The 72,089-nt window shown below is 39.4% G+C and overlaps 1 long non-coding RNA gene and 1 pseudogene across 1 annotated transcript; one reads left to right on the top strand and one right to left on the bottom strand.

Moving 5' to 3' along the window:
• Positions 1-18,687: 18,687 nt before the first annotated feature.
• Positions 18,688-33,118, bottom strand: LOC118712124. Its single transcript, XR_004985975.1, has 3 exons — positions 33,060-33,118; positions 20,504-20,509; positions 18,688-18,698 (listed from the first exon to the last, which is right to left on the bottom strand). It is a non-coding gene; the product is annotated as an uncharacterized LOC118712124 (long non-coding RNA).
• A 17,340-nt stretch (positions 33,119-50,458) lies between these two features.
• LOC118725264 lies at positions 50,459-51,159 on the top strand (annotated as a pseudogene).
• The last annotated feature ends 20,930 nt before the right edge of the window (positions 51,160-72,089 follow it).

Below are 72,089 nucleotides of genomic sequence, written 5' to 3'. Positions count from 1 at the left end.
CCTGAGGCAAAGGTTTCTCAGGAGTACGCATGATGTGAGAAACTCTAAATGACCTTTTCCTCCAAAACCATTTCCCTAGCAGTCTAAAACAGCCATCATTAGTAATTATTATATGTTGAAGCCCTCGACTTTACCCTATAACAATAGATACAACATCCTCCATAAATATTACATTATGTCATTCTTATATTATATTGAGACATTGTCAACCTCTGGTAGATTAATTCCATCAATAGAGTGCTAACTGCTTGAAAAGTTTGGGAATTGAGGTAAGACCTCGGGCAGGTCTGTAGTGAGGGGAGAGTAGGAAAGGACAGATATATGGATTAATTTAGGAGAAATCTGGCTTGGACTTGACAAGAAGTGGGAGAAGTCATGTACCATCATGGGGAGTTGGGGAGATGTCAAATATACGTGTGGTGGGTAATATTAATCAAAATCACACCTTTCTCCAATTTTTCTGGTTTGTCATTCCAACTCCATAGCTACAGGATCACATGTTATATTAGAAATATTTTAAAATCTACTTATATATAAATCATCTGACATATTTCATCCATAACATTATTTTACAATCTCCTATGAAAGGTCTTGCAAGACATTATTATAACTAAAAATAAACTGAGATGAAGGCAAGAATCTATAATAATAAAAGCATAATATGCAAATTGACTGAACAGCAGTCCAGAGTACCTTCTGGGTGAAGCCAGGACTGTGAGGGCCCAGGCAGCTAGGGCTGTGAAGGCTGAACCCCTTGCATGAATTTCATGCACTGGGCCTCTAGTAAACTAATAAAGAAGAGACTTTTCTGAATGATAATATAATAAAGAAGAGACTTTTCAGAATGATAATATAATCCTAATTCTATGGTAATGAAATTTAGCTATCTTGGATGGGGTTTCCAGGAATTAGGAATCAGGTTGCTCCAGAATTATAGCTAGTCCGGCATATTTAAATTTATCACACTTAAACAAATATTTAGGGAATGTCTCCACAACCAGCTCTTGGGCAATATGTGCTCTTTCTTGAGGAAGGCCACACATTTTGTTTGGAAAGAGTGCATGAGCTTTGTTCAGCATTTCAGAGAGCAGAGTGGACAAACTATTATTTTCATTATGAATGAATGAGTGTGTGTGTTTGTTTTTCTATCCACTTATATACAGTTTTATAATTTTATTTTCAGGGAGAACCTTAGGTATATTTTACTTGTAGCCTTATTTTACCTAGGAGAAAATAACATTCAGGAAGAATTAGGCCAAGATCTCATTGCTAATAAAAATAACTAATGATTATTGAAAGTTTATTAGATGTCAGTCACACTTTTGTCCTGTGAGGTACTATTATTTATACTTTATGGTAGAGTAAATGAAGGAAAAGAGAACTGAGCTTGTTCAAGTTCTGGTAGTAAGTAGATAAGTTTTTGCAAACCAGGCATTCTAGCCCCAGTGTCTTACCACCATGCTACATTAACTCTTTGTTATTCCAACTTGATCATACTGCTCCCTCTCTTATGCTTTGAGATATACTTTAGTTAGGACTAATCTTATATAAGGACAGCAGTACAGTCAATAGAACCTTCCTTAGCCATGCATTAAATATGTTAACCATCGGCAATTTGCATAAGTCTCTCATGCACACAGTTAAATAAATGGAAAGAGAACTCAACACTTGGAGTGCTTTTGTCTAACGATGAATCATCTCCCTGAATTTTTCTTCTTATTTTGTTGATTGACTGTTCAACATAATTTTGTAGGTGATTGTGTTGGTGCTAAATTACCTTGGCTTTATTTGAGACCAAATGCACAGCTGCCACCTGTACCAAGGTCTGTGAGTCCCCATCAATGGGAGATTTTATTAACTCATCTGAAAGCAATCTACTCCTTGTCACTGGAAATAACATTATAATAAATCTCTCAGTTCAAGTAGTACTAGTAGGAAAGAAAATGCATTCCTATTTGGGGAGTGTTTTATTTTTCCAGTTATCTCTTTTATTAATTAATTGTAAGTGTTGCCTGGTGTTAATTAAATTTTCATAAGAATAAATAGATAACAAAAATGGATTAGATGTTTGAACTCACATAAGAAAAGACAGATCCATAAAACTGATAATAGTAGCTAATAATTATTAAGTATTTATTGTCAGTCAGTTAGAAACTGAGCAGGTAGACACTTTATAGTATTATCTTGTCAAATCATCTCCTCACCCCAAAGAGGGAGGTGCTATTTATGGTAGATATCCACTTTGAAGATGTGGAAAACTGAGGTTTAGAGTAACTAAATTACTTGCCCAAAATTAGATGGCTTGTACAAGGTGGTACCGGAACCTAAACCAGATGTGGTTGGCTTCAGATTGAAAAGCTCATAGCTTTACTCTATTCTGCCTTTCTAATTATGTGTAGTTTGGTTATGGGGATATTCAATCTCCCATATTCTACCTCAAGATGACTCAGTGTTCTTTCTATCAAGGCAAGGTAACAGGATATTCCTCTGTGCATTACTCACGTGGTTCCCTTACCTCCAAGACACACATATTTACTTTTCAAGATTAAGTTCAAAGTAACTAACAACCTCTTTGATGCTTTGCATAACCCCCCCATTTTTTCCTTTTAATGGAAATGGTCTTCTTCATGTTGTGTGCTTACTGTATATAACAAGCCACATATACATATACATATACATATACATATACATATACATACACATACACATACACATACATATAAACATATGATGTGAACCCTATGTATACAGGCCAACCTTGGCACTGATAGTTCTTCATTATGCTTCTTTATTTACTTATCTACCTCTGAGTCTGGATAACATATTCTCATAGGAAAATCACATGACTTACACATTTCTACTTCCAGAACCTATTATCCATCAATAAACTTCTGGGGGGGGGGGGATAATAATGATACATGTGCCCTCTGGTTCAAGAGGTATGGGTTCAGTGTGTGGCTGCATGTACTTGCTAATCTGGTAGCTGTGGTGTTTGAAAATAAAAGACATCACTTTAGTGTGCTACTTTATTTGTCTTGCTGATGAGATTTTTAAACCACTTTTTTTTTCATAGAGAACATATTAAATTGTCTCCTCAATGCAAAGAGAGATTGAGGATACGATATAGAAATACAAATAGGTAAAGTAGAATATATATCAGAAAAAAGTCAGGTCATTTTTATCATGACCATTTGTGTGTGTGTGTGTGTGTGTGTGTGTGTGTGTGTGTGTGTAATTTGTCTGTGCAAACCAATTTGTGCCTCATTCAGCATGCATAACTTCCTTAAATATAGAAACTTGGGTTCTGCTATGAGTTTGGGATTTAGAGGGTGGAAGGAGTAAAATGAGGCAGTGACTAGATATTCTTTCAAACATAATAGCAAGAAGTACCCAATTCTTTTAAGCCAGTAATGATAGAGGTTCTAGTGTCTGAGCCATGAAATTATAGGTGAGGAATTTCTGAGAGAACAGTCTGTGGTATTGATGGATGTTTTCATGGTGTGTGTGTATATGTCTGTGTGTGAGTGTGTTTTCTGAGACACCTGGATTTTGTTCTTTATTCTCCAGTGCCATTCTCCACAAAAATAATACTCACAACTGCCTATTGGTAACAGGAACCTGTAAAGAAAAAAAATCCTATATGCTTAAACTACTAAGAGTGAAATGCATTATTCCTCAGTAAATATCCTGGTAAGTAGAATACTTATTAAGAGAAGTGGTTGCAGATAACAAACTCTCACAGAAATGGAGCTCACCAATTGGTACTGACATAATTGAATCAGAAGACAGTGACTACCCATTCCCATTAGAGAATGGAACACTAGTCACTCATTGCACACAGTGGTGATTTACATATTGGAATTATCTGTGATTCTCTGGACTGCATTGTCTATTGAAGACAAGGCATTGGCTGAAGTGATGCTGAGAAACATCATCATGAAGCCTAATGTACAGGCTGGTTACTTCGAAATACAGAAAAGATCTTTAAAAATTAAATCACAAACTCATGTTTTTTAATTCTTGGCTCAAGACCCAGGCAAAGAACCAAGTTTTAATATCTGTCCTGATGATATATTAACTCTTATAATTCCTGGGCCAATGGAGCCAATAATCAAACGAAACATTTAATTATTCAGATTATCAAAATATAATGTAGGTTAACATTCTTAGCCTTGCCAATTCTCTTGCATGCGAATTAGGGTATTAACTAGAAAAGAAGGATACTATAAATTGGAATAGACTCTTTTGCAATGACTTGGATACCTTTGTATATTCAAAACCTCCAGTTTCCACAGAACCACCATTGCCAGCAGAAAGATTTCCTCCTCCCTGGATGGACCTGATTCTTGTAATCCATTCTTGTCCCATATCTGCCAAATCTAACTGTCTCATAGCTGAATATTGGGGTCAGATTCCAGCATTCTAGGGTTGGGATGTGGAGAATTACAGAGTCAGACCTGAGAGAAGGCTTGAAAAAATTGCAATGTGTCAACAAAGAGCCTGAAGAATTATGTGGGACCAGATTTTAAGGAAGGTGGAACAGAGAGATAAGATCAAGTTGAATTTATTGATCTGGGTAATTCTGTCCTAAATTGTGGGTTCAGTGTGTGGGGTGGAACAACTAATGATGCTTCTGGTTGTTTGCTATGTTAGTTAGCTAAAATCTGCATTCACCTGTGGACTGCACTGAATGAAATCAGAACATCAGAATTCCTTATGATTGTGTAAAAAAATAAAATAAATGACAATGTCATTGACTTATATATTGAATCTCTTGTGTGTGAGTCACTTACAACCTCCCTATATCCCCCAAGAATTTCAAGAGAACATTCCATTTGCCACAACATGAGAAATACATTGGTGAGCAAAGCACCATCCTCTTTAAAAAGTGGGTGTAGACAGTATGGAGTTCCCTCAAAAAGTTAAAAATGGAACTCCCATTTGACCCATTAATCCCACTTCTAGGACTATATCCAAAGAAACCAGAAACACCAGTCAGAAAGCATATATGTACCCTTATGTTCATAGCAGCACAATTTACAATAGCTAAGATTTTGAAACAACCCAAGTACTCATCAGCAGATGAATGAATTTAAAAACTGTGGTACAAATATACAATGAAATACTACATACTATAAAAAAAGGAACTTTTACCATTAGCAACAGCATGAATAGAACTGGAGAGCATTATACTAAGTGAAAGAAGCCAATCAGAGAAAGATAAATATTACATGATCATTTGATGAACAAGAATAGATCAAGAGGCAAATGGCAGGGGAGGTGGGAGGATTAGAGAGCAACCAAAGGACTTGCATTCATGCATATTAGCATAACCAGTGGACACAGACACTGGGGTGGTGGAGGCTTGCCTGGGGCAGGAATGGCTGGAGGGGGAGGGTCAAGTGGGGAAAAAGGAGACATATGTAAATCTTTAGACAATAAAAAATTTTAAAAATTAAAAAGTGATGTACTTTGGATAAACATAGGAGGTATTTCTATTGTATGAATTCCCTTATCACAATAAAAGTGATGAGATCTCATGGTGGCACTTCACTATTACAGGCAACATGAGTCAGTTGGCAATAATTTGCAGTGAAGATAGGAGGGAAAGATGATGAGTGAGATGAAAGGAACTTTGGCTGATATAATGCTTATCAACAAATGAATGGTAACCCAGTGAATGTGCAACAAGATGGTCTCATCCCTAGAAATGATGTGTGTGGTAGCCCAGTGAGGTTCAATAAGACAAAAACAAACCTCTAGTATGTTAAAGAGAAGATTAAGCTCCTTATCTAATCTCCATTTCTTATTCAGTTAAAAAACAGGGTCTGGTTCAAGTCAGCATATCCTACATATATTCCAACCACTAAAAATTCTATATTGAGTAATCTTTCAATTTTGAAAACATTATATATGTCATGTGGAAGTACAAGTCCCATTGATTGAATTATCCTGATGGCTGCTAGGCTCAAGAAGGGTTTAAGAACTCCAGTCCAAGCAACTCTGCCATTTGACCTCTATAACATCGATCCGATGAAGCTTAAAATACCTGTGATTGACAAGAATGCCCTAAGAACCCAAGGATGAATTACAAACCTGAGAAAGAGAATCACAATGGGTTTGGAAGCTGATGCATGCCCCTTTGGAAAAGTGACTATTCTTCTTTTGAAAAAAATGTTCTTGCTTGCTATTGAAGAGACTGAACACCTGACCCATGAGAAAGAAGTTAACTGTGCACCCTGACAGAATCCATAGTCAGGTGTACCCAATGATTGCTTAAAGCATTTGCAAAGTATCCACAGTGGCAAGAATGGAACATGCTCACGTGTCGATCATGAAGTTCTTCTTACCACATCTGGCTTAAAGGAGCTAAGTCTCAATCTTGTCAATAGTAATGATCATTGCTAAACTTGACATGGAATCACAGCTTAAGGTGATGAGCCTACTTGCTGGCACTAGAGGGAGAGCATGGGAAATGTAGACTGACTTTCCCTTAGTCACACTTCCATTAGCAACACCTTCTTTGGATTTACTGAGAAAAGTAAACCTTAAGGAATTACATAATTGCTCAGCCGGCAAGGCTTAGTGGTTGAGCATCAGCCAATGAACCAGAAGGTCACAGTCTAATTATTGGTCAGGGCACATGCTTGGGTTGTGTGCCTGATCCCTAGGGTGGGGTGTGCAGGAGGCAACCAATCAATTATTCTCTATCATCATTGATGTTTCTATCTCTCTCTTGCCCTCTCCTTTCTTCTGTGAAATAAATAAAAATGTATTTTTAAAAAAAATTATGCAATGACCTATAGAAGATTCTGATAAGTTCCAGTGCAGGAATATCACCTTGAGAAGCTGAGGATATGAGTATATTATGAACAAGCAATTAATACATATGTTATTTCTCTCATAGTCAAAACCCAGGGGTGAAAGCAAATGTGCATCTTTTCCTGTTATACCTCTTGACCTACTTAAAAATTGTTGTTATGGTCTCCAGGACTTAAGACTCTGCTTATTTATAGGTTTGAATACCCCCAAGGATAATTGTTCCATTTCATTTAAAGTTAAAACTGCCACATGTCTATTTGGGGATCCTTATGTTACTAGATGGACAGTGTTACTAACCATAATTACCAAGAGGAAAACACTTCTATATAAGGAGAGCCAAAAGGAACATTCTAGACCACTGGGGATCATTCTGAGTACCTGCTAGTGTTTCCAAGTTTAGTGTAAAATTTAATGGAAAACTAAAGAAACCCATGTAGGAAAGTCCATCAAAGGGTCAAATACTGTGGGACTGCAAGTTTTGTTCATCATTCAGGTGAGAAATTCCAATCAGCCAAGGTGTTTTCCAAGAAAAAGAAAAAATGAACTGCATAGAGGAGGATGGGAATTATAAATACCAACAGCCTCATGATCAATGGTAGAACTGAGTTTCTTCTTGGGTCATATTTTGGGATTATGTTGGGGGTGGTTAGACTTATTACCTGGCCCTAGGTCATAAACACCAAAGCAGGACTGTGATATGGCTAAAGTAAGACAAAACACCTTTCAGAATTGGATGTCATAATTGACAACACTATGCACCTTCTCTTTGGAGAACATCAAGTGAGTCCAAATTTATTTTTGTAAAGTATGATTATATATTAATATATAAAATGAAAGAATATTATACATTCAATTCTTCTGCTATTAGGTATTTTGCACATGCAAAAGAATGACTTGTGTGCATGCATATGGGCCTAGCCAGTGGCCATGGACAACATGGGAGTGGAGGCATATGTAGGGAGGGGTTTGGGATGGGAATTGGGGGGATGAGGACAATTATGTGATACTATAATCAATTTAAAAAAAAAAAAACTTTTAAAGAATGTGTACAGCCGAAGGACTCAAAGGTTCAAACTGTGGCAGATAATCTGATTAATTCATTCACCACCTACTTCTGTCTAGGACTGTACCATATCTTGTACCACATTTTCCTGATTTTTAGAAACCAGATCACTTTCACCGTGAGCACCCATTCAGCTGCACAAATCTGGAAGAAGGAAATGAGCAAGTGAAATGGCAGCCTCACATAGGAAAGCAGATCTCCTTGAAATTATAGTGGTAGCGGCATCTGGTTCTCTGGGGCAGCTCTGATGGAGGTTCCACCCTGGCACCCTTAGTGCCAAGGAGCAGATGGCAGCAACAGTGGGATTTCACCTAGAACAGTCCCATATCGCGGCTGGGCGATTCTTTCTGTTTTGTTCTCGGCTGTGTGGCATGCATGCCAAATGACCTGACCCTCCTGAATATTCAGTATGCTACTAAATATTTTAAAATAAATCCTGAACGACAGTTTTTCTGTCATTTGTAATGATGGATCCTGACCAATATAATACTTGTTTACATAAAGGAATTATTTTAAACTTATAAATTTTACATGTTTTGCTTAATGATAAGTCATAAACAGAATTTTTTTAAAGCTGAAATGGCCTGGCTGGTGTGGCTCTGTGGTTGAGTGTTGACCTATAAACCAGAAGGTCACTGTTCAATTCCTGGTCAGGGTACATTTGGGTTGGGGGCTCAATCCCCAGTGGGGGACATGCAGGAGGCAGTCATCAATCTCTCATCATTGATGCTTCTATCTCTCTCTCTTTCTCCCTTCCTCTCTGAAATCAATAAACATATTTTTTAAAGCTTTAATTTTATACAGTAAAATACACAAACCTGGGATGAATGCTTCTGAGAATTTTGACAAACATGTGTAAACCACATACCTACCCATGCACAGACTATTTCCATTTCCCCAGCATACCCCATTTATTTCTAAAACAACAGGTCATTTGCATCTGGCTCCTATCATTTAACATGCCTAGTGGTCTAGTCCATGAAATTCATGCACATTTAAAAGGGAATTAGAGGAAATATTTTAATATTGCTATTTCCCCTTCCTCTATAATAGAAGTGTCAGATATGAAAGAAAATTAGTAAAATGTGCCGGGACCGGTTTAGCTCAATGGATAGAGCGTTGGCTTGGGGACTGAAGGGACCCGGGTTCGATTCCGGTCAAGGGCATGTACCTTGGTTGCGGGCATATCCCCGGTAGGGGGTGTGCAAGAGGCAACTGATCGATGACTCTCTCTCATCGATGTTTCTAACTCTCTATCTCTCTCCCTTCCTCTCTGTACAAAAATCAATAAAATATATAAAAAAATAAAATAAAAATAAAAATTAGAAGAAAAATTATAAAAAAAAAAAGAAAATTAGTAAAATGTATATAAAAATCTCCCTCCTGTCAGAGTTTAGGGTGAACCGCAAGACCTAGAGTGAAGTCCTAGCCCACCACTTGCACACACTTTGAAAATACAGGAGAACTAGATCTGGCCAGCCCCACCACCATTGGGTTAGACCCAGACCCACTGGCCCCACCCTCACCAAGCCCCTCCAAGTGGGGACACAGCCTCAGGTCCCCCATCAAGCCCCATCAGGCAGGGGGTGTGGCCTGAGGTCCCCAGGTCCAGCACAGAGGCGGGGGGTCATGGCCTGAGGAGCCCTGTCAAGCCCTGCTGGGTGGGGGGCATGGCCTGGGGTCCAATATCAAACGTGGGGGGCACAGTCTGAAGTTCCTGCCAAGTCCTTCTGGGCAGGGGATACAGTCTGAGGTCGTCCACCAAGCCCTGTGGGATGGGGGCATGGCCTGGGGTCCCTCTTCCCTATCAGGCGCCATGTAGCCTCAGGTCCCTGTTCAGTCTTGATATTATGGCATCACAGCTCATTTGCGTGTTCCTCTATTATTATGATACCAGAGGCCCAATGCACAAAATTTGTGCACAGGGGTGTGTGTCCCTCAGCCCAACCTGTACCCTCTCCAATCTAGAACCCTTCGGGGGATGCTCAACTGCCAGGCCTAAACAGGCAGTCAGACATCCCTCTCACAATCCTGGATTGCTGGCTCCCAAATGCTCACCTGCCTGCCTGATTGCCACTAACCGCTTTTACCTGCCAGCATGATCACCTCCTAACCACTCCCCTGCCAGCCTGATCGATGCCTAACTGCTCTCCTGCTGGCCTAATTGTCCCCAATTGCCCTTCCATGACAGCCCAGTCACCACAAATGCCCTCCTCTGCATATTCCCTCTTTATTAAATAGGTGTTTTTTCTTTTAACATATTGGACTGGTTTGGATTAGTGGATGGAGCAATGGCCTGCAGACTCAAGGATCCCAGGTTTGATTCCAGTCAAGGCCATGAACCTTGGTTGGGGGCACATACCCAGTGGGGACTGTGCAGAGGCAGCTGATCAATGTTTCTCTCTCAGAGATATTTCTAGCTTTCTATCCCTTTCCCTTCCTCTCTATAAAACATATTATTGATATATATATATATATATATATATATATATATATATATATATATGTGTGTGTGTGTGTGTGTGTGTGTGTGTGTGTATATATATATATATATATATATATATATATATATCCAACATTTACAATTCCTCCATATCTACCTGGCTGGTGTGACTCAGTGGCTTAGAACCCAGGCTGGGCCAGGAGAGGATTTCTGTGTGGATGCCAGCACCACTGCCAGCCTGAGACCCCAGGCTGGGGACATGGACCCAAACCTGGGCTTGGTGCTGGAGCATTCCCAAGTGGCTGTAGGTGGGATGTTCCCACCCCACCCCTAGCTGCTTGGTGCCTGCACTCATAGGCTCTGAGTGGCCAGGGTATATTCTGGAACCTCTGCCGGTCAGGGCCTATGGGCCTACGGGCCTACAGGCTAGGAGCAGCCTGGGTCTGGAGGATGTTCCCATTGCCTGGGAAACCCAAACCTCCCTCCTGCTCTCTGTGGCTGTAGCCATCTTGGTTGGGTTTATTTGCATACTCGCTCTGATTGGCTGGTGGGTGTGGCTTGTGAGTGTAGTAGAATGATGGTTAAATCAACCATTAGGTAGGATCTGTGATATCCATTATGCTATTTTGCATATTTCTAGGCTAGTTTTATTAATGAATTGAATGAACAGGGCAGAATTTTCTGATTCATTATCCTGTGTATAGATATAATATTTGAGTCATTTTCATTTATTTGCTATTATTAGTAGAGCTGCTATAAATATTTTTGCATAAATCTTTCTATTGATATAAGTTTTCGTTTCTCTCAGCTGAACACCTAGGAGTGGAATTGCCGGGATATTAAGTAGATGCATGTTTAAGGTTAGAAGAGACTTCCAAACTGTTTTCCAAGATGGTTGTGCTATTTTACAACTGTATAAAAATGTCTAAAGTTCTGCTAGCTACCTTTCCTCACCAGCATTTGGTGTCTTTGGTGGTTTTTAATTTTAACCATTCTAGAGGGAGTATAGCAATATGCCATGGTAGTTTTAACTTGTATGTCCCTAATTATTACAAGTTGGTCACATTTTCATATATTATTGGCCATTGTGTATCTTCTTTTAAGAAACAGTCTGTTCACATATTTTGTGTATTTTAAGTTGAGTTGTTTAGAAGAGGCCTTTATTGTCTGGATATAACTTTTTTATCAGATACATAAATATAGTAGACATTCTCTCAGTAGCTTGCATAATCCCTTCCTTAACAGTGTATTTGACTGAATAGAAACTTAACAATTTTAAGAAGTTCAATTGGCCATGTAGAATATGTTTACCAATTCATGTCTATGTCCTGTCTAAAAATCCTTTGCCTACTGCAAGGTCACAAATATATTCTCTGGATTTTTTTTTTAGAAATTTAATGGTTCTAGTTTTTATGTTTCTGTATATGATTCATATTGAATTAATTTTTGTGTGAGATGTGTGATGGGAGTTTTCTTTCATGTGGCTATCCAGTTGTTCCAGGACCATTTGATGAACAGATTCCCCCCCCCCAGCCCCCGTTGAATTGCTTTAGCACATTTGCAGTAACTCAAAAGAATGTCAATGTGTGGGTTCTATTTCCAGCCTCTATTATTTTCCATCAATCTTTTTGTTACACTTATGCTAGATCTACACTTTCTAGATTGTTATGGCTTTTACAGTAAGCCTTAAAAATAGATAGTGTAAGTCATCAAATTAACACATTGTCTTGGTTATTCTAGCTCCTTTGTACTTCCATATAATTTCTTAGAATCACATTATCAATTTCTATCAAAACACTTATTAAGATTTTGATTGAGATTGTATGGGATTTACATAATATTTGGGGAATAATGACATATTAACACTATTAAGTCCTCCAGTTTAATATTATGACATATCTCTCCCCTTAATTAGGTCTTTGTCTATTCAGAATGATCTCGTAGTTTCCACTTGATGTCATTTACATCTATCATTACATTTATTTATAAGTATTTTATATTTTTCATAATACTACAGTGGTACTACTTCAAATTTCATTTTCAAATAGTTCATTTGTAATAAATAAAAATAAAATTGATTGTGGCATACTGTAACATTGCTAAATTGACTTTTTTGTGGCTTATTTTATAGAATCATTGGGATTTTCTGTATAGAAACTCATGTCAGTTGAGGATAAAGACAATTTCTTTTGCTCTTCCTAATTTGTATACCTTTGAGACATTTTCTTCTTTCACTGATTAAAACTAGAAGTACAGTGTTGAATAGAACTGGTGAGATTAAAATGGCCTTGTCTTCTTCCAAAATATAGGATCAAGGGATTTAAGAATTCACCTTCAAAGATCACCACTTAGTTGAGATTTTTTTTTATGACATTCATTTTCAGATTGAGAAAGTTCCCCCTAATTCCTAGTTTGTTGACAGGTTGCTATCCTAAATGTGTATTAAAGTGTTTTTTGTTGTTGTTGTTGTTGTTGTTTTTTAAGTTTGCATAGATTAAAATGACCTATACTTTTTCTTCTTTATTCTATTAGCTTGGTGAATTACATTAATTGCCTTTTAGATGTTGAAACAATCTTACTTTCTTGTAATAAACTCCTCTTAGTCATGGTGCTTTATGCTTTCTACATATTGCTGATTTAATTTTCTAATTTCTGTCTATCTATGTACATGAGGCATATTGTTAGAACATAGACATTCTTATAAGAGCTGATCATATGGGAGCTATGTCATTATTTTCTGAAAGTGTCTGTAGAAGGTTGATATTTTTCCTCTTACAGGTTTCATTAAATTTAACAAAAAGCATAAAGTATGTGATTGTCTAAGCACTATCTTATACACTTGAAATTAATCCTTTATAATAAAAGGGTAATATGCAAATTGTCTCCTCGACTGGGAGTTTGACCAGAGTTTGACCAAGGGGTGGGGCTGGCCCCTCCTTCTAGCTGGCCCTGCCCCTGATCAGCCCCCTCTCCCCCAATCAGGGGTGGGGCTGGCCCTCCAACCTCCTGCATCCCTTCCACCCAGCAGGCCTAGCCCACTAGACACTGATCAGGACAGGCTGGCCAGACCCCACCAGTGCATGAATTCATGCACTGGACCTCTAGTCCAAAATAATATTGAGTTAAACTGTAATTGAAAAACAAAATTATCTAAAAGCTTTCTGGATGTGTGTGGAGATTTTTTTTCCAAGAAGCTTTTTAATTATGAAGACAAATTATTTACTAGAGGGCTATTAAAAATTTTTATTTTTTCTCATTGTGTCTGTTTTAAATATGTGTGTGTGCCTCAAGTAATTAGTTCATTTAATTTAAATAGTCAAACATTGTGAGTTGTTATTTAAATTATTTCTTTATATGTCTGTAGAATTTATAGTGATGTTCACCATTATTGTATTGATAACTGTGTTTTTCTCATTTTTTCTTTGATCAGTTTACCCAGGGGTTATTAATTGTATTAAACTTTCCTAACAAATGCCTCTTAATTTTATGAATAACTCCATTTTTATTCAGTTCACTGATTTCTACTTATAATTTTTTCTTTCTTTCTGTGTATTCTGGATTTAATTTACTCAGTTTTTCTATTTTCCCAGAGTGGATTACTTTCAAACCTTTTATTTATTTTTCTTATATTAGCATTTAAAATATTTGCAGTGCTTTAGCTATATTCACAAATTTTGATACATTCAGTTTGGAATATTTTCTAAATATCACTGTGATTTCTTCTTTGACACATAGTTAACTTAAAAGTATTTTACTTAATTTCCAAATATTTGATATTTTTCTAGATATCTTCTTTATTAATTTTTAATTTTGGTCAGAGCATTTAAGTGCATTGAAATTATTTAGACAGTTTTTAGAGCACAGAATATGATTTATCTTTACAAATGTTCCATTTGCACTTGAAAATAATTTATGTCCTACAGTTTGGGGAAGTAATAATCCATATATATAATGAGATTATAGAAGAGTTGAACAATCATCTCAATTATTCTAACCATATATGGTTAGAATAATTGAGATGATTGTTCAACTCTTCTATAATCTCATTAAATTTATTATCTAATTATTATATCAATTAGTGATAGAGGAACAGTAAAATTATAAACTATAACTTTGGATATGTCTATTTTAAGCTTTGTTTTAGGTGCTTAGAAAATTTTGGAATTTTTATATCTTCATGATAAATTGATTTTTTAATCATTTTTAAATGTCTCTATATTTATTATCATATTCAATATCCTAAAATCTACTTTGTCTGACATTACTATATTATCATCTTAGTATCTTTTGAATAATATTTTCATGGTATTATAGTTTTCTATTATTTTACTTTTAGCCAATTTGTTCCTCATATTTAAAATGCATCTCTTATAATAGCATACAATTTGATTTTGTTTTTAATATCCTATTGTAATCTCTGCCAAATAATTGGAGTGCTTACTTCATATACACTTAATGCAATTATTGATAGAGTTGAATCTTAAGGTATTATCTTGCTATTAGTTACCTATTTCTCCCATGTGTTATTAACTCATATTTTCCTTTTCCTGTATTCATTTGGTTAAATAAGTAATTTTCACTAAAGTATTTATTTTAATCTCTATTATTAGTGTTTAATCTTGCTTCATTCTTTTTTGGTACTGGTGTTTAGTATTGCTTTAGGAATTACAATATACATCCTTAATTTATCAGAGTGTCATAGAATAATGTTTTTAAGGTAATGTTATACTACCTCATGTGTACTGTAAGATTCTTACAAAGAATATTTCCTTTTACTCACCTCCCTTTCTCTGTATATTGTCATAGGTTTTACTTCCATATACATAGGCTACAACACCTACAATCATTATTAATTTATCTGAGTAATCAAGTGGCTCTGAAGCAAATTAAGTAAAGACAGAAAAAGATAGTCTGATCTATTTATCCACACATTTGCTATTTCTGGTTGTATATCCTTTGTGTTTGTGTTTCCATCTAGTATCATTTCTCTTTAATGCAAAAATAAATAAATAAAAAACCAACAAAACAAAAAAAAACAACAAAAACATATTTATTATGTGCTATCATATAATAAAAAATAATAAAATGGTAATAATTTAATAAAATAACTTAATAATAATAAAATGATAATATGCAAATTGACCCTCATGCCCTTGCACAAGATGGGCAGCAGGGGAGGGCAGTTGGAAGTGACCAGGATGGCAGGGGAGGGCAGTTCAGGGGACCAGGCCTATAGGGGAGAGCAGTTAAGGGAGACCAGGCTGTCAGGGAAGAGCAGTTACAGGTGACCCGGCCAGCAGGGGAGAGCAGTTAGGGGTGACTCAGTGAGCAGGAGAGGGAAGTTGGGGTTACCAGGCCAGCAAGGGAGGGCAGTTGGGGGCGACTGGCCAGCAGGGGAGCAATTAGGCATTGATCAGTCTTGCAGGGGAGTGGTCAGGGGGCAATCAGGCAGGTGAGTACTTGGGAGCCAGCAGTCCCAGATTGCGAGAGGATGCAGGCTGGGCTGAGGGACACCCTCCCCCCCCCCCCCCCCCCCCTCCTTACCTGCCCTGCCTCCCTACTCCTCCCTGGACAGTAGATGAATTTCCTACACTGGATCTCTAGTTTTTAATATTATTTAAAAAAAATAAACTGACATTCATACCTAGTAAAATAGGAATTACCATGAAGGAGGGTTAGAAAGAGTTGTGGACGTGTATGGAAGAGACTTTCCCTTGGTCTTGAATGAGTCAGGAAAGCTCTGTGGTATACATGGTAGCTCAACTTTTTGAAAGATGAGAGGAGTTAGGAAGTTGATCAGTGGGATGAACAGAGAGGCCAAGTGAGTTATTTTCAAGCAAAGAGAAATATAATATACTTAACTAAAATTCTACAGTATATTTAGATTGTTTTTATTATTCCCTTCTTTTGTTTATTTTCTGATTATATATTGAATAGCACTTTCCTTAAACATTCCATATACATGTACTTATATGCTTTACTCATAATGAAACTAGAATTACACATTTCATACGCAAGGTATCACATTTTTAATATTTTAATACACATAAAATTATGAAATTTTCCCTGGGAATGTATCAAGTTGCATTCCCACCAGAAGCCTATAAGGGTAATAAGTTTTAAATTCCTGGAGCTTATAGTATAATTATTGAAATACTAGAGGCCCAGTGCACAAAATTTGTGCATGAGGGTGTCCCTCAGCCCAGCCTGCACTCTCCAGTCTGGGACCCATCGAGGGATGTCTGACTGCCTGGTGGGATGGGGCCTAAATGGGCAGTCAGACATCCTTCTCACAATCCAGGACTGCTGGCTCTCAACCACTTGCCTGCCTGCCTGTCTGATTGCCCCTAACAGCTTCTTCCTGCCAGCCTAATCACCCACTAACCACTCACCTATCAGCCTGATAAATGCCTAACTACCCTCCCCTGCCAACCTGTTCCCCTCTAACTGCCCTCCCCTCATGGTCCCATTACCCTTAACTGCCCTCCCCTGCAGCCATCTTGTGGCAGCCATCTTGTGTCCACATGGGGGTGGCCATCTTGTGTGTTGGAATGATGGTAAATTTGCATATTACCTCTTTATTATATATTAGGATCAGTCATCTCATTACTCCTCCCTTCTCTGCCATTGTTGGACCACCTCTAGTTCTATCTTTCCCTTTCTCAGCAAAAGTCCAAGTGGAGGCTGCCAAGGCTTCTTCAGAGTCATTCGTGGCCTCTGAGGTACATAACCTTTCTTTTCAGGCCAACTCCACCATATGCCCCATACATACCTCAACTCAGACTCCATATGCACCCTTGGTCTCAGCTCTAATAAATTTTTGAGAATGTCAGTTTCCCACAAAATGAGACTCCTAACTGCTCAAGTTTTCTCTCCTAGGAATTGAAAATCTGCCTCTGGATCCTATTCCTGTTTCTGGATCCACTGTGGAAACTGCAGACAAAACCTTATGATTACAATGATTTCTCTGTACTTCGCATTGTCATCCAGCCTGAAATCAATGTTGCTGTGTTACATTTATTCATAGAAATGCTCCCTGCAGGCCACCTCCAAATTACATTCACATTAAGAAAAATTTACATCATAAAAATCTTCATAGCAATGTCCAAAATTCATTTTTTACTACCTCAATCACATCAGAGGCATTCAAGCACAGAGAATATAAATGCTCAAGTCAGAATAACCTTAATCTGAACACTGAAATTCCTTGGTTTGTAATGAAGAATACCTTTGCTTGCTGCAGGTGAGCTATCAGAAAGAGAAAGCCTCTTTCACCAACATTTTTGAATGCACATTTTATAAAAACTAGACCATATATTCTATGTAAGAGAAAAAAAACAAAAACCATAAATGGGAACAGATTCCAAAGTAGTTATGTTTTGTTTGGTTTTATATATTCATGATTAAAAGTTTGCACATGTTTTTTAAAATATTTTTTAATTTATTTCTTTACAGAGAGGAAGGGAGAGGGATAGAGAGTTAGAAACATCAATGAGAGAGAAACATCGATTAGCTGTCTCCTGCACACTCCCCACTAGGTATGTGCCTGCAACTAAGGTACATGCCCTTGACCGGAATCAAACCCGGAACCCTTCAGTCTGCAAGCCGAAGCTCTATCCACTGAGCCAAACCAGTTTCAGCTGCACATATTTTTATTTTCTCATTTTAATGGTATACCTTATAATATGGTATCATAAAACAATAAAGACTTGGCATTTTTTGCATCTGGTGATTAATGAAGTTTTGTGTGGAATACAGCAACATACCTGCATATGTCATTATCTTTTATGATGTCCATGGGGAAGAGACATTACTAATTCTATACAGCATTCTTGTCTTCTGATGGGAAGGCACTAATCCCAGTTTCCTTTTATTCCTATGCCTTGCCCTTATCAGAACAGAAGATCTGAAAAAGTCAAGAAAGAGAGAAAGACAAGTGTTACATGACCTCACTCATATGTGGAATCAAAAACTAAAAATAAAATAAAATAAACTGATGAACAAAATAGATCCAGAGACATAGAAGCATGGAATAGACAGATGAATCTCAAGAGGGTAGGCAAGGGTAAGTGGGGAGAAATTAACCAAATAATTTATATATTGTACATAACCCAGAAAATGGTGTGGTAAAGGCGTGGGAGGTGGCAGGTGGCAGGTGTCGGGTAGAGGGGTCAGTGAGGAAAAAAACTGGGACATCTGTAATATTTTCAATAAAAAAATATTGTCAGGAAGGAACTAATGGAAGAACACAATGTGTGTTTTTTTGTTTTTTGTGGGTTTTTTTTTTGTGTGTGTGTGTGTGTTTTGGGGCCATCAGCACCATTACACTAGCACGTGCACACACACCCACAGACACACACACACACACCCCTATAAGCAACACCCTTTGTTCTTGTCATAAACAACAGACATCCCATGTGCATTCACAGGAAGGAAGTATGCCAGTCCTCCATCTCTGCACAATGACCTTCTTCAGCCAGACCAGAAGTTGTGGATCAGAAATTTCAAGTTATGAGTGAACTGGCTTTCTTGCTTGTCTGCCACCAATGGATACCTACTGGTATATACACTTCTCTGAAAATTCACCTTATGTATTTGATTTCCTCAATTGCCACCACATATTCTAGCCATTCTTTCATGTCCAGCCTCAAATGTTGCTCCTTCCATAAAAACATTTTCTGATTTTCAGAGTAAATGGGAGGATTCTCAATCTCCCTACCACTTGTTTTCTCTCTGAAGGAAATATAGAAACTGTAATGTAAAGTAAGAGTTGGTATGGAGGAGGACTTGGAAAGACATGGCTGAGATAGATAGGGCACATCACCCAAAGGGCGTAGGGGATGGTTCACTGTGTAAGTGGATCTGAACTCACATTGCAAAAGTGGAGTTAGGCAGGTGGGTGAGTTATTTCTAGACATCATTCACCTTCATTTCTGAAGCAAGTACTGAGTGTGTACCAAGCACTGTATTAAGCACTTTCAATGCTCTTACATGATTTCCCTGCTTTATAATGGTCTTTTACTCAGGATGAAAGCTAAGCAGCTGTCCTTGACCAGTGTCTTCCCTCACACCCCACTTATAAGCCCTAAGAAACATGTTGACTTTTCTGCACAAATTAGTCCAGACTCCTAACACTTCCCATGACCTCTGCCACTACCATCCAACTCCAGCTGGATGGCATCACTGTAATAGTTTCTAAATCATTTTCCCTCTTTCACCATTGCTTACCTGCTCCTCCCTGTATTTACCATTGTACTTCAAGTTTAAGATTATGGCACTTGTCCAGGAAACTGTAATGTCCTCCTTCCCCTTAGAATAAAGCCCAAATTCCTACCATGGCAAAAAGGTTCTATGCTACTCGGTCTTGCCCTCTGGTTGCCTTGCTGATCTCATTTCCTAAAACTCTGCCCATCGCTTACTCTCCCCTAGTCACACTGGCAGGCCAGGCCATACTACTCTTCCTTCCATACCTCAGACTGGCTGCTGCCTCAAGGCTTTATGTGGGCAGTTCTCTGTCCCTGGTTTGCTCTCCCCAGGATATATGCTGGTGACCTTTGCTCATATGGAATTTTTTTTTATGAAGCCTACTCTGAGGACCATATTTTCCCTAGCCACGAATTCTCTCTATCCTCATCTGCTTTTTGTTTCCCCCCATATCACTTAACTCATCACATATCATCCAGTTCACTTCCTTATTACATCTATGGTTTAATGTCAATCTTCCTGCTCTGGAAACTAAGCTATATGAGGGCAGATGTCTTTGTCTATCTTGTTCACCAGTATATATCAAGCATCAATTACAGTCTTTGGCTTAGGTAAACTCAAATGTTTACCATCAAATGAACTAAAATATCTGATCTTTTCAATAAGCCATTGACATATGAACTTTTTCACACTATTCTAAGAGGATAATTAACTACATTACCTTCTCACAGAAAATATTCAAATACTCTCCAGAGGTCAGACCCTTAGTGTTGACTTGCAGTCTATTTTGCATCCTCCATACTATAATGTGATCTCATTAAGGACAAGAAACAATGTGTATTCCACCTGGCTTGATATTGCCTCCAGAATATGATACACACAGTACCTTGCACATAGTAGTACTCATTAAACATTTATGTAAATGTGTTTGGCCAGCTTTTCCCAAGCAATATGACCTTGTTTGCTACAACCGTGGTCTTCTTACATTGGCTCTTATCAAACTTGCCCTAGGGATAGCATATCATGCTAACCAAGGAGTCATAGAAATTATCTGAGTAAACTGAGGTCCAGACAAGTGCTGTGGCCTATCCAAGGCTATACAGCAACTTAGAGAAAAAGGCAAGACTAGGACCTAATTATTCAGACTCTGCAATCATTTTCCTTTTTGATTTTTAAATATAAAAACAGCGTTTTAGTGCAAATTAATGAAGGAAAATTTATTTGTCTCTCCAGTGTGCCCCACAGAGGATGTATCCAAGGTAGACACACCCCGGGTATTGAATAAATATTGCTTATTTCCTATGAGGCCCAAGCTGAACTTGTACAAATAGTATAAGCAACCCAATTTACCTGGTTGGCCAAGCAGAGATAATGAGGGGAAGTAGGAAATAAAAAGGCCTCATAAAAACAGCTAATAAGCAGTCAATTTTACCTTTAAAAGTGATTTCAGTTTCTGAGACAAAGCTGGAAATTAAATAGAATTTGGAAGATTTACAATCAATGTTAGCTGCCCCGCCAGCATGGCCAAGGGTGAACCTGAGAGGGGGCAGTGAAGGATTGAGAAAAGACAGACAAGAGAATGAAAGCTGGGTCCTCTCTGATAGAGTCTCTTTCTGATGGAGAGCTAGTGACAGCACCACCAACTATAAGCCAAGTCTTTATTTTATAGCAGATGCCACCAGGCAAAGTAAGGGCATAGTTAAGATGTTTACAACATTCTCGTGGGTTTCAATCCTACTCAATTACATGCACCCGAACTCTATCAAGCCCCCATCACTCAGACATGTGGGGCCACGTGTTTGGACCATAGGTTCAAACTTACAACTATCGCTATTGGCTATAATTGTGGGACTTGCACATGGCCATGAGAGGCCTGTCCCCTTTCATTAGTCCAAGGCTTGAACCTGTCCAAACCCTGTAGCTACTTTCCACAATGTTATGCATGGTTTTTATTTTAATTTAAGGGGGGGAGGGGAAGTGGCAGCAAGGCCTTGAGCAAAACTGATAAATTGCTACTTGATCAATGTTTTTCTTGTCTGCACAATAAAAACAAAACCATAAATTATGCTAATTCTTCTTTGGGCTAGGTGAATTTCAGCAGCATCGGTGGATGGTGACAGCCCAAGTAATCATAGATTCATCCCAGCATGAAACCTAGAATCCCAGCCTTGGGCTGCTGCCCTGCCTGGGCATTGTCAAAAAACCAGGACCCTCCCAGAGTTAAACTGAAAGCCTGTTAAATAATTTAAATGTTTCTTTTGTGTTCAAATAACGTTTTCCTCCATTTCTGAAAGCAGCTTGGGAATGATAACATCAATTCTCGTGATTGATAAGACATGGCCCAATGCTATATTACTTTTAGCTTAATTTTTCTTCCTAATAGATGACTGTTGACTTCTGCAATACTGGGAACTGTGCTTTGGGTGTAAGTTAATCTCAAAGGCCCTTCTAACAATGCCTGTAACTTTAGGCTGATGCTCCTTGTATAATTCGAAAATACTACACAATTCTGTACTAGGAGCAAGAAAATCAAATGAAAGTCAGAATAAAGAACACAGAAAATGCCATTAAAATAGAAGCTAATAGAACTTGGCCCCCATCTCAAGCCTATCATTCCTTTGAGCCAGGACCTATGCAAGAGGAAGCCATTTTTTGTGAATTTGATGGGGAAAATAAAACATTTTGGGGGGCTAGCATTTTTGGGTCAGTGCCAGTAACTTAATGTACATTCTTGATAGCCTATAATTAAGTCACAGGCCCTGTATCCACAATCTGGTCTTGCAATATCTGTTTACCTAAGTACTCCCATTTTACAGAGGCCATAAACCAAGAACAATACACAATCCCTAGAAGGGGGTATCAGCACTGGCACCAGGCCAGGCCTTTAAGGTGTGGTCTCACTCTCCTGGCCCCATCCCAACACACAGGGCTTTCTGCAAATCCCATGAAAGGTCTGGAAGTCCCATACATATTTGGGAGACAAAGAAACCAAATGACATAAAGGGAGAGTTTCCCCCATATTGGTTTGCTCAGGATTTGGAGAGAAACAGTCTCCCCTGAGTCACTGTACTAGTGCATGCGAAACATCTGAAAAGAAATGGGTTTTTCTGTATCTCTGGTATTCCTGTGTATTTTTTGGTCACCTGGTAAATTCTGTAACAATTTGAAGCCAGTTAGTGACCTTTGAATGCCAAGGACCTCTATGTTGGATTGAAATTAACATGAAAGTTTTGATTTGCATCATACAGCAGACCCCTAAGTTTATTCTTTCCCTCACTGAAATCTTCCTCTCTTTTCTTCTCCTGTGCTCTCCCCTTCTCTCCTCTCTTTTCCCCTCTCCTCACCTCTCTTCACCACTCCTCCCCTCCTCTCCTCTCCCCTCTCTTTCCCTCTACCTCTTCTCTCTCTTTTCTCCCTCTCCTCTCCTGTCCTCTTCCTCGCTTACTCTCTCTGAGAGATTTATTTTAAAGAACTGGCTCACATGACTTGTGGCAATCAGGCAAGACCAAAATCTGCAGGGCAAGCTGGAAACTCCTGGGCGGGCAGGAGACCATATTACAGTCTGGAGGTAAAATTTCTCCTCTCAGGGAAATAACTTGTTTTGTTCTTAAAAATCTTTCAACTGATTGCATGAGCCCCACTCACATTATTAAGGGTCACTTACTTAAAGTCAACTGATTGTAGGTGTCAACCACATATTCAAGTACCTTCAGAGCAACATCTAGACTAGTGAGGATAACAAAAGTCTTGCCTACAGAAATTATATTCAAGCAGCCACCTAGTAAATTACCATGAGTTGGCCAAGCCAGAAGGAGAGGAACTACATTTCAGGGTTTTGCATGTGCTTACAAAAAAGCCCTGAATCAAAAATGAACCCTTTTCCATTTGAGACATAAAAAGTAGCCAGAGCAGCTGGAGCCTAAAAAACTTTGCTCCCAGATATCCTTAGTAGACAAAGCAGAGTTACTGAACGGGACAAAAAGCTTTTGTTTCCATTGGATCCAGGCACACAGCCTACACATATTTATGAAATCTATGAGGCAAAATATAATTTTTTTTATTCTATTGGTCCCACGATTAAAATCTTCCATGGTCCTATTACATGTAGGATAAAATATTTGTCCTCTGAAAGTTTTTCGGATCTGGTACTGCCTTGCTGTCTTCATAGCAACCCCTATCACTCTCTTTCCTAACTACCTCACTCCCATCATACCTTTAGTTCTCAAACTTGCCAGTACTAGTCCAGTCTCTGGGCCATTGAACTTGCTCTTTCTTCTACTCATACCACCATTCTCAAAGTTTTCACACATCAGGACAATTCTCAGTTTTCAGATCTCAGCTCAAAATTCCTCCTCCTCTTCCTATTTTCATCATTACCATCTGATCCCATCTTATTTGCTTGTTTCTTTCCTTACACTCACTAGAATGGAATTTCCATGAGAGCAGAGACTTTGATAGTCAGTATGTAATACATATTCTTTTGAAAAAAATGGATCTAATATTTTTGATAAATAATCTTGGAGCTTAACTTTACTCATCTTTAGATTGAAATTAGTAATGCATATTTTGTCTATCAACAGGACTACCAAGCTATGTGATAGAATATGTATTTAACACACTTGTAAATTGTGGAGGACTGCAAAACTGATTCTCTTTTGTCAGAGGCTAAAATTTTTCTAGTTGACTTTGAAATGTCTTTGTATTTTTCTTTTTTGCTTTGTTTCTTGGTCAATAAATTCATGATTCTCAAATAAAAAAGAGCTTATAAAAGAACATGATTTAAACAATGTCCCAAACAAGCTATCACAAGGAAATGAGAGATGAAGAAAAACTGCGATAAGACTGATTACACATTAGCAGAACCGTTCTAGAATCAGGTCTGGAAAGAGAAATGTTACAAGCCTATACATGGTGATAAGTAGGAAGGACACAAATTGTAGAGTTAGATAAATGAGGTTCCAAATCTTAGCTCCCTGCTAAACATTTGTTTGTAAAATGGGCACAAAAAAAAGATACCTAGCAAAAAAGGTTGTCATGAATTTTAATTGGGATATATAACAGTATATATCACTAAGCCTGGCACATAGTAGGTGCTAAAAATATTATTATTTATGATAACATTAAAAGAGTGAGCATAGCATTTTACAACATGCAATCCATATTGACAAATTCTGGATGATTCATTTAGGGTCCACCAGAGGAAGTCCACTGAATTGTACACAGTGGCATAATGAGGGTCACATGATAACTTTTAGACACCAAGTATAAACATTTCCGAAGCCCCCTGCCTTAGTAGCTCTGGACAATAGCTCCAGGAGTCAGGTTCTTCCATAATTCTTGTTGCTGTTTTTCATCCCCATAGAGAAGGCTCTGGCAAGGACAAATGTGCAGCCTGAGCTGAGAGCTGTCCAGCCAAGAATGATAACATCTACCAGCTTTACAAAGAAGCCAGTTCCTCCTGTCTCTTACAGATGTCAGAGTCGGCTTAATGGGCATCCCTATGGCTGCTGTGACAAATGGCAAGGCATTTTCCTGGTCTCACTCCTTACTGATTTGCTTCCTGTACCTTTTGAAATATGCCCCTTAAAAAAGTCTACGACCTAAGGCCACAGAACCAGGACACTTTGAAAGAGAAGTTACAGTTGGCCTGCTCCCTCACCTTTCTGAGAGTCTTACTTTAATACCCAACCCCACAGGGAGGTCTGCCCAACACCTCTTCTACCTACTCTTAGAATTCATTATTGTGCAGCTATAAATAGAGAAACCACTGCCTGTGACTCTGCAGCAATTCTTTTGTTTGTGTGTTTGGTTGGCTATTCATATACCACAATTTTAAAGTTTTCATTAAAAAATAATAAGGCAATGCTGCTTGATCATGGTAGCTCAGTGGTTGAGCATCCACCTATGAACCTGAAAGTCAGGGTTTCATTCCCAATCAGGGCACATGCCCAGGTTGCAGGCTCAATCCCCAGTGAGGGGCATACAGGAGCAGGTCAATGATTCTTTCTCATCATTGATGTTTCTATCCTTCTCTCCCTCTCCCTTCCTCTCTAAAATCAATAAAAATATATCTTAAAAAATAAGGCAATGTTTTTTTCAGTAAAAAACAATGGCATGATATTAAATGTTTTAAGTTATTGGAAAGGCCAGGTTAAAAGAAACTAAGTTCAGCTGAGTATTTTTGGTACACTAGAACTGTTCTTTGAGCTGTGGGTATAGATAAACATAAGACATAGCTCTGGCTCTTAGAAAAACTTGCCTTTTAGGGATGACCAACCATCAAACAACTACCTATTATTCAGGCCAAGTGGTTAGAATATTGAGTGATGGGAGCACAATGGAGGATACTCAACCTAGATCATAGGTTTGGAAGGGAGGTCTATGGATGATTGGAGAAATGAGGAAGTCCAACATAGGGTACAGAAACCCTGCCTAACAAGTGATGTATGAAGACATGTGGAAATAAGATGAGGAGCCAGAGTTAAGAACATAGATGTAGGGGACAATATCTGGATAACTGGGTCATATGGAGAAAAGCTTGAGCTTAATTTGAACCTAATTCAATTGAAGAAGAGGTCACTTATCATTGTTTTTTCTATCACTATTTTGATTTTGAAGGAAGCATGATCAAAAGAGGGACTGGCAATAAGACAGTGCGAGCAAAGACATATTAGCTGAGATGGCAGAGTCAGCACTTAAATGAAACAAGTGCCTGCGGGAACAGATGGAAGGACTTTGCAACAGACATCAGCAGAATTGCTAAAAGTCTGGAGCAATGCTGTGTTTTCAATACTCAAAGAGCCAGAGAATGTGCTCAGGACCATGTGCCACTAAAGCGCCAAGTACCTGCAGAGGCACTTTAAGTCATGGTGTGTGTATGACTCAAAAGATACAAAGACAAGGGAAGAGTTGTACAAGATTCCAGTTAAAGAGAAATTGAGCCCTAGCCAGATTGGCTCAGTGAATAGAGTATCTGCCTGTGGGTTGAAGAGTCCCGGGTTTGATTCTGGTCAAGGGCACATTCCTGAGGAGCATGCAGGAGATAGTCAATAAATAGTTTTCTCTCATCATTGATATTTCAATCTTCTTCTCCCTTTCTCTCTGAAATCAATAAAAATATATATATATTTTTAAATTGAATAAGTCTTGATTGTATTGCTAGGTTGACTGTTCCTTATTTCTCAGTTTAAATGAGTATTTTATTATGCAGTATATTATTTCCTTTACCAGAATATGCTTCTTAGTGTTTACCATCTTGTTTCAATGAAATATATATGGTTTTAAAAAGTAGATGTGGTTATGGGAAGAAGATGTTCACAGTACCTGTGTGTAAGGTTATCTGTCCCCTTGGAGGCTCAGGGGACTCCCAGTCAGTCCTGGGACCATCAGTTTTAATTACTCTGATATCTGCAGAGTTAAGGTCTCCTGGGTGCTTTTAAGGCTGTTAAGGTAAACCAATTTCAAGATGGCAAGTGCTGGGAATATTTGGTCCAGAGAAAGGAGAATAGCATAAAATGTAGTGAAGGAACACACACATGCAGTGCATACAAATACACAATATGTGTTGTGTTTGTGTGTATAGGATACAATTTTCTATACAAGCTTAATTATTTTATCTCTGAAATCAAAGAATATGATTCTAGATGCATTTCCAGACCAGACAACTCCTTTTGGAAGTATAAAAATACAGGAACTTGAATTTTTCCCTAAGCTCTTTGTTGTTGTTTTTGTTTTATTTTAGCATTATATGATGATAGTATTTGGGAGCAGAGAATGGAGCTCTGATATTAGAACAGTGAACTGGCAAGCAGTTAGACAGCTAAAATAACCAGTCCTGCCATCTGCAACAAAAGTAATTACAGCCCCCTCAGTCTTTCGTCTAGACTTTTGGGAAAATAATAGAAAATAATACTGCCTCAGTAAAACATTACTGCCTGTTATATAACTACTTCTAAAATTTTAAGAATTAAAAATGAAAGGATTTAACTACAAAGGGTCTTAATATCGTGTTCTCTCCTGGTTAACAGGTTACATCTTTGTCTTACTTTTCCAGTTACCGCATGGATTCCTATGAGCCCCTCAATAACACAGTTTGATGGTCAACAACTGAATAAAATGTAATTTGAATGGGGAATTCCTATTAACATCCAATATTCATTTACAGAGTCTCTTTTCCATTGTTTTTGCTATTCCCTCATGTACAAAGTGGATAACTTAGTACGAAATCTGCAGTTACAAGGGCCTGTGGTGAATACTACATAACTAGCACAATAGGAGTGTACTGGAGAAACTTGCATATGGCAAGCTGGCCAACCAAGGTTTCTGATTATCTTAAAAGAATGTAGAAAATAGTTTTAAACATCTGAGTTAACACATTTTGAGACATATTCCCACACCTTTCCCTCACACCCTTTTTTAGGAATGTTGTGATAAGACTAGAGGGCAATGGAATTCCAAGGGAAGAAGCTCATTAACAAAATCATGATTTCACCCACTGAGGGGTGAGTACAGCTCTTTGAACTCTATTCCAATGGAATGATATATTCCTAATCGGAGCTATAATACTTAAATAAAGAAAGCATCTAACTTATTGATAGGAGAAAACTTGTTAATTGTGTTCACAATAGGTTTTTTTTTATTGTTTAAACTATTACTAATAGCAGTACATATGTCTCCTTTTTTTCCCCATTGACCTTCCCCCAACCTCCCCAAAGGATGCATCAGGATGAAGGTAAATTTAGACTCAAAACAGACAAAGAAAACAGACAGGCCTTGTCTACATTATTGGCACTGAGAGCTGTCCACTGGCTAAGCCACTGTTCAAGTATTACTCTCAGTTGTAAAGAAATTGGAGAGATAGCCAAATAAATAATTGTCTCCTTAAAACTTAAAGTTATCAAGAACTGTAAGCCTACCAACCAGGCTCAAATTATCATGGTAGATGAGCAAACTTCTGTGGGAATTTTTCGGCATAAAAAGAAACAGTGAGCTCATATAACAGTGAGCTTGAAAACTCTGCTGCTTTTATTTACTTTAGCAGATATTGAGAATGTACCCTGTGATAGACTTGGGGGGAAACAGGAGAATGAAACCTGGCCCTATGGTTTTTACTACTAGAGAACCTTCTGTCACCTTAAACAGACTTCATATTTAAAATTAACTTGAAAAACTTTATGGATCCAACACATGCGCGCGTGTTGGATCCACAAATATACCACATGCATGCAAATTCCATCACTGTCATTTCCACGTAACTTCAGGAACATGTAGTCCATGTGAAATACTTTTCAACAGCTTCTTCCTGGAAATTAGACACAGGCCTGAAGTTCAGATTTTAACACTTGACTGCTTTCTGCATGAAACAGTGACCAAAAGAAACTGAGGACTAGTTAAATAGATCATAGATCATACACTCTCAGAGTTACAATTTAGGAGTTACTCAATAATCGTCAATCCAAATCAAATTGAAGGTGTGCTTTAGCCAAAATTAATCAGAGCATCAGGACATTTAGAACTCCTGCTTCTAGGCAACTATAACAAAATATATTCATCAGCTACTTGTTAATTAAATGGAAATCAAATGAAAATATACTTGGCTGCCAGAGGCTGGGTTGTTGGCAGTGATTAACTGTATTGATCGAGGACTTTTCATTAGATCTCCCTGGGAGGCGATGGTTACAAGTACTTGATGGACACAAAATGCAGATGAGGGTCAGACTTTGTGATGGGGAAAACGTAGAATTCCTTCCTACACCTGGACCAGTATGTCCAATATTTAAAGTAGATTTGGGTTCTTCTAAGCTTCCATTGCTCAAATATCATGTTAACCATGGTTTCTGAGGATCAATCTTATAGGGCCTCCTCTCCAACTCTCAACCTTTTCATTTTCACCATCAGCCTACCACTTTGCCCCAAATAGAAAACACTAACTTTTCTCCATTCTTCAAAAGTAAACTGTCCCGCTACTCCTGAATGTGGCTACCCTTAGGTTAAATGTGGGCTACAGAAAGAAGTTAAAGCCGGCACAGTGATGGCAACAGTGAGTTTGAACACTGGACTTTACTCAATTTTCAAATCCATTTGCATCATGGAGAAGCTTTTTGTTGGCCATGACCTTTGCTAGGATCCTGTTTCCTGCCAAGATTCTCAAGCTCCTCTTCTCATTTCCATCTCTCTTCTCTTTTTCATCCTTCCCAAGTTCTCATTCTGCCCCCTCCGCCTTTAACAGAGCTGCTATGAGTAACAACAGATTTCCTGAGACTCTGTTATGCAGAGAATTACTTTCAGAATATTCCCAAGACCACACTTCTATTATCAAAAATCACCACTATGGTATTTGTTCTAACTAAGGAGAAGCTATCCTTCCTAACATAAATTTGTCAAGAGATTCATGTAGCTGACTTCTTTTCAAAATAATTAATATTTTCTCTCATTTTGCTCATCCCTCCAGTCTTTCAATAAATGTTTATTTAGTCTACATAAGCCACTATGCTAGTCTTTGGGGGAAAAGGAACATTTTATAAATAAATAATTCAATCAAATTTTACCAGATCAAATACTCAAATGTTTTAGCTCTACATTGGTTATAAATATGCCAGTGAATGGTTCAATTCATTTAGAGTCTTCTTATTTTGCATAACAACTACTTAGAAATCAGTTATTATTTGAATTTAACTGGCTCATCTTCAAAGTAATGAAATCTTTGCTCTCAACTAGTTGTTTTTAAATCTCTTGAAATGCAAGCATAGCTTTAAGAAATCTGAAGAACATCATCTCATCATAACATATGCTCATTGATATGAAACAACACAAATCTATTTCTTCAATGTAGGACTGTCAGCACAATAAAGCTTTCTGGCCATGTTCTGCTTTATGGAAAACTTTATTAGTCTCAATTCAAATGATATAATTTTGGGATTTTTTTTTTTTAAATATATATTTTATTGATTTTGTACAGAGAGGAAGGGAGAGAGATAGAGAGCTAGAAACATCGATGAGAGAGAGTCATCGATCAGCTGCCTCTTGCACACCCCCTACTGGGGATATGCCCGCAGCCAAGGTACATGCCCTTGACCGGAATCGAACCCGGGTCCCTCAGTCCCCAAGCCGACGCTCTATCCATTGAGCCAAACTGGTCTCGGCAATTTTTGGATCTTTTGATGCTGGTTCTAAACCCACTTTACCAGTAAGGAATCTGAAAAACCATTATATAATGTGTCACTACTAAGGAATTCCATAAGCAGCAGATAACAAGTATTTCCATATGAAGGGGTAACAGTGGGCATTAGTTTGTTTTTGGTACATGTATCATGCTAAATTTAACCTTTATGATGACAGCAACTGTAGACTCTTCTTTGAAAGAACAGCATAACAATTCTCAATTCATGACCCAAGCGAGGAAAGTGGTAGGTTTTGTGTCAGCTGAGTCAGAGCAACACCACAGCCTGGGAAAATTATCCTTAGTCATAACAATATCTGAAGTAAAATTTCCAGGTGTCCACGCTAAGTGGAATGAATCAGTGCTTGGGTGGTACATTCAGGTCCTAAATACCCATTCCTAAGTGCAGGATAAAGCCTGCCTCATTTCCAGAAGTGGCCAGGTTTTATGTCCTCCTATTATTTTTCATTTTTTTTCTATCACATAGCAGGTTCATGTCTTCCCAGAAGGTGCTCACCCTCCTGAAATGATTTCATACATGCCACAGAGCGTAGGAGAAAGAAAAGTGTTTGAATATAAATTCCTTTGGAAATGATTGCAGGGGAAAATGGTGTATAACAACAAAAAAGGAAGCCTTGGCTCAGGCCCCTTAGAGCAATAACTCTTTCTGACTCATTTTCACTGATTGGCCTCCTCTCAGAGTAAATACAAGGGTATTGCAAGCTTAGCAAGCCTTCAAGATCGAGTGTGCTTGCTTCCCAATGGGGAGCAGAGCTGCTCTTAGAAAACTGTGCTACAGGTGAAGTTCAGTTTGGATTGGGTTCATCTCCCTGCTCACAATTTCTTCACCATCCTTGCCTCCTCAAATGTATTTCCTAAAAGCCTTTAATGAAAGATGAAACAGAGAGTGCCGGAGACCAGGATGCCAGGACACAGGCTTTATTACAGAGAAGACCACTGCCAGCTGCTTCCAGAGGAGAAAGAGAGCGAGGGCTGGGGTGCGGGCACCTTTTAAGGGGAGGAAATAGAGGGGACGGGGCTTAGGGAACTCAGCACACACTGATTGATGGTTTCATGTAAGGCCTATGATTAGGAACTTAGGGACTTAGAAATCTGGGGCTTAAGGTATTTGGCAGGTGCTCATTGGTGGTTCAGTGCTCAGGAATGTTTGGCTGCAGGTGGAGTTTACATCATTCTACATCCATCAGTTGGAGGAAGGGAGGATCTATCATTTAAGAGTCAAAGGAGAGCTAAAGATGGGTTCTTCAGACAACCTGACATTCTAGATTACGGGCTTTCCAAGAATCGAATAAATCATGTCCAACAGAACATACTTTTAACTACTCTAAGAATGTGGCCACATTCAGAAGAGCCACATGTTTTCACATAATTTTTCCGCTCCTTCCTTTCATCTTTTTCTCCATTTATATTTTCTTTATTAATAAACATTTAAGTTGAACATAGTGATTTAACTTTTTAAATGAGTGCCTACTGTGCACCAGGCCTGTTTTCTACATGCAGTTTCACATTTATTTTTTGTAGGCTTTTAAAGCAACATTTATTTTTTTAAAGTTAACATGTGCATATATAGGAAACTGGAAAACACAAGCAAAGAACAAAGCCATTCATAATCACAAGCAGTTTCCAGTCTGACGTGTCCTTTTAAGTCCTGTGTATCTACACAATTAAGCTTCCATTTTTATGTAATTAAGATGGTAGAGTTATGCATCATGCTTTCTCACACATCATTAATATTTATCACTTCAAAGTGCCAAAGCTATGAGTATTTTGATAACCAAGAATACTGTATACCAACTCAATTAGGCAGAAAATGTAATCCTGCCTTACTTGGTGACAAAAATTTCATAAAAGACAGAAATAGCAGCAGAAAGACCTCTAGATAAAAGATATTCACAAAGTTACAATTGAAATATTGTGTTCCCTTAATCTTCCATTAAAAATGAGACCCAGCCGAAACTGGTTTGGCTCAGTGGATAGAGCATTGGCTTGGGGACTGAAGGGTCCCGGGTTCGATTCCAGTCAAGGGCATGTACCTTGGTTGTGGGCACATCTCCTACAGGCAGCTGATCGATGACTCTCTCTCATTGGTATTTCTAACTCTCTATCTCCCTTCCTCTTTATACAAAATCAATAAAATATATATTTTTTTAAAAAATGAGACCCAAAGCAAGAATACACAAAGTATAATGTTTCTAAGAGAATTATGATTTATATTTTAAAATATTAGCAAGGAGGCAAGTTTTGACTGAAGTACTTAACAACATATTCCTATAGCATAGTCTAAAGAGAAACATGCACATCAGTGGTTATCCACAATGTGAATATGAACACATCCACACACACCCCACAGGAACAAGTCCTGATGGCCATTTCTGAGATGGTTCAACAACTCCATGTCCCAACTGCCTCTTTTTTTAATAATTACAACAAAAAGATATTTACAAACTGGTTAATTCACTAGCTCTGCTTTTTATCTACAAATTGGTTAATTCACTAGCTCTGCTTTTTATCAGATATTGTGAAAAAGACATTTAAAAAGCTCCAATGTTGCAAAATAAAGAATCTTGTCCACAATAAACAATTTTTTAGGCTTTTAAAGTAACATTTATTTTTTTAACTTAACATGTGCATATATATCATATTTATTCTTTAAATCAAACTCACAAGAGGAATACTTTCATGCCTGTGCAACAGCTAAAGAAACTGAAGTTCAGAAAGATTAAGTGAATGGCACAAGGAGATAAGCAATATTGGTCCTGTCTCAAATCCAAGTCTTTCTGTCTCCAAAGACATGTTCTTTCCTATACTGTCCTCCACCTCTCACCCAGCTCTGGAAGTTACACAGGGCAGATAAGAAACTGCATGGCCCATGTATTCTAAGCTGCACCAGAACTCAGGTTATTTTCTCTTCATATTTACTTAAAATACAGCATCTCTTATAGTGCAAAACTCATTTTAATTTCATCAATGCCTTTTGTATATATAAATTTCTCCAATTCTCCTTCCTTTAAAATTCACTCCTTCAAGTCTTATTTTCTCAAATTTTATGTTACTGTAAAGAAAGGGTGCTAAGAAGAGAAATCAAGGGATATTCATACTGAAGTACTCACTATAGACCATGATAACAAATACGTAGCTCATTAATGTATAAACAACCCTACCCCACCCTCACCCCCCAAAAAAAGAAGTGTGACTTACTGGGAGAAATAAAGGACAAAGAATAAAGACTGGCTTTGGAGTTATACAGACCTTAGTCTGGAACCACATTTGCTACCTTCTGCTTGATCAGGACCTTGAGCCTAACACTCAAGCTTTCTACATAGCCATACATAATCCCTTTCCTGTAAAATTAGAACCCCCTTTGTTTATAAGGGAGGTTAAATGAAGTAATGTACAGTCAATATCTGATTAGTTAGGTAGGCCTTCAATGTCCCTTTCTCCTCTATTCTTTCTGCCACTCTGAGGCTGAAATTTGCATTCACCCTGCTTGCAAGACTGTCTCATAAGTAACACTGGTCTTGATGGATTGGAATGTTTCTTGTGTCTTCTCTCAGTGAAAAAAATTATGAAGCAGTTATAATATGTAGGAGCAATGTCAGTGAATTATTTGGAAATATTTTGTTCCTCAAACAGACCATCTCAGATGGACTGTGAGTACAATATTCTAGCTGAATTTCACTACAAGTTAGAGCTCATTCATCTAACACAATTCCTCTACCTTCTACAGGAATCTCTACTTTATGTATTGATTAAACAGAAAATGGTCCATTGTATTTGTACAACAAAACAGAATCATGATAAATGCTGCTGAGTTAACAAGTTTCCAGTAGAAACACATCAAGCTGTAGATGAAAAATAAGAAATAGGAGACTGCTATCAGTTAAGGCCTGAGATAAAACTTAATGTGAGGTACTTCATTGTCTCTGGCCACCCTGCTGTGCTAGTTAGGAGGTCTGTGGCATGATGATAAATTTGGAACCCTACCCAATTTACCAAAACCCTAGCAGAGGACTAGAATGTGAAATCTAACTGCTCTATTATATGTCATATTTTTCAAAACCCAGTTTAAAATATAATTTCAGTGAAATAAGACATGTCTGAGCTTTGCCTCATTATTAAGACAAAGACATTTAATTCCTTTCGGATCTTACTGGCTTTGCTGACTAACTTTTCAGGCATAAAAACTTTGTAAAATACAAGATAGATTCAATTCCAAAAGGTTTGAGAGCAATCAAGAGTTGGGAAACTTTCTTGATTATTTCATGGACTTGACTCAGTGGAAACCATTGTCATTTCAATTTCTTTTGAAATAAATGTAAAACTTCTTGCCTTCATATCGGAGACTCAAACATCGACTACTCTGACCCTTACAAGCAGTTTGGGGCACAAATAGACAAATTTCATTTTTCTAATGAAATATATTTCCAGAGTTAATTATTCTATCTCTATATGGCCAGATGAACAAGAAGTCAATACCTTTCACAGACTGTCCTCCCTTCCTTGAACTTAATTTAAAAATTACCTTAAAACCCTCCTTAAAGAGGTCTACCCTGCTTAATAATGTCTTTACTGAGGGAGAACCACATAATAAGATGATTATGAGAGAGCCCCATTTTCTACTGCTTTGTGTTGCTTTGCTCCAGTTTAGCTACTCAAAATCTGCATTGCCTGGTACTGTCATACCCTACTGTTGTGACAGAGCCTTGCAGTGGCCATTTAAGGCTAGCGAAGAACAAAAGAAAGGCTCTTCCACTCAGTGTTAAGCTTAGTCAGTGCCATATCATCTCCAGCCAGATCACTCTCTTTATTTAACCCCTGCTCCTACTGCAGATCCCTGTGTGGACTCCTGAGATTTCTTAAAAGAAGACAATCCCATTCCTTCAGCACTCTTATGCTCAGCCAAGGATGTTTAAGATTTGGTCTTTTCCCAAGTCCAGGGTTGAAGTTGTAGTCATGCATTCAATTATTTTTCATTGAGCCTTATCCCAGCTTGGACTGCTTTATAAATGACCATAGTCTGAATGACTTCTCAACAATAGAAATTTATTTCTCACAGATTTGGAGTCTGAAAGTCCAAGGTCAGGGAGGCAGCATAGTTGGATGGTTGGATTCTGGTGAGAGCCTTCTTCCAGGTTGTAGACTGCTAGCTTTTTCCTATATTCTCATATGGTGGAAAGAAGGCAAAAGAACTGGGGACTCCACCCTAATGATATAATTACTTTCCAAAGGCTACACTTCTTAATACCATCACATTGGGGGTTAGGATTTGAACAGGTGAACTTGGGGGCTGATGGCACACATACATTGAGCCAATTATAAGCATCAATCATAGGGAAAACTCAGTTCTAGCTGTTGAGAATTCATTCATGAGAAAGATACAACCATTTTGCCCTCCTGGAGTTTATTTTATTCCCTTTAAAGCACACTGTTTGTCCCAGAGTGACTGAGTTGGGAAGGGCGTTCATCTGCATCCATATGCTGCTCTAGAAAAGGTCCCATGAATTCAAACTGTCCCCAGGATGGACAGTGACAGGCAATAATTAATTTTTATATGTGAGTTGAGTTGAGATTATGCCTTGGAGCACATGCAGCTGATACACAAGGACAATTGTAGGCTCAGAACAGTAAGAGATGAGAAGTTAGATTTCACAAAATATTCTTTTAATAGTTTGGCTTTCAAATAAAGACCAATATTATACTCAACCCACTTATAATATTGAGGCTCATACAGTGATGGTTACAGCCAGGACCTGAGTTTGATTGGTCTGCCACCTGTTTGGTGTATAATCTTTATATATATCTATCTTGATTTTTTGCAGAGAGGAAGAGAGAGGGATATAGAGTCAGAAACATCGATGAGAGAGAAACATCGATCAGCTGCCTCTTGCATTCCCCCCGTCCCACTGGGTATGTGCCCGCAACCAAGGTGCATGCCCTTGACCAGAATCAAACCTGGGACCCTTCAGTCCGCAGGCTGATGCTCTGTCCACTGAGCCAAACCAGTTTCGACTGGTGTATAATCTTAATGCATCTGCCTGGTTTTCTCATCTGTAAAAATGAAATAATAAATGTAAGTATCTCATAGAAGCTTATGTATATTACTAAATTAATGTATGTTCAAAACAATGTCTGAAATGCATTTAGCACTTGCAAATAACAGCCGAGATTTCTTATGTTCCAATCGCTAAACATATGGTTTGAAAAATAAGTATTGAAGCACATCAATTTGCAGATTATTCTGTTATTGGGCTTTTGACTTAAAAACTTAATCATAGTATCTATATCTTTTGGTCACACTCCATTTTAAGAAGTGTGGTGTTTCACAAGTACCAGTTTGGCTTATTTAAGAAGAAACCTCTGCTTTAGTAAAGCAAGACAGTGACTTCAGATGGCACTAGGGTGGATTAATAGACAATGTCATGCCAACATATTTTCCTTGCTAGAGAGCATCAATGCTTTATCCTATGTTTATTAAGTGCTGAGGGAAAGTGATACCAAGATGGTCATTCAACACAAGAATCATTCACCATTTTTCCTAAATCTATGTGTTCTCTAAATTTATAGTGATAAGATTTTTATCTTTTTTGAAACACGAACTTTACCTATATGGACTAAATGAATACACGATGGTGTATAAGCAGCTGATAGAGCTGCAATATTACCTAGGGATATATTCAAAATATTTAGCTCCTGGGATAGTATAGGCTTTTCTGTAAAGAATTATTTGTGCCTACTGGTAAAAATATCAAACCCTCTGTTAAAAAGCAAAATAATCTACTCAAAATTGAACTCAACTATTGTGGGTAATGTCTGATGGGAATTGGAGTTAAATTTATGCTAAATTATGAAAAAATGTATCCATAAACATACAGAGTGGGATGCATAATGAAGAATGAGCATGCATTTCAATACAGAGATTTTTGACAAGAAATATCATAAATGGCTATTATGAAGGAGCTTATAAAAATTCTAAATTAGATGTCTGAGATGATGGCTTTGAATGGTTCTAAATTTTTCTGCATGTTTAGGGAGGGCCAAGAGTGTATTTCCAGATAGACCTGTGCATTCTGCATTTGGGATACTATAAAACATGCAAATCAGGTTAAGTAAAGTAATCAGAGTCTAACACATATAGAGAATCATTACTCTCTGCTCTGCTATTATGGTGCACAATTTCTAGCTGTGTGTGTGACAGGTGACACAGAGGAAGTGGTAGTGTGCTATTGCCAAAGGAAACAATGTCTGCTTGGGACTCTGCCTGTCCATTTTCCAACGGGGACCAGTTTCTTCTGAAACTGAGGTGCCTATTGTCTATACAGAATGAGCTCATCAGTGATTTAGGATTAGGGTGACCTCAAGTTATTTGTGAGTTTGTTAATCTTCATGTGTGCTAATTGGAAGGACATGATGTTTTATTCTTACGTCAACTGTTGCCAAAATTCTGGCTGCAATGCAGTGGAAAGGACTGTCTTGGGTGGGTAAAGTACAGCAGTTTAATGGTAGGCAGCACTTGTTATAAAATGACTACCAGGAGAAACTTGAAAGACATCTACATCTGGATTTTTTCAAAACAGTAGATGCCATCCCCTTTCACATTTCTTCATCAAGCAATGGCTTTGCCTATAATGCCACAGGTATAGTTAGCATAATGTAAACTTCATAACACAAAGATTATGTACTTCTAACTTAAGCAGGTGGACAATCTGCATATGTCAGAGTAAAACTCAAAAGTAGACATTTCCAATCTTTGGCCCATAGTATACAAATTTCTATCTGACTTCCATAAAAGGGTTCTTATAAAGTCATGAAGTCATAAGTTTGTGGACAGTCAGTTTGTGGAAAGTCATTTCCAAGGGGAAAAATTAAAGTCTTGACAAAGGCCGCAGGGAATATCTTCAGGGCTCTGAGTGACCCGGCAAAACCCAGAAGGAACTGGAAATATTTCTGTTCCATTCTAAGCAAGCAGCGTCCAGAGATCAACCAATGAACATGTATGTACACATGCATAACCTGTGGACACGGACAATGGGGTTGAGATGTGGGGGGAGGATAGGGATGGGCTGGAAGAGGTTACTGGAAGGAAAAGGAGGACTTATGTAATACTTTCAACAATAAAGATTTTTTTAAAAATGCATAGTCATATCAGAAACTCTGAGTTTGGGAATCCTAGCATTACTTACTTGTTCACATTAGAACTTAAAGTGCATGGAGAGAGAGACTTTGTCTCTCTTGGTCACTGATCATATCTCAGTGCATAAAATAGGATCTGACATATAATAAATGCTCAATAAACACTAAACCTGTACCAGGCAATTTCCATGAATTAATTCCTTTAATCCTTTCAGCCATCCATCATTTTATGGATGGGGAACCTGAGGCACAGACTACTTTGGTAAAGTCTCCAACATGATGCAGTTAGAAGGGAAAGAAAGCCAGGATTTCATTCCAGCCATGCTGGCCTGGAGCTCCCCTTCTCACCTTTGCATTTTGATTAAATAAACCAGAGAGAAAGGACATGTTGCAAAACACACAAATTTAAAATAATTCCATCTAGTGTCTGTACAGACAAATAACCTAAGCTGTTTCTAAATCAAATGGAAGAAGCAGGGCAGAGAGCATCAATGTTGATCAACATCCTCATCAGAATCGCCCAGTGCTCTAACTGCACATCTAGCCTGAGCAAGCTAAATATTTAATCCCCCCAATCTCCTGTTCTGGCATTGCTTCTAATGGATTCTTGTTCAGATGCTGCAGAACAGAAATGATACTGAACCCAGGAACTAGGAGATGACAATAACTACCATGTGTTAATCATGTACTTCCAGCTTGTCCCGGACACTGTTCCAACATTCTCTGATTTAACTTTCCCAACTCGCAGGAGTATATTTTTGCCCCATTTGAAGGTGAATGAGGTAAAAGAGTTTCATCATATGACAGAAAAAAGACCTCGGCTTGGACTTAACTGACTTACAGGTCATGATTAACCAATGGAGGTTTTAACTTCAAGTGCTGCCTCTGTCTTTCATCAGCAGTGTGACTCTGACCAAATCCATTAGCAGATTTCTGACCTATGCTTGGCCATCCATTACCATGGTAATAATAATAATAATAATAATAATAATAATAATAATAATAAATGTATTATTTCACTTATACAGTCTTTCTCAAGGTTGTTATAAGACAATATATGTAAAGTGACCAGATTAGTCAATTTAAAATGTATATCTCCCCACCTCACAAATACTCATCCTACATATTTCATAGAATAAAGCCAATACAAACTATAAAACCCAAAACTTAAATAAAATCTGCAATTGAAACAGACCACTTTTTGATGTTCTTATCTTAGAATTACTGGTACATTTGCTGAAGATGGATTGTGCTGTTTGTTCCTCAGGCCCAGTTTTTGCTGATGCTCTGAGCACATGCTATTTTCTATTTGACCAGGGGCCCAGTGCACGAATTCATGCACCTTGAAAGGAACTGTGGGCCATGAGGCTGAGGTGGGCCCAGGGGTGGGTTTCGGCCCCTCCTGCCACAGCCCCCTGGTCTCTTTTGGTGCCACTCCCATACACTGATGACACCAGCCCTGCTCACACCTGCTGACAGTACAGAGCAATTGGGGCCAGTGCCGGCAGCAGGTACAAGCGGGGCCAGTGCCATGAGCGAGTATGAGTGGCGCCTGCTGCCCCAATGGCTCTTCAGGAGCAGGGGAAGTTGTGAAGCCCTCATGGGCAATCAGGGCCAGCAGCTGCTGCTTGCAGCCCACTAGTAGCACCAATCAATTGGGACTGGTGCTGGGTGCCAGCAGCGGGTATGAGTGGTGGCTCCAGCATCAGCTGTGGGTACAAGTGGAGTCTGTGCCAGTAGTGGGTGTGAGAGGCAGCTGCCAGCCCCAATCACCCCTCAGGAGCAGGTGGAGGTGGAGTAGCCCTGAGGGGCAATCAGGGCTGGCAACCACCATTCACATGCGCTGAGGGCACCAAGTGATTATCGTAGAACAGGTGCCAGGTGCTGGCAGAGGGTACGAGTGCCGGGCAGGACTGCAGCACCTGGGAGCAAAGAATTTTCAGTAAACACCAGAGGTTTGCCCCAATGACAATGATTGGTACCCTACCTTGATCCGGCACCCCCGCTCACCTGCATCCCTTGGTGGTCAGCACATGTCATAGCAGGCAGTTGTTTGATTGTTTCACCATTTCATCTATTTGCATATTAGCCTTTTATTATATAGGTTAGCCTTTTATTATATAGGATAAACCCTCACTTGGAGATGATGTTATAAACTGTGCAATCCTCAGTAAAGTTAAGAGATCACATCAGGTGTGATTGCTAGTATTTCTGTACACCCAGTTATCTTCTCACTTATCTCAGAGCTCTATGCATTCTTCTCCCTCCATGCAAAGTAAAAGCTTGCACAACCCAGCTGAGCGAAGCTTTCCCTGATTCACCAAGACTGAGCTCTCCTCTATGCTGCCACTGGAGTCAGTCCTTATTCCCATCATTGCACATTCTAAGACTTTGGGCACATGATGAAATATAGAGCAATAGAAAGGACGGCTATTCCCCTGCTAACTCACACCAGACTGAAGAATTGGATCAGATTTTGTATTCTGGACCATGAATTAGGAAAAGAAATTCATGGTCAAAGCCCCTGTGGGCAGCCAGAACTGACCTTTCATAGGAGTTCGTGAATATCTCCTCCCAGGAGTGCATTCAAAAAAGGAACTCAATGAGCAGCGTTTGTTTTAACTGCCTGGCTATCCAGAATTCCTAGAGAAATCAATGACAGGCAAGCTTGCCTTAGCACATCTTAATGAGGTGAAATCTCTAAAAAGACTAAATGAGCAAAGAGACAAATTTAATATCCAGGGCAGAGACTAAGCTGAGATAGAAAATAAGAAAAAAACAAAAACCTCCCGGCATGCTCTAAGATTAAAGCTGTCTATATGGGAAATATATTGTTTTCAAGCCACTATGAAAATGCAGAGGACAGATCATTACTGAGGCTTGCCAATGACCACAACAGATGTTCAGTCTCTGCCAGAGGCTGAATGTGAAATTCTGGTGAGGGAAAGAGAAAAGATAGAAGGTCACGTTTCTGTAAACCCCTTTTCCTAGGACTTCCCTGTATAGAGTGGGAAGGAGGGAGAGAGAAGCAGGAACAGAGGTTAGGGGCAGGGGGAACTTCTGGGGTCTCCATGGACTTGCTCAGGTAGTGATAATGGAAAAGCTTTAGGGTCTCCAGGACTTGAATGGAATGAGGAAGAATAGGATGAGGCATTTTAACATTTATAAAATATGAGTTCTGGGAACTTCTTGTTATCTTAATCAATGCATAATTCTAAGAGTTAAAGAGCTAAACTAGTTTTTTGTTTTTGTTTTTTTCTTTTCTTTTTTCCAAAGCAGGCCCCTCTTCTCCTACCTATAGGGAGCAGTTATAGGGTTAAGCCTCAGACTGACATGTTGGCAAAGCCAAAAACAAACCCCAGCTTAGAAGGCACAGCCCTCTTAGCATAATTAAGCTTGATTTTGTGAAGCTCCCTAGATCTTTCCTGGGTAGCTAATGGGCTGTGGGAAGTGAAGCAAGTTCTGCCAAAACAAGTGAAACTCACAAGAACATTGTAAATTACCTTATTTACCTCTGACTATCAAATAAAGGCTCAGTTTGCAGTATGGATCTTTTCTATGGTCTCAGCCAGGCACAGATTTTCCACCTAAACCCAGCTTATTCTCTTTGCCTGTTTTTTCTTCATCCTTCGCCAGCCTCCCTCATGCTTGCTAAACCCTTGGTTGTGCTGGCGCGGCACACCTACCCCTAGTTCATCTCACTTCCTAATCTCCAGAGCTATCACATTCAGCTCTTGAGCTGATTCTTTTGATTTACCACCTAATTTGAACCTACAATAACTGCTTTTAAAAATATATATTTTTTATTGATTTCAGAGAGGAAGGGAGAAGGAGAAAGAGATCAAAACATCAGTGACAAGAAAAAATAATCGATTGGCTGCCCCCTATTAGGGAATGAGCCCTCAATCCAGGCATGTTCCCTTGTCCTGAATTGAACCTGGGTGCCTTCAGTCCATAGGCCTTTGCTCTATCCACTGACCCAAACCAGCTAGGGCTACAATAGCTGCTTTTTGCTGTTTCCTGATTTTGCAGTTATAGACAATTTCTTCATTTCCTGCTTCTAAGGGAGACAAAGGTTTGTTTGCTCTGTGTCCTCTGAGCTGATGATTGCTTTACCCTCAACTTCTGCCAGACATTTTCAAGAATGTCAAGCACATCAATACTTTATATATCTTTTCCCTTAAAGTCAATTCTTCTGCAGCCCAAGTCATATGCTCCAGTGTAGAGTGGGTCCACCTTGGCCAGCTGCATAGCAGGCAGAAGGAGCCTTCTCCTTTTCATTGCATCTCTATTCTCAGAATCCACTGTTCCCTGAATCTCAGGCTTTATTTTATACTAGAGGCCCATTGTACAAAGAGATTTGTGCAATAGGCCTTACTTCGCTTGGCTTCCAGCACCAGTTTTTCTCCAGCACCTGGAACCCAGGCCTTTGCTCTGGCCAAGTCTGTCGCCTTTGCTGCAGACTCTGGCCAGCGTCTGTCACCTTTGTCTTCACTGTGGCCGAAGTGTCTCTCCTGTAGTTACTCTCGCCTCCCACCCCCACTCTCTCTCATAGCAGTCTTCCTGCCCCATCTGGCCACACCACGCCTGGAACAGCTGGGCAGCCACCATCTTTGTCCTTCTAATTTGAGTATTCTATCCTGATTGGCTGGTAGATGTAGTGGAGTGATGGTCAATTTGCATGTTTCTCTTTTATTAGTGTATATTACCTGCCTCTATGCATCAAAAGAGAGCCCATAAGCAATGAATCCATTGACATCTGTGTGTCTCAAGTGTTATTTCATCCTCAGACTTGATTAATAGTTTTGTTGAGAATGTGATTCCAGTGAAAACCCATCTCCTCAGGACTGTGAAACATTTCTTTACTGTCTTCTACCTGTGAAGCATTTCTCTACTGTTTTCTATCTACCAGTATTGTAATTAAGAAGCTTGATGCAATTATGATTTCTGACCAGATACGACCTGCTATTCTTTTCCTGTTAGAATTTTTGGAATTCTCTCTCTAATGATATTTTCTGCATTTTTTTTTTTTTTTTTTTTTTTTTTATGTTATGCCTTGGTGTGTGTCTTTTTCTTTATTCTTTTGGGCATGAAGTGGGTCTTGTTAATCTGGGAGTTTATGACCTTCAATTAATGGAAACTATTTGTTCTATGTGATATTGAATAGAAAAAAATGCTAAAAGTTCGAGATTCCAACCCTTTGGAAACTAATCTCAGGAATGACATTCTATCTATTGACCATATTCCATTTGTTAGAGGCTGGTTAAATTTGGGATTGCATGCGATTAAAAGGAGAGGAATCATTGGGAGCTATCTTGGAGGCTGCCTACCACACCCTGCTTAAAAATAAAAAACATCCATAATCTCTTCACTTCTGCTCCTCATGAGAGTGAAACTGTTACCTGGAGGCAACACAGGGCCTCAATCCTGATGTAGAAGATTTCTCTGAGATCTCTTAAGCCAGGAGGAATTTTGTTGGAGAAAATACTTCGTTTTCTGTTTTCTTTTCCACAAATAAATGTTTACTATACTTTTTGGGGCAGAGAATGAAGAATCAAAAAATGCATGTGTAAATATTGTGAAAATCCATAGAGTTTGTGTTGCTATGGACGACTTTTATATTTCAGAAAAGTAACTACAATAATTCTAAAAGATGACTTTATCCTACTAAGAGTATTTATAAGAAAAATTACCAATAAGAAAATTAAGGTAAAGATTAATGAATCATTCAACTAATTTGAACAAAATATTCATTTGTCTTAATAATTAAGGTATGTAAAGATAAAAGAATGCTTCTCCAAGATTATACAAATCAATGAATCAAAATTTGTTTTCACTTTACCAACAGAGACATTCATTATATAGGTGATTACTCAAACTCAAATTCAGTTATCTTATTTTCCAAAGAAAAATCCCAAAATTCAGAGAACTAAAACTGGAGTTTTCAGTGCTGTTTACATAACCTCATCATTTCCAGTAAGGAAAAAAATTACATAAATTATGACACATCGAACACAATCTAGCTTGTGGTTAACTTTTTCTCACTTTTTGAGTTGATTGTGCAACTACATCATAACTAGCTTTCTCCTCAGTGCTGCATGATAGACTACTTATTAAATGTCCCCTCACTCTGGGCAGAATGCATTTTGAAGCTTTAGATTCAAGTGTATAATTAAACAGCTGTCCTCACTTCTAGTTGTGTGTGTCCCTGTCTGTGAGTGTAGTGCAGTTTTTATGTATGGTTATTTTAAATGTGAAATATTTTATATTAGTCTTCACATAAAAAGTTACCATTGATTGTTACATTCAATATATGAGCTATTTTGGGCTCAGTCCAGGGTTAGCAAATGTGACATTCTCTCTCAATATCAATAGCCCAGTTCCTGTTACAAAATTCCACTTTTTTTTTTATAAGGATAACAGCATATTGAATTAGAAAACACCCTAATGACCTCACTTAATCTCTTTAAAGACTCTGTCTCCAAAGATAGTCACTTACTGAGTTATAGGGGTTAGGACTTAGAATACAAATTTTGAGGCACACAATTCAGCCCAAATACCATGTGACCTACAAATGGCCAAATTCAAGAACTGAAGTACTCACTCTATGAACAATATTATCTTCCCCAACTTGTTGGCATCCTTTCTACTATGCTTCAGATAGTAATGCACCTATTCTCCTTCAACATTAATTGGATGGAACTACCACTCTCTCTCAATGGTTCCAGTATCTAAATTTATTTTTGCTAACATGTCTATGAAAAATCTCTCTTTGAATCCACTTTTGGAAACTGGATTATACTGATAGTCTCAAAACAGTAGAGTTTATTTGCAAGCTCAGCACACAAATTCTTGGTGTTCTCTACAGATGTATCACTTGTCACACATAACAACATTACTTTCTTTTCCTGCCTTAATGAAGAAGGAAGCTGTACATGCCATGGAGTTTCTTCGCTACTTTGTTCTGAAATCACAGACAGGCTCTTTCATGGGGTAAGGTTTTGAACCCCAGCCTATTTGTGTGGTTTTGGCATGGAGTAAGCTGAATACAAAAATGTCTTCTGCACAGATATTCTGTTTTATCAAGAGCAATGAATCTTGAAGGACTTGATTTAAAATGGGGCCGAAGTTGCATTTTTGTGTGAGAAAAGTAAATCATATTCCCAGAACAATTGGAAGGGGTAGCATTCACTTACTTCTTGGCTCAGCTGGCAGCTATCTGGGCCCCCATGGATGAGGTAAATCATTTTATTGGAGCTCTGCAGGCCCCTTTATTGAGGCTTCTACTGGACAACCATGGATTCCGCTGGCCAATTGGCCACGTTACAAGAAGAGATTGGAATCAGAAATGTATGAAAATCTTCCAATGCTGGAAGAAGCATTTCAGCAGACTGAAGTTTAAAATGATAAAGATCTAGTCATTTGTCAAAAGTCTGTAGACATTCAGAAACACTACAAAAGTCTGCCAAAAAATTACTTCTGTTGAGATGGAAAAAACGATTCGTAATTCTGTTCTTGCAAGCATACACAGCATCAATTATGAAATTTCTAGAAAAATTGCCTGCATTGATTTGAGGATAAAGGAAATCATGTATTTAACAACAAAAGGAAGATTCTTAAAACTACCTCATTCTGCATAAGACAAACTGTCCTTACATAACAAAGACTGTAATGAAACATAATGAAAATGAATGCCCAGTTTGCCTCTTATTCCTTTGTAAATCAGAATTTTCAGCAGTTGTTCTTATGAAAATAAGAGTCAAAATCAAATAGTCATCCAAGATACCTGCTTATTTCTGCTTCAAAAAGCTCTCTCTACACTCTTCACATCTCATTAAAACCAAACAAACAAACTGATATTAGTGCAATTTAGATCTCTTTCAACCACTGTATAGAAGTAGATATAGGGTTGTTGTTTTTTTAAGGGAGAAAAGAATGAAATTAAACCCCTTAATAGATATTATTTCTATTCTTCATTGTGAAATAAGTTTCCAGTCAATTGCTTTCATTGCACTAGAATGCCAAACAATTCCCCATCCTCACCAAGACTACATACAGAAGAAATAAATTTACCAAAAGGAATCCAAATCACCAAAATGAGATTTAGGTTAATTCTGAGAAGTCAATGATAACAATAAAGTAAACTTTATAGAAAACATTGTGTTTGTGTAAGGGTGTTTACAGGTTTTTTTCTATTCAGGGATTAAAGTTTTCATCAGATTCACATCTGTTTTAGCTTCCAAAGAACAATATACACAGAATAAAAACACCTACTGACAGTCCAATACTTTATCTCTAAAGGCTTTGACATAGCTATAAGTTTTCTGGGCCTCAAATTCCTTGCCTGTAAACTGAAGGTGCTGTTTATATACTTAGTATTTATTGAATAGGACTTTCCATTATCCCTCCATTCTAAAAAGCTTCTATGGGTATATAATTTATTGAAATATTAGTTTGTGCTTAATTCTCATATATATAAAAAGCCAACATAGCAAGATTAAAAGGGCAGCCTTGGAAGCCAAACAATTAAACCAGGCAATTAAAATTTCCCTAAGCTCTCAGTTCATAGAGCATTGGCCTGTGGACTGAAGGGTCCCAGGTTCGATACTGATCAAGGGCATGTACCTTGGTTGTGGGCACATTCCCAGTAGGAGGTGTGCAAGAGGCAGCTGATCAATGTTTCTAACTCTCTATCTCTCTCCCTTCTTCTCTGTAATAAATCAATAAAATATATTTATTTTAAAAAAAAAAACTTGCCTAGGCTATTTCATTTACTAACTGAACTGAACATTTTACTTAACCTCTCTAGATTTCAGTCTCTCTACTTATAAAACTGATAGTAGCATTTACCCATCAGACTTTTTGTTAATATAAATTAAAAGCAGAAACCTACTGGAACTTCTAGAAATACACCATGGCTATAATCCAGCGATGGGGGGTTGCTAGCACCCAATATTGGACCTTGTCATGCGCACCCAGCCTCTCATCATTCTCCAATCCTAGTGGGTCTATGTCAGAATGCTGCTGGGTGAAGCATAGTACCATGGCCATGCTTGATGACAAAAAATAGCAGCCATGGAAAGATGGCCTCTGCCTCACTCTACTTTCCAAATCTCAGGTGAATGCATCAAGCTAGTGAAAATAAATTATATTGAGAATCCAGCTATTGCAAAGGATTTCCTGCAGAGGCTTTTTATTTATTTATTTATTTATTTGTTTGTGTGTGTGTGTGGGGGGGGGGGTTGTTTTTTTGTTTTTACTTTTCCAACCCCTACATTAGACAAAGGCACACAACCCCTCAGAGGCACCATGCTCATTAATCGTCCTAAGAGAAAGGGAGGGAGGGGAAGCCTTATTTTACTAAGTGTAGAGACTGCGGAAGCCTTGAAGGGAAGGGAGGGAAAAGCTTTCTAAGAGGAAGGGGTGGCTTTTTGTAGATTTCCACTTAGCAGCCATAACAATGACACCACCTTGGAAGAAGAGTCAGACCATATGCATTAGGTCCCACTTCATTTCTGAGAGACATTAAGTATATTTAACCTTGGCAAATGCCAGCAATATCCTCAAAGACACTGATAAAAAATTAAAGAGGTGATAGATAAGAGAATAATTATTGCCATAACAACAAAGCTATTGAATTCCATTGAAGATTCATCTGAATTTCCAAGGGGAGGGAATGGGCACTTTTCTTGGTTATTCCCATGCATGGTGCCTGGCCCAGAATTAGATCTCAATGAATGTTCATAAATTATACCAATCAGGAGGCACAATTCTGCTGTAAATGATAATATATAGAAATCTGAAGAATGAGAGATGAGAGAAAGAATAAGAGAAAGAAGTCTATATATATAAAACTATTATTTTTATCTACAATTGAAAGATATCAAGGAACCCTATGAACCAAGGAAATTTATTTATTGGTATGTTTTTGTTTTTGTTTTTCTTCCTAGGATCAATGTGCCAAGTACTGGGTAGTAAATGGAATAAGCAAACATTTTCTGAACCCCCACTATGACACACATTCTACTGTGCTTCATACATAGGACAGCTTTTAAAAATATTTGTATTGATTTCAAAGAGGAAGGGAGAGGGAGGGATAGAAAAATCAATGATGAGAAAGAATCATTGATTGCTGTCTCCTGCACACCTCCAATTGGGCATTGAGCCCACAACCAGGGCATATGTCCTTGACTGAAATTGAACTGGGACCCTTCAGTCCACAGGCCAACTCTCTATCCACTGATCCAAACCAGGTAGGGCTACATAAAACATCTTTAAAGAGACAGAGTCTCCATATCCATTGACCCATCAGGGCCATACTATCAGAGTTACAGTTGTCATACATCCCTTCCAAGGTGCACTATTCTCACCTCTAAAAAAAGCAACATTCCTTAACCATTCCATAGGGCTACTGGGATAATATGTACAAGGCAAAATGTGAAAACTATAAAGTACTTACTACATCGAGAGACTATTAAAATTGATCAATTTTGTTGAGTGTTAATTATTAGAACAATAAGTCTATTGATGTTATAAAACAAATACTTTATATGTAAATTTGAATATATGAAAATAACTTTGATGAATTTTCAAAAACCTAGCATGAGAAATCAATGAAATGTCAGAAAATAGTCAAACTAGTATGGTAAACAGTCAATAATTAGAAATTTTTTTTTATAAATTTATACTTAAAGAAAGTCTACACCCATCCTACAAACACCTTTTAAAATTAGGAACAGTTTCTACCTGCCGCTTAAAATGTAAAGGGTTTTTCACAATAACTTCTATGGATATTTTTACTTTTCTTAACTTGATAAAGCCTCATGTCATCTACATAACATATCTCTAAAGAGAGAATCAAATTACTTGCATTATAAACTTCAAACTGGGCAGACGGCAAAATCAAATTTGGCTTGTCTACAAAAATTACAAGTCATGGAGTTGAATTTTAAATTACCAAACTTTTGATGTTAGTGTCTCTTGAAAGTCCGCTTCAATAACAATAATAACAATAAAGATCCAATAGTAATAGTCACAACAAATGATTTTCAAAATAGGACTTGTCAATCTCTAAATGATAGACTCTCTGTTATTTATATCCAACAATCTTCCTAGGTTATGATGCCTGCAGAGGAAATAATATTACTTACATTGTTTAGAGTAGGTGTTCATTATAGATTCAAAAGCAATGACTTTAATATGGAAGATAAATAATTTTGCTTATCCTATTTAATAAAAGCCCAGTGACCAGAATGACCAGACACTAGAACCACCACGGTCCCTTGCTGGGCTGGCCCTGACCCAAGCTAGCAGTTAGGGGCAATAAGGCAGGCAGGCAGGCAAGAGGTTGGGGATGATCAGGTTGGCAAGTGAGAAACTAGGGGTGATCAGGCAGGCAGGCCAGTGGTTGGGGGCGATCAGACAGGCAGGCTAGCAGTTGGGGGCAATCAGGCAGGCCTGTGAGTGATTGATGGGATCTGGTAGGCAGACGAGCGATTGTAGGAATCAGGTACTCAGGAGAGCAGTAGTGAGTGATCAGACAGGCAGGCAAGTGTTTAGGGGCAATGAGGCAGGAGGCAGAGCCCAATGATCGATTACCTCAAAGAGGGTCACCCAGGCCACAGCCTGTGGGAGGGACGCTAGCTGGCTGCAATAGGAGGCGCTGGCGGTGGTGGTTGCAGGGCAGGGCTGGCGCCACAGCAGCTCCTGAGTGGGCATGGCGCCTGCAGCCTGGCCCAGGCCCTAAGGTTGCAGCCTCTCCCTGTAGCTTCTGTAGGGCTGGACTGCCACTCCTCCTGCTATGATGCCTGGGCATATCCTGAACCCCTCCATAACTGTGGGCTCTCTGCCAGGGCTCACCCCCCTGGCCGAACTCCCCAGCTCAGCCCTGACTGAAGAGAACCTGAAATGCACTGACATCCTCAACATTGGGGCCATGATCACCCCTTTGCACTTCCTGGAGGTGAAACTGGGCAAGTGGCCTTAACCTGTGAAAAATGAGCTAGGCAAGAAAGAGAAGCAGAGGAAAGGTGCTGGGAAAAGAACAAAGTGGCGGCAGCCCCATGCAGAAACAAGAAGAAGGAGTGGACAGAGTTTCTGTAGTGGGAATCTGAGTGGCTGGAGCTCATGAATGCAGAGCTGAAAACTCAGATGGAGGAGCTGAAGCAGGAGGGGCAGCAGCTCATCCTGATGCTCAACTGGCATGGCCCCACCTGCATCCTCAGGACCGACAGCGTTAAGACCCCCGACTCAGAAGGCAAGCCACTGCTGGAGCAGCTGGAGAAGAAGCAACCATGGGCTGGGAGAAGGAAAAGGAGGAGGAGTAGATTAGGAGAGGGAGAAGGCAGAAGGTCCCAGAGGGCTCTTCCATGCTGCATGAAAAACTCTTCAATGAGGCTCAGCACAGCCAGCATCGGCCAGGTTTTTTGTGAAACTCAGATCAGCCACACCAGGGGAAGAAACCCAGGTGATGAAACCTAGGACCAAGCACTGAAACCAAAGTAATCCTGAGGGGGTCAGGATGTTCTGCCTGGGGCCAGGCTTGCAGGAGGCAGGACAGAGGCTCTGGGTCAGAGAGACACCAACAAGGCTGCTTTGATCACTTCTCCAGCCTCTCTGCCAGGGCACCCACTCAAAGGACCTCCAAGCAGCCCGGAAAAGCCATCAGTTGCCACCAAAATTGGCCTGAGTATGAAACTCAGGGTGAAACTTCAATCTGCCTGTGCCCAGCCCTGACCCTGACTCTGATCCTGATGCAGGGCTAGAAAGAACACAGTGCCAGCCCCTGCTGTACCCACCCACCATTGTCAAACTCAGTGCTGCCCAGAGTGGCAGCAGGCCGCAACCTCACTGGACCTGCTGGAGTTGCTGTGGGCAGGAGTCATGGGTACCCTTTTAAAGCACATTCTCAAATGTTTACTGACTGGCTGTCCTGACAGGGCTTTCAACTGAACATGTTGTTTTTTTTTTATTCTTTCTTTGTTTTTAATATATTTTTACAAAAAAAAAAAAAGATTTTATACAAGCAATATATACATGGATTTCTATAATCACTCAATGTGATACAGTATAAATATGCCATGGTTTCTTTCTTTGTTATGAACAGATATTCAGCAGTTATGGCTGTTGTGTGTAACTTCTAAGTACTGTAGTCTCACCCTAACTGGTTTGGCTCAGCGGATAGAGCATCAGCCTGCGAACTGAAGGGTCCCAGGTTTGATTCCAGTCAAGGGCATGTAACTGGGTTGCAGGCACATCCCCAGTGGGAGGTGTGCAAGAAGCAACTGATTGATATTTCTCTCTCATTGATGTTTCTAACTTTCTATCCCTCTCCCTTCCTTTCTGTAAAAAAATAAATAAATAAATGAAATAAAATATATTTTAAGTATTGTAGTCTCTGGGTGTTGGGAGTGGCAGGGGTAGAGTGTAGTGCATTTCCATCCCAATAAATCCTTCATAATACTCAGCTCTGTATCTCTCAGTAAACATTACTCTTACAGAAAGAAAGAAAGAAAGAAAGAAAGAAAGAAAGAAAGAAAGAAAGAAAGAAAGAAAGAAAGAAAGAAAGGAAGGAAGGAAGGAAGGAAGGAAGGAAGGAAGGAAGGAAGGAAGGAAGAGGTAGGTAAATCAACACAGTGGGAGTATGAAGCTTTGAAAACTAACGAAGTTCTCTGTAAAAATAGTCGCTTTTCTCTACCACTTTATTCCATGCTGATAGTTCCTGAAGCCCCATGCTAATTCTTGCCTTTCCTTTGAATTTACCAACTTCATCTTCCTTTCAGCCTCTGTGAGGTGGTTCACAAATTAATTTGTTTGTTTGCCTGCAGATCAATTCCTCACCTCCCCCCCACCCCCACTCTGAGTTACATGGGTGGCAACATCCTGCCAACCTGAGGTCTCCAGTGGGAAGCACAGGAGACAGAAGGGCAGGAGGGAGACAGAGCCAGTGCATTTCTCCCCTCTGTCTTTCCTCGGAGGTTGCACCTGCTCTTTGGCCCTAGCTCTGTGGTTTTAGGTCTCCCACCCCCATTAGGTCCATGTGGTTCCTGCTTCCACTGGTGACCCCAGGTCCTCTCTTCCTCCCCTAACACTAGGGCTGGCAGCAGCTTCCCACAATTTCCTTAAAATTCCCTTGCTTTTTGTTTGCTTTTCCTAATACTTTTATAAATACATGGAATAGATTTCTATTATTCTATTATTTAATTAGCTAGAATGACTTCTGCTGGCAGGCAGATTCCTTTCTGATAAAATAGGCTATTGATTCTTCATGAAAGAACTCAAACTGTGTTATTGAAGTATATGATAGTTATATTTTTCATACCTCCACATCTGGTGCAAGAGCCACTGCAATCATGGGGGGGGGGGGGAGAAACTAAGAAAGTCAGTGAGGATGTAATTCCAGGAAGATCAGAGGACCTACTATTAGAGTTACATCTTTCCCTCTGGGCAGTTCTGATGCCAAACACCCCAACAGCATCTTTCTCTATAATATATACAATTTAATTATCTTAATCTTATGTAGTAAAATGGTAGGCAATATAGCCCCTAAATGGGAGAGTGTGGTCTCTACATTCTTCCTGTGTAGCATTCTGGAGAACCCACTACATTTGGATGATCAGCAATAGTATCTATGTCACTGACTAGAGAGCTGTAGATTTATCTTTTTCCCAAAACCTGTTTCTTCTGAAGCTTACCTATCAAAATCAGTAGCAATTCAATTCTATTAGTTCCTCAGCTCCAAATCCCTACTGTCATCTTTAACACTCTCTGTCACAATCTAGAGCTAACCCACCAGCCAGTCCTACTGATAAGACTCTTCACCATCCCATCTTCCCAGCGTAGTCCAAGCCACCATCATCTCTTGCCTGGAAAATTGCAATAGACTCCAAAGTGATCCCCTTGCTTTTATTCCTGCACTCCTCTAATCTCTTCTTATCACAGAAGCTAGAGAAATCCTTCAAAAATACCAACAACACTATAATATTCATCTACTGAATACCCTCAAGTTGAATTCCAACATACTAAAAGAAAACTCAAAGACTTAATTATGAGAAACACAATAGCCTCCAGAATCTGGCCTTGTGCTCTCCTTTCTGTCCTTATTTCCTAATTTTCCTTCTTTTTAATTGCATTAAAACAGCATGAGGATCTTCATTGAGCCTCAACCTTGCTAGCAATCTCCCCTTCCCTGTCATCAGCACAAGAACACTACTTAAATCAGTAGAAGAACAGAGACATAAAAGGATGTGATTAATTATTAGAACATAATTTAGAAGAGGAGAAAATGTCGAAAAGTCTTGGATCACTCTCTCCTCAGCCTTGGATGACTCAAACACCTATAGAAAGGGATCAGTGTTAAGTACTAATGTTTCAAGGTTTCTGTCCAAGCTCTGCCTTCAATGCTTTGGGCAGGATCCTAGTGCTCCATCTAGAGTTCTCTAAGTTTTATCTTTCACTCCGTTTTTGCTACTCACCAGCTTCAGTCTGACTCTGTCTGTATTAATCCAGACTTAGCTCTGGATGCTGTCTTTCATAACTCCCTTCACTCCATAATTTGTTTCCTGAAGGCAGCTCACACTCCTCCCCACAAGCCCAATTCTAGCCTTGCAAATAATAGAAGTCTAGGCCTTCACTTTTTGAATAGAGATAAATATAATAATGAAGAGCATGCTACTGAATAGACAAAATAATAATAATACTGTAATAATAATAATAATAATAATAATAATAAAGAAACTAAAATAAAAGAAAGAACAAAGAAGAAAGATTCAATTACATACCTATAACAAGAGTCATTGTAGAATTATGTTTTTGGAATATCTAAGGATCTATCTTGAGATAAGTGAGACACATAACTATAAGCTCATAACATAACCCTTGTTTTAAGAGCTTTAAAATCATTCCCTGAAATCATTGGGATGGGGCAACATATGAACCCTCTGAAATGAAATTAAAAAAAGAAGAGGACATGAAATCATAATGATATAGAATTATTTATTACCTGTAAAGCACAGGAACTGAACAGAAACATAGATGACATGGCAGAAAATAAATAAGATACTTTATGAAATCCAGATTTATAGAAAAGAGGCACAAAAAGGACCAGAAGTTCTTTTTACAGCAGCCCCTCCCCCCCAAGACTATTAGTCAGGAAGCCAAAACATTTAACAAAATTCAGAAGAGAAAGAAGAGAATGCAAAACTGAATGTTATCACAAAGGTGAGTACATAGACCCAGGTGGTACATAGACCCTGTTGTGTTTCCCACTCTCTCCAAATGCTTTGGATTCAAGTAAATAAACAACAGTGCACACTGTCTCAGAGGAGAAGATACAAGGGTCATATAAGACTAAAAAAGGATCCAAGGAAAACTCACTTCACTGTTTATCAGAGTAAATAGAAGCCTGGATAGAATCTTCCTGTTAGTATAAACAGGTATAAGAGGACAACCCAGTTTAGGAGCTTTGAGGATTGCTATTACAAGGCTGTGACAAATTTCCTTACTCAGCATTGTTTGTGGTATTGAATGGTTTGGGTTTGCTTTCCATCTGTTTGCTGGCCATAATCTATAGAATGAGAACAATATACCTACCTCACATGTTGTTGCTTCTGACACATATTAACTGAATTCTCATCCTAAATCTCTTCCCTCCCCTTTGCATTCCTTAACACCAGTGAGATCTGTGGACCAGCCAGGCATCTAACAAAGTATATGCCCCTAGTCACAGAGGATAAAAATGTAAGAACCAATGGCAGCCAATCCATCTTCAAGACTTAAAACAAATTAAAGCGTAAGACTTTAGCAATCTCAGATAGCATTGGAAAGTTAATTCCTAAATGCTGACATTTCAGCTTTTTGGAGAATTGAGTTTTTAGAGGCTTCATCTTTTTCTGAGTAAAAAATTATGCTTGAGATTTTTAATATGAATCACCATATCTAAAGAGTTCTTTTAAAATGCTGACAAGAGATTCTAGAATCACTAAATTTGAAGGCTGAATCCATTCCAGCATTCACTAAAATAATGGTAGATGGAGATGGGCTAAAAGGACTCCTTTTTGTTTCTGTCTGAAACTGTGTACAAGCCTTTTAAAGTCAGAAATGGGAGAGCAACTCCGGATTGAAGGATAATTCTCAATTTGGCAAAGAATTTATTTGAGTCAGGAAACAGAAGCTCAAAGTGTATTAATGGATTTATGAAAGTAATTACATCATTGTGGATTAGGAAAGGGTTTTAAAGTTTATCAAAATATGACATTAATTTCTAATTTTTTTGCTTCAGGTTTCTCTTTGTACTTTGCTTTTGTTGGAAGCAAATTGTTTCTCTTTCCAAATATTTACTCTTTTTTCACATTTAAAGTCATTCTTCCAAATATGTACCACGTCTCTCTCATTAGTTAGACACCATGCTAGGAGCTTAGAATAAAAAGTGTTATACCTATTGAATGACTCCCATCTCTCCTCTACCCCAGCCTCTGGTAACCGCTGATTTAGTGACTATTTCTATGAGTTTGATTACTGTGATGCCTCATATAGTAAGTTAAATGCAGTATTTGAATATTTTCATTTTTTTTACATTATCCATTCATCTACCCATATCTTTAGGTAAACAATTTTGTTAGTATTTCATTATTTTTATTTATTGAGATATATTAGAAACATAGCATTGTGACTTCTTAGCTAACACCTCTATCATGTTGCATAATTAATATTTCTTTTTTGTTGAAAGAACTATTAAGATATTGTCTTTTAGTAATTTTGAAGTTTTCTAATACAGAATTATTGACTATTTATAAGTATGCAATATAATAGCTCTCCAGGACTTATTTATTTACCAGTTGCAAGTTTATACCCTTAAACAACCTTTCCCAATTCCCCTACCACAAGCAGCTAGTAACCACCATTATATTCTCTATTTTTATGAGTTCTGCTCTTTTAGATTCAATATATAAGTAAGAACATACAGTATTTTTCTTTATCTAACTTATTTCACTTAGCATAATGTCCTCAAGGCCAATACATGATATCACAAGGGGCAGGATGTCCTTCTTTCTAAGGTTGAATAATATTTCATTAAATATATCTGTATACAGAAATGTCTGTCTATCACCGATCTACCTACCTACCTATCTGGTCAAATCCTTATTCATTCTTCTGTTGACAGACAAACACTTAGGTTGTTTCCATATCATGGCTATTGTGAAAATGTTGCAATAACCATGGGAGTACAGATATCTTTTTGACACATACAAGGATCTATTGCAATTCATTGTGATGTGGGCCATTAAGCAAATTTCTGAAGGTCACACAACTGCTAAGAACAAGAAGAGCAAGGATTTGTAAAGCATATTATTAACATAACTAGAGGCCTGGTGCATGAAATTCATGCACTTGTGTGTGTGTGGGGGGGGGGGGGGGTCCCCCAGCTTATGCCCTCTCACAGTGCAGTAGCCCTGCAATTGATCACCTCAAAGAGGTAGACCCACCCACCCAGGGCTCCTCAATGGATTTCCCCAAAGAGGTAGGCTGAAGCTGGGGGTCCCACCTCCACGGCGGCTGCAGGGCCACCAGAACTTTGGCAGAAGCTATGCAGAGAGGCTGCCGGGTCCCTCCCCTGTTGTGTGCACAGTCATCTTGGGACGGCATGAGAACATCACAGTGTGACTGCATGAGGACCACCTAGGCTTTTATTAGCAAGATGATTAAGAACACCATCTTTAAAACCAGAGTCCCTGGATTTGATACCTATTATACTTCTGCCACTTACTTGTTATGTCATTTTGGAAAATAATTTCATTTGCCTAGGCTTTAGTTTCCTCATCTATACAATGGTAATGAAAGTATAGCATTTTTTAAATGGCAACAAATTCTTTGATACTTGTATCAATAGCTGGAGTCCATGATCCCTCCCTCCAAGGCTGGTGGGCTGATTGACGTCTGCTTACACCAATGGAGGATAGTGGAAGCAGACGTCAACCATGTGCCCTCCCAGAATAGGTCATAAAATCTGGATGTTGGTCCTAACTATGCCCAGATTTCAAGCCATTCATATATCCATCCCTGTCAAGGAAGTGAATGTATGAGTGAAAAGCATTTTATTTAAGTCTTCTAAGGTATAGCTCCAGACTGGATAGAAAGTGGTCATCTCACTGTCCCCCGTCTGAATTCCCAAACCCAGAATTCTCAGCATAAAATGGTTGTTATTTTATGCCACTAATTTTGGGAAGGTTTGTCAGGTAGCATTAGTAAGTGGCACAGATAATACCTGCTATTATTAGGTGGATTAAATGTGTTAGGACAATTAGAAAAGTTGTCCTAACAACCTTGGCACTCCTTTTGTGCCTTTTTCTCCTTGCCCTAGGTCTTGGGATTCCTTCCCTCAATTTCAAAATTGCTTTGACCAGTAGCTGTTGGGGGTTACCTCCCCCCACCCACCGGAGTCCCGCCCCATTCCCACCAATTGACAATAGAATTAGAGATAGTATCTCTTCACTGTCACCCCAATTTCTGTCTCTAATCAGGGATGTGAATCTTTCTGGGGGATATTTTTATTGCTAGTCACTATGAGAAATAGCTAATGGAAAACCAAAGTAACATATATGGGAAAGATACAAAGTTTTCTGAATTTCACAAAGATTTAGAAGCTACTGCCTTATCTTGAGATTTGCCCCCCTTCTGAGATAGTCACAGGAGTGGTCTGCTTTCTGTCTTTATTCCTAAAGTACATCCAGCACAACTCTTATCCCCATTCCCTGCCATCAGGAAAAGGACATGGTGACCCATTTCTCACTGAAGGTCTTCTTGCCAGCATTAGACCTGAGGATATTTGGTAGACCTCAAAGAAAGGCAGATAATTCAATCAGGTTTTCTGAGAATTAGAGAACTGTGATAGTCACCTCAAAGGACTTCTAAGATTGGAATGGCCATCTTCCTGCACTTCCTCGAGGGAACATTTATTCTTTGCTCAGTACAATTTTAGTCACTGTTTCCTTTTCAACAGTGTGTCATCTTCTCACCCTCTTTTTCTCCTTAAAGTGAGTTCAGTCCAATCCACCCTGCTCTAGGGATAAGTCATTTCATCTCTTTTTTTTTTTCATCAAAAGCTAACTCAGAAAAGAAGCAAAATCAAGATTTACTTTTTGTGGCCAGGAGGCCTACCCAGAGAGGATGGATGGAGTAGGTAGAAATCTGTTGAAGGTCAGATGGCCTCCAGTTACACAAAAACATTTTTGAGAAAATGATGTGTCCAACCCAGTCAAGGAAAAAAGGAGAACATTAACCCCAGGACAGAAGAGAGCATGAGTCACCTCAAGCTAGTTGTTAGGAAGCATTTTTGCTCAGCGTTGTCAAGTGCCATTTAGCGTATTTTTCGGACCATAAGACGCTCCGGACCATAAGACGCACCAGTTTTTAGAGAAGGGAAATGAAGAAAAAAAGATTCTGAAACAATTCTGAAACAAACTATCACAGTCCTAAAATATTTTATGTGCATTAAAACCCAACATCACAGTCACAAACACATGTAATCAACCCTGTAAAGTAAACAGCAGCATTTAGAACCATTTTAGAGCACACAGAGACCACACAGAGCCGGGCAAGTAAAAAAACTTTTTTTTTTAAAGTATATGTGTAGGCTATATTTGGACCATAAGACGCAGGAACTTTCCCCCCCCCCCACTTCTGGGGGAAAAAAAGTGTGTCTTATGGTCCGAAAAATACGGTAGATATAAAGGGAAGAGAATGAAGTGGCTCTCTCTGCTGCTTTTGAGGTGACAATCCTATCCTTGAATGTCATTCCTTGGTCACCCACAGCACTCTCTCCCTATTTCACATCCTCTCCTCTCTTCCTTATTGTGGCTCTTCCATCCTCAAATAAAACTCTGAGGCCTCGGAGTTTTATTCTCATCCTGTTCTTATAATACATCCCTTTCAAATGATATCATTCATTTCATAATTTTAAATTTCTGTGATAGAGGACTCCCAAACCTCGATCTTTAACTGAAAATCTCATTATAATTTCAGACTGGCAGATGCAACAGTACCATATTACACACTTGTCATATGTGATCTGGGGGAGATGATCTTTTGTCAAGTAACTTACCAAGATCCCTCTATCCTTACACTGAGCCAGTGGTATGAATGCCCATAGAAAATAATCTTTGGATAATGAACTGCATATTTTACAAGTTAATTATATAAAACACATTTTTCTATACAGATATAAAACAGACAATACAGTTAAGAACACAAACTCTAGATCCAGAGTGCTGGTCTCTGCCCAGCTCTTCCATTAACTTGGAGGCCTTAGGCAAATCTTTGAAATGTTCTGCATCTCAGTTTCTAATAAAATGGTGGTAAAAACTGTAGTTTTTTTCACAGAATTGTTGTGACTATTAAAGGAGTGAACCTATATAAAGTTCTTGGTCGAGTCTCTAGAATCCAGGAAGTGATTACTGGACTATTACTATCATCATTACTCATTATTTTTACAATGATAAGTCAAATATTACTGTCATTTATTATTTTACAATAATAAATATTGTTATATTAGAAATCAGCGTGCTAAACAAAGGACGTCTTAATCAGTAAGCCAAAGTTGGAGTCTTTATTATGCCAGTGGTCTCAGAGGAGTTGCCTCTCAAAGTCTGAGCAAAATAACATGGAAGAAACTTTCCCTTTATTCTTTCTTAGTGTCTTTGTCTCCCAAATATGGGATGGGGCTTCTGGACCTTTCACAAACTTTCCAAAAAGCCCTATGTGCTTGGATGAGGGCAGTGAGACTATATTGCCTGGTGCCAGTATTGATAACTCTGGGTGTTATGTATTGTTCATGATTTAAGGCCTCTCTAAAATGGGAGTGGTACTTTGGGAAAACAGGTATTGCAGAACTAGATAAGTGAGCTCATTTTCCCTATTATTTGAGCAAACTTGTTTATAGAAGCCAAGAATAGCAGAGTTAATTCCCAGAACAAAGGACCATTTTATTAGAAAATTTTAAACAGCAGATTTTACAGCATCCTATGCTTCAATATTACTTAATATTTTTCTCTCTTCCCTCAACTACTATAAACACCTTTTGGAAAAAAGACACTCTTTGATTCATCTTTTTTTATTTTTCAGCAACTAGGGAGAAATGGGCCTCACCATAGATGTTTGGTAATATTTAATAAATGAATGAGTGGATGAGTCTATTAAGAACAGAATAAAAGAATTGGGAGGTGAAGGTAGATGACCAAGAATAAGAGGAACAGGAGAAAAAATATCAAGATTTGGATTAAGAAAAATGAGTTTAATGGGCCCAAAAATTCTGACAGAAAGATAGTACAAATGAAAAATTGCTAGAAGGGAATCACGCTTCAGAATTACTCTGGCCTGTGTCATTGTGTTTGATGAGCAATTCCTTTTGCATTTTCATCTCCAAAGAGATTCCATCCAGGCCTCATGAATCAGGTTCAAGGTCAGGCTGAACCTGGAGTTTGGCTGTTGCCAAGGAGCTGAGGCCTGTCTTTTCCCACCACCAGGAGAGAGCACCACCTTGTCCTCATGGTGTCCCCATGGCCTCACAAGGATGCCTTAGCATCCTGCTTGTCAGACAAACCCTTAGGGATCCTTGCAAAAGAATGGAGTGAACACTGCCAGAGATGAAGCTTCAGACCCCTCCCCCTCCTCCCCCTCCATGGACAGGGAAGAGTGATCTGAGGAAAATGGGTCAACTCCTGGGAAACTGTTCAGGAGCTCCATGGGGAAGAAGATCTTTTCGTGAAATCTTGTTTTTGTTTCTCATTAAAAGTGTCTTTCATCTAGACTTTTTTGGCCGGTTCAGGATTAATATTAGTACACACTAATGAGGAAGAACATAAACCTGTCCTTGGGGTAGGGGGGGAGTGGATATGGAAGAAGCTATAAAAGCATTTCCTTAAAAGGCTGGTCCATAAAAATGACCTACTTATAATGTCTCCTGTCTTCAAGCTATGAAAAGACCCCCATTCATCATCTGTACCATTAGAGCCAGACTACTATGCTGCTTTCTAACCTTGAATCAGAGTGTGTCACTTCCCTATCTAAATCCCTTCACTGATCATCCTCCTGACAGCAGGATGCCACCTGGCCCATCAGAATTGGTCTGACTCAGTAATTTTCAACCAGTATGCCGCAAGAATGATTAAAACATGCAGTAGCTGACTGAGCATTGACCTCTTTTCCCTTAGATTGTCAAACAAAAAAAATGATAATAGCCAACACAACAATAGCCACTCAGTGTGAATGAATCAAAATTATACCTATTATTCTGTCAGATCAGGAAAAATATAATATTTTTGTTGTGCCCCAGAATTTTAATAATTAGTTCATGTGTGCCATGAGATAAAAAAGGGGTTGAAAATCGCTGGTCTATCCTACTCCCCCAACACACTGGTCTTACTCTGGGCTCCATATGTATCCAACCACTTGCAATTTCCCTGAAGAACATCCTCCAGATCTGCTAAATGTAGAAAATAAAAACTACAGGATGGTCAGTGACATCTGAATTTCAGATAAATAGTACACACTCATTTTAGTGCAAGCATGACCTAGGCAATATTTGAGACATACTAAAAAATGTATCCATTGCATATATTAAGCTAAAATAAACTTGGTCATCCTGTATTTCATCGAGCAATCTTAGCCTTCTCTACACTAGAGCCCGCTCTTCAGAACACAGCTTAAGAGAACACAACTTTCTTCTCTCCCCATCCACCCAAGTCTAGGCCACACGATTTCCCCAATGGACATAAACATGCTCCAGTGCTTACGTTTCTTACTATATGATTTACAATGATCTGTTTACTTCTAAAGCTCAAGTATTACATTATATATTCCACAAGGTTAGGGCTTACGTCTCATTCATCATTCTATCTCTGAAGCTTAAAAAGGTGCTCACAGCATGTTGTTCAATATTTACGTATTAAATGGATGAATGGAAATTCACTGTTTACAAAGCACTTTCCTAGCTCAGCAAATTATCTATTTCTAAAGTATACACCTGGAAAATTGTTTTCTATACCAGAGTAAGCCCTGGGGATCTTTTAAAATAGTGATCAGAACTCTATATGCTCCTTACTAAACTCTTACAATAGTTTGCTACTATCCTATCTAATAAAAGAGTAATATGAAAATTGACAATCACTCCAACACACAAGATGGCTGCCCCATGTGGTCAAAGATGGCCACCCCCAATGTGGAAACAAGATGGCCACCACAAGATGGCCAATAGGGGAGGGCAATTGTGGGCAATCAGGCCTGCAGGGAAGGACAGTTAGGGGTGACTGGGCCAGCAGAGGAGGGCATTTGGGGGCAACCAGGCCTCTAGGAGAGTGCTGTTGGGAGGGACCAGACCTGCATGGGAGGGTAGTTGGGGGCAATCAGGCCTGCAGGGGAGGGCACTTGGGTGGGACAGGCCTGTAGGGGAGCAGTCAGGCATCCATCAGGCTGGCAGGGGAGTGGTTAGGAAGTGATCAGGCCAGGAGGCAGAAATGATTAGGGGCAATCAGTTAGGCAGGCAGGCAGGCAAGCAGTTGGGAGCCAGCAGTCCTGGATTGAGAGCCACCGAGATCGGGCCTAAATGGGCAATTGGACATCCCTCAAGGGTTCCCAGATTGGAGACGGTGCAGGCTGGGCCAAGGAACCCCTCTCCCTCCCTCCCTGCATGAATTTTGTGCACTGGGCCTCTAGTAATTAGAATAAAACCCCAGTGATTTCCATAGCTTACAAGTCCCTGTGTGATCCCACATTCAACTCTAAGGTCACTCTGATATCCTAGCCCTCTTCTCCTTGCTCACTGTTCACTAAGTGTTGGCATCGTTGTTGTCCATGACAGTTCCAATCAAGGCTCTAGCTTAGGGTCTTTGTGCTTGCATTTCCCTCTGCCTGGAAGGTGTGCAGGTGTATGCAGTTCCTTCCAGAGAAAGAGTCCCCCGTGGGAAAGCTTCCCATGGCCTTTCTTTCTAAAATAAATGCTACTCTCCAGGCCTTCACATAACTTACATTTTCTTCAAAGTACTTATCACTATTTGATGTTTTCCCATAGATTTCATTATCCATTTGTTTACACTCTGTTTTATAATAGAACAAGTGTTCCAATCCAACTTTCTCTATCACTCTCATAGACAGTCATAGATAGATGCATTATCAATTTATCAACACATACACGTACATAAAGTAAGTACTTAAGGACTATCACCAAAGTGTTAACAATGATCACCTCATTCCCAAGTGTTCATTTGTCTCTTCTTAATATTTTTTATGTTCTGCCTTAATATTGTTATAATTAAAAATAGCTATAACTTTTTCTTCATTTTAGGAAGAGAGCAAATGTTAACTACTTGGATTCTATCTGCTGGTCTACTCACAAGAACAACTAACTTATTCCCTGAAATTCTTGTGCTTGTACAGGAAGAAACATACCCCATGCAAATGTAAAGGTCTGGTGCTGAGAAGAGGCCGAGGCCGAATGGCCAGGCACATGGACACTGAATTGACCCAGTACTACATCTGCTAGGAAGCTACTCTCTCTCACTCAGACCTCTTATGAGGAAGAGTCAGAACCCCTCACACTTTTTCCATCTCCATCCCTATGGCTTTGATAGAAAACACTTGGAATTTTCTTGAGGGCTAATGTTCACATATTAGCAACAGTCATTGGTTGAATTGTGCCCACTTCTCCCAATAATATATGTTGAACTACAAATCCCCAGTATTACACAATCTAAACTTATTTGGAAAAAGAGACACTGCAGATGTATTATTTAAGTTGAGATGAGGCCATCTGGAATAGGATGACCCCATCCCAATATGACTGGTGTCCTTGAAGAAAGCCATGTGAAGACACAAAGACACCTGGGAAACTGGGGAATGCCATCCTATCTAATAAAAGGGTAATATGCAAATTAATCATCACTCCACTACAAAGATGGCAACGCCCATAGTGGCCAGGGGGGAATGCTAGCATAGTAGCCCCTGCAACGAGGCCAGCTTCCCAAGCAGGCTGCGGAGGGAAGGAGGGCCTATGGGCAGTGAGCACACTCCAGTGGTGGGAGCAGCTGGGAGCATGTCCTCACCCCAGCCGACAGGGCTTGGCAGCAAGTAGCAGCAGAGAGCTACCAGCGGTGGTGGGTGTGGTAGCCTGGGTGCCTGGAGGCTTGCTCTTGGCTGCTGGGGCCTTTGCTGAGGAGACTGGTGGTGCAGGCAACTTCAGGGGTGCTACCTGAGGCTGGGGTGCTGGCCAGTGTGGGACTGCAGCCCAGGAAGCGAGGTGCTGGAGGACCTGGCCATTGCCGTCTCTGCACTGAAGCCACTTCCTACAAGATGTAGGCTAGGTGTGTGGCAAGCAGGTTCAGGGAACTCATCCTTTGCAACATCTAGAGCCCAGGCCTACTGGAGCCCCAGAGGAGACTGTTGCCAGGATTGGGGGTGTGACCAGCCTCCAAATCTTGGGTGGCCATTAGCCCAGGCCTATCAGTGCCCCAGAGGAGACCCCCTCCAGGATTGGGGGTATGCCCGGCCTTGAAACTGTGGGGGCCCCTTAGCCCAAGGAGGCCTCCTGGCCAAGGACGCCCGAATCTGTTCTTGACCTAGGGCTGGGCTCTCCCTGTGAGGGACTCAGAAGCCGCCAGAGTCTGACTGCCAGTCTCTGGGAGGTGGAAGTGCATCCACCGTCCCCCAGAAACTAGAAACATCAAACTGTTCAGTCTCAGTGCAGGCACAGGTCTGAGGCTGATGGGGTGGAGGACAAACCAAAACAAAACAGCCTGGGCAGTGTAGAAAACGCTACATTCTCCCGGGTCCTGTGCTGGCACCACTGCCCCTCTCACCCTCAAGCCCCCCACTCCGAGTCCTGACAGCAAAGTGTGTAGGGCATCCTGAAGGACTTGTGCCATTCTGGGTTATTTTGCCCAAAGATACCCTGTGCCCACTTGCTCTACCTACCTACAGGCCTGCCTCGTTTTATTGCGCTCCATGGCTGTTTTGTGCATTTTTATAAATTGACCCTCCACCAGCAAAAAGAATACAGCTTTATGGTGGTGGCCTGGAGCTTACCTGCTGTTAGGGAACACACAGGTCCTCAGGCTTCAGGCTTTAGGTGGAGAAGACAGGAAAAGTCATGGGCACGTACAGGAGAGACTTTATTGTAGACGGAGCAGCCAATGCCACTACAGGAGCCATCTCACAAAGCAGTTCTTGGAAGTAGCCCCCCACCCCCAAAAAAACACAAAAAAACAGCAGTCCCCACTGGCTAGTCAGTGGCAACTTACATCCACGGTCAAGCCTCATGCCAATTAGTGGAACACGCCTGTGCCACATTGACATCACCAGGTTACAGAAGGGCGCGCTTGCGCAGTACCTGTATTGCTACACCTGTTATTGCCTTGGCGTAGGACAAAGGGGCCTGTCACCTAATAGCGCCCCCCTGACCTTGCCTGTACACCTGCGTGTGGCAAATTGGCCTTGACTATCTGGCCTACGCCATTGAGAGTTCCCACACTGGCCATATCTCTGACATATGCCTGTGCTGCTGTCTAACAAAGACCACAGATTCCACAGCTTCAAACAGCACAAATTCATTAAGTCCTGGGGCAATAAAGCAAGGCGCAATAAAACGAGGCGGGCCTGTAGGTAGGTAGAGCAAGTGGGCACAGGTGTGTGGGCCGGGCCCATCTATTGTAGTATCCAGTTCTCCACACATTTCTCACCTCGTGCTTTCAGCAGCTGTCAGTGGTGGTTGTTTGGATCTACTGTCGTTACAGAATCTTTCTGATTCTCTCCTTCCCTCTGCATTTATTAGCTGGGATTCTTCTCTGAAGAAGAGCCAGGCTTTATTGAAATTATATTTTTCCTAAAAATATTGTGCACATGGAAAGTGGAATAAATGCCTGACTTTTTTTAAAAAGTTCATTCTCAGAATACTAAGATGGTGGCTACTGATTAGGGGGTTTGAGGGTTGTTGCTTTTTTTTGTATTATTACAAATAATAATACTCTAAAATCCATAATTCAGAGATTGAAACAGATATTGACTTTTTCTACTTTTAATTTATTTTTCTCCCTACCCCATCTTCACCTCCCTTGTCAGAACAGGCCCAGCTCCGCTGGGAGATGTTGATAATGGGAGAGGCACACATGTGTGGGGTATAGAGATTATATGAGAAATCTCTACCTTCATCTCAGTTTTGCTATAAACCTAAAACTGCTCTAAAATATCAAAATAAACAAATAAAAATAATGGAAGGAGATAGATTTTAAATATTTACAAGATAAATTAAGCAAATGCAATGGGTGGATCTTCTTTACATTTTTATTTGATCAAACCAGTGTAAAAAAATACATTTTTTAAAAACAGGAAAACTGTCCTGGTCATTGTGGCTCAGTTGGCTGAGTTTTACCTGATCAATTCTAGGCAGGTTGCAGATTGGATCCACTGTAGGGGGAGTGCAGAAGGCACCCAATTGATAGTTCTCTCTCATCAATTTTTCTCTCTCTCTTTCTCTCTCTTTCTTTGCATTTCCTTTCCTCTCTCTGTCTAAAGTCAATAAAACATATTCTATTAAAAATAAAAAAACAGGAAAACTTTCAAGCTTTTTCCAAAAAGATTGATTTTAGATAGTAATAAATACTTATTGTTAAATTTATGTTATTATTGTGGGGGCTTACATGTGATGTCATAGGGTTTTTATTAAAGTTCTTGCTTGTTGGAGACATACTAATATATTGATGGATAAAATGATATGATGCCTAGAATTTGTTTGAATAGCACAAAAAAGAGGAGGAGGAGGAGGAGGAGGAGGAGGAGGAGGAGGAGGAGGAGGAGGAAAAAGATGACATAAGCAAACAAGATTGGAAAATCTTAAATGAGTTAGATTTGAGTGGTAATACATAGTTCTCTTTATTACTCACTTTATGTTTGTGTACTAGTATGCTTAAAAAAATAGTTATGCAAAATATCTTCTATGTTTTATCATATACCAAAATCACATATATAACTGGAGCTCTATAGCTGAAAACCTATATCAAATCCCTCAGCTCTACTTACATAAAATATGTCAAATAAAACCATTTCTCACGGTAACCATAAACATCCTAAATTACTGTAACAGTCGCCTGCTGATCTCCTGTTTCTAACTTTGCTTTTCACAGTCTGTTTTCCATAAGACAGTGGGAGTTATCTTTCTAAAACATAAATCACTGTGTCATTACCTTGCTCGGGCTCCCCAGTGGCTTACCATAACCCATGGATAAAATAGAAAGTTTACCAAGGCCTATAAATCCCCATGTAATATAAGCTTCAGCTTGCTCTCCAACTTATTTCCTATCTATTATTCCTATTTTCGTAGGTAAATCCCCTCTAATCACACTGGCTTCCTTGTTGTTTTCTCAAATATTATACTCCTGCCTCAGGACCTTTGCACATACCATTCTCTCTTCCAGGAGCATTCTTCCCCAAAATTCATGCCTTGTTGAATGGGAGGAGACTTATTGCAAATATTAACCCTTTCTAGAATTCTTCTTTGACCCCTCTCTCTGAAAGAATACTCAATGTCCCTCAAAATCCCTTTACCCTATTTGGTTTTTTAAAATCACAGTGATAACTATTCATGTGATACCTAGGTGATATGTCTCATTTCACATCATAAGAACAAGCTTCAGGGAGGCAAGAACAAATATTTGATGCAAAACTCTATCCCTGGCACCTAGACAGAGCCTGATGCTCAAATACTTATTCTTTAAATTAATGTCAACTGAATGAGAATTAGAATATGGGATTTTCTTATTCCCAGCCACAATACTAAGTTATTTTCTCTTCTTCAATTATACCATCTTTCCATCAACCAATTTTAAAAGAACCTAGCAAATTCTAGATGTCTAACATCCAATGGCTACAATGTTAAGACACATATAACTTCGGAAGTGAATTTAAACTCCATTAAGAGAGAGAGAGCCAGAGAAAATGATCCAACAACTGGGAAATTCTCTAAGGATGGCTTTCTCATAAGTGGGTTAGAATTCTTCAGCTAGAGCAGGAAGTTACCGAAATTCAGTATTTCCTTCTTGATCGAGAGGCCAAACACCCCAGATTCACTTTTTTTTTTTCTAAATATATTTTATTAATTTTTTACAGAGAGAAAGGGAGAGTGATAGTTAGAGACATCAATGAGAGAGAAACATTGATCAGCTGCCTCCTGCACACTCCCTACTGGGTATATGACCTTGGCCAGAATTGAACCTGGGACCCTTGAGTCGGCAGGTCAATGCTCTTTCCACTGAGCCAAATTGGTTAGGGCCCAGGTTCACTTTGATTAACTGGAATATTCTGGTAGGATGCGATTTTAAGGTTTAATCATTTGAAGGAGGAAGCCCTTCTTTCTAGCTGTGGTTCATAACCTTAGGCCGAGATCCAGCTCACCTTAAAATGCACAAGCTGCGCATGGCTCAGCTGTCACCCACGTGTCCCTGAGCTTTGTATTCTTGCTTTGTATGTTCCCTTTGTACAAGCCCTCTGTTTATTTTTACCCACGGGCTTGTTACCCAGCGTTTCACCTTTCAGCAGAGACATTTTAAGGTAAACCTGAAATTAAGCTGTACATTGGCAGAGAGTTTGGCAGACATGAGATATAAATAACTGTATCCCGGATTTTTTTTTTTTTTTTAATGCTCTCATTTTTACTTCTCTTCGAGATAAAGAATGCGAGGACATATATTCTAGTAATACCACATACATTTTCATTAATTCCGTGTGGTGCATGACTTGTTATCACTGAGTGGCAAGGAAGCACCTAAAAAAGCAAAGGTTGCTAGAGAAACGGCGGGTTTTCAGAGATGCTCCCATGGAGGAGTGTTGCCATAGGCCTGCAAAGTTTACAAAGGACTTTCTGATTATTTCTTTTGTCGCTTATAACAACTTTGCAAGGAAAATTATTGCTCTTCTTTCATTTATTTATTTTTAGATATATTTTATTGATTTTTTTACAGAGAGGAAGGGAGAGGGATAGAGTTAGAAACATTGATGAGAGAGAAACATCAATCAGCTGCCTCCTGCACACCCTCTACTCGGGATGCGCCTGCAACCAAGGTACATGCCCTTGACCAGAATTGAACCTGGGACCCTTTCAATACACAAGCCGAGGCTCTATCCACTGAGCCAAACCAGTTAGGGCTGCTTTTATTTTATAGATGGAGAGACTGAAGCTTAGAGAGAAATTGCTTAATGCTAGAGATCATCCTGAGGATGTGACCTCTGGTTGACCCTCAAGCTGGACCTGGGCAATAAGAGACTCCTCTTCTCCTTCCCTGTCCTTGGAATGTGCATTCCACCCACTCTTCCCACACAAGGGGCCACTTCAAGGACCCAGCCCTGAGTGAGCTTTTTGTTGTTGAGACTGCTAGTATGTGACTGAACCCAGTGGAGGCCTCTATGTGAACAAGATTATGGCGGCTGAGTACAGAGATCTATTCGCTCAGAAAAGCCTCATATGGAAGCGCCCTGGCTTATAAAACCTGCCACCTTCCAATCTGGAGTGACCTGCCTCTTTCTTTCCCTCCTTGTACTCAGGCCAGTTTCACCCAGGGAACCAACACTTAAGTTTAGACAGGTAAAAGAGGCGTTATTGTTAAGGAAAATCATATTTTTCTGCTGAGGGGCTCTTCCTTTTATGTCATATTCTACTTATTTCTGATGGAATGTAACCTTCCCTCCACTCTACTTCATCCTGAGGGTTAGAGGAACTGATCTTGACAAACTGAGAGTTCTTCATCCTCCTGTCCACAATGACTCATATGGGAACTCAAATTTGGATTTTATGGAAATAGGTCCTCTTTCTCTGTGATCACAAGCTTTAGGGAAAAGTAGGCCAAAGTTATTTCTAGTAAATATCTTGGGTAAGATTGGGATAATACCTTCAATGAGAAACAGGGGGTGGGGATTAATATTTATTAAGTGTCTGCCCAGTATCAAGCTCATCCTAGACAACACATTATTTAGTCTTCACAGACAACCTCTAAGGATGTAGGCATTATAATGCCATAACCACTCTCCTGCCAGCCTGAATGATGTCTAACTGCTCCCCTACCAGCCCGTTTGCCCCCAACTTCCCTCCTCTGCCAGCCTGGTCACCCCTAACTGCCCTCCCCTGCAGGCTTGATCACCTCCAACTGCCCTCCCTTGCAGGCCTGGTGCCTCCCAACTGCCCTCCCCTGCTGGCCATATTGTGGTGGCCATCTTGTGTCCACATGGGGGTAGGATCTTTGACTACATGGGGCAGCCATCTTTGTGTGTTGGAGTGATGGTCAGTCTACAATTACTCTTTTATTAGATAGGATAGATGTTTTAAAAATATTTTTGCTCAAGTGTTCAAAGAATTTCCTTTTCAAAGAAAGCCTTTATCATCTTAGTATAAATGTGATGCTCTTTTTAGTCTTAACTAGGGCTGAAATAAACCAGGAGAGTTTCTCCAATCCTTCTTATGGCACAAAATAATTCCAATGACTGTGGGTCTAAGATTTCAGATGGGCCTCACTCATGCTAACAAAAATGTCATGGAGGCTAATGACCACTCAGCCCTCTTTAACTCCACAGAAAACCAGCCAAGGTAGCTGGTTGGAAATCACTGTTTCCTGGTGGTAGACCCACCCTTCTAAGTAACTTCAATATGCATAGCTTGCTGGACTGTGAAAATCCCCCAAGATGTAGGCGAGGAAGCAGAGGGATGTGGAAAGCCTCAGGAAAAGAGACCAAGGTAGCAAAGCCAATTAACTATCGGAGCTGCCTTGGACAGTTGGAAACCCAGAGCTGTAATTACTTCTCATCTGGAAGATTAGCCTTCCTTGAAATCCTGTGAAATGACCTCGGGGCAGCCCTAGGGATCTGTGCAAACAAGAAGAGGAACACAATCCTTTTCTTCTCAGACCTGAATAGCCCCAGATGGATCTGTGAGCAATTCATAAATGGAAGAATAATACTATTAATAACTGAGGGCAAACAGGTCTATCTTTGGGGGTTTTCAGTTAATTAAGATTTCCTTTCTTGGAGCAGCCTGAAGTGGGCAGTTCCAGCCATGCCCCTTTCCTCTCTGAGGACTCGATTCCTGACTTGGGAGACCTGCTCTGAACTGAAAGTGCATCTGCAGCGGAGCCAAACGTAAGGTTTCTTTTGAAAACTATTTCCCCACTTTGAGCTGGCCGTGCCTCCTGTGAAGGCTCTGAGGGCCCATTTCTCCCCAGGGTTTC

The sequence above is a fragment of the Pipistrellus kuhlii genome, unplaced genomic scaffold (genome assembly GCF_014108245.1).
Source record: "Pipistrellus kuhlii isolate mPipKuh1 unplaced genomic scaffold, mPipKuh1.p scaffold_m20_p_1, whole genome shotgun sequence".
NCBI classification, from domain to species: domain Eukaryota; kingdom Metazoa; phylum Chordata; class Mammalia; order Chiroptera; family Vespertilionidae; genus Pipistrellus; species Pipistrellus kuhlii.
Note: the sequence above shows the minus strand (reverse complement) of the source record. Positions and strands in the feature narration are given on the sequence as shown.